Source organism: Sciurus carolinensis, chromosome 4 (assembly GCF_902686445.1).
Source record: "Sciurus carolinensis chromosome 4, mSciCar1.2, whole genome shotgun sequence".
NCBI lineage: Eukaryota > Metazoa > Chordata > Mammalia > Rodentia > Sciuridae > Sciurus > Sciurus carolinensis.
The window spans coordinates 16,910,431-16,982,519 of NC_062216.1; the positions used below are offsets into that span (position 1 = coordinate 16,910,431).

The window sequence follows — 72,089 nt, forward strand, 5'->3', positions numbered from 1 at the left end:
CCACACCACCTATTGTATCCTGACCTGGTCCCAGGAGCCAACACTGGCCTTTGTGAATTAACCAAGGAACAAATCTCATACCCTTGTCTTGAACCAGGATCTCCTTGAGGTCAGGTTCCATGGATTAAGGTCTGTGATGTATCCCAGTATTGCCAAGGTTACCTATGAAAAGCATACTTACAGGCATATTGTTTCCTTTCCTTAGGAATTAGCTAATCCTTGAAAGACAGTCACTTATGGAATCTCTGAGGTCCCAAGATACCAAATTATTATAAATTATAGAAAACAAAAATACGATTAATATAGGTTAAAACTCTGACTCCAAGAGTAGAGCATAAAGCTCAGGCTGAAAGCTGGTCAGCACAGCCCACCTACCTGAGAGTAGTGGCCAGTGATGTTGGGGACCTGGGCCAGTCTGAGGTCCTCTCTTCCCACAGATCTTGAAGTTGTGAAGGTAAGATTGGCCAGTACCCATTTTATACCCAATGTAGGGGTCCTGTCAAAGAGTGGTGTGAACACAGAGTTGGGGAATTGAACAAATAGGAATACCAGCATCAATCCACATGTATCTAAAACTAGGATTTTTCTGCTATAAGAGTCAGTAAATTACTTATTTGATTAAACTACCACTGCTTTCGTTTTATGTATAAATGAAAATTGCTAAATAGCAATATATTCCTAAACTCAGTGATTCAAAACAATCATTTTATCGTACTCCTAAATTCTGTGGTCTAGGAATTTAGGCGGAACTTGAATGGGCCATTCCTCTGTGTATCCCAGAGTCCAAGAGCTTATGGAGGTAGATAGGCTGATTGGGAGGAAAGAGAGGTCTAGTCAATTTAAATGACTGTTCAAGGCTACACAGTTAGTGAAGTAGTTAGGTGGGACCCTAGGCTTCTGAATTTGGTATCTGTGTGCTCCTCCTTATTTCTCCTAAGAAAAGAGGTAGGTCATACATCTACTTATATATGAAAACTGGGTCTCAAAGAAGTGAAATACCTAGCCCAAACTTGGGACTAATAAAGGGTAGAGCTGGTTTTTAGAATACATGTCTCCTTAAAAATTGTCCTGCTAGTCTGGTACTTTATCTTTTACACTCAGTGATTTGTTAAAAAAAAAAAAAATTTTTTTTTGGCTTATATTTTTTGAGAATCTGCTGAATTCCATGACCCATCTCTCAGAAAAGAAAGCTAGCTGCTACGTGTTACATATATTTTAAAATTCTGAAAAGGATTCATGAACAAAGACCTCCTAGGAGGGGGGTGCAGACCCTAGATTAGGACCAACGTTGTGTAGCCAATAATTAACCATTTGCCCTCTGTTTTAGTCAACTTTTTTGATGCTGCAACTAAAAGACTTGATCAGAACAACTGTAGTGGATGAAAAGTTTGTTAGGGGCTCGTGGTTTCAGAGGTCTCAGTTCACAGACAGCAGGCTCCATTCCTCAGGGCCCAAGGTGAGGCAGGACATCATGGTGGAAGAGTGTGGTGGAGCGAAGCAGCTCACATCATCAGAAAGCAGAGAGAGAAACTCCACTTGCCAGATACAAAATATGTACACCAAAGTCAAGCCCCCAGGGACCCACCTCCCCCAGCCACACCCTATCCACCTTCAGTTACCACCGAGTTGCTCCCATCAGGAGATTAATTCACAGATTAGGTTAAGTCTCTCATAACCCAATCATTTCTCCTCTAAATCTCCTTGTATTGTTTCACACATGAGTTTTGGGGGGACACCTCACATCCAAACCATAACACTCTCCTATCAGTTGACTTTTTCACTTACTTTGATAAGTAAAATGAAGTAAGATAATGAAGATTAGGTCAGAGCTTCGCTTGTTTCTCAAGTGACATGAATAACTCTTTGGCCAAATCCGATCACAAGTTTGGAAGGATACGAGTTGATTTTTGTGCTATTTACAATGAAGGCAATTATCACAGCTTACTTTAAGTCTTCATTATTAACATCTCTCCATCACATTCTTAAGTCTAGATAATCCACAAACAGTGGGTCAATATTGAGTAGTAATATACCTGGATCATATGGAGTCTTACTTTTCTCTATATCCTCTCCAGCATTGTTCTTATTCTTGATGTTTGCTATCCTGCTGGAATGAGATAAATTCTCAGTGTAGTTTTGATTTAAATTTCCCTGATTCATAAGATATTGAACATTTTTTTCATTTATTTGTATTTCTTCTTTTGAGAAGTGTCTGTGTTTAGTTCATTTGCTTTTTTTTTTTTTTTTTTTTTGTGGTGCTGGTGACTGAACCCAGGGCCTCATGCTTGCAAGGCAAGCACTCTACCAACTGAGCCGTATCCCCAGCCCCCTCATTTGTCCATTTGTTAATCGGGTTATTTGTTTTGTTCTGGTGTTAAGATTTTTGTTTTCTTTATATATTCTGAATGTTAACACTGTCAGAAGAGTAGTAAATATTTTCTCCCATTCTGTAGGTTTTCTCTTCACATTCTTAATTGTTTCCTTTGCTATGCAGAAGATTTTTAACTTGATACCATTCCATTTATTAACTCTTGGCATTATTTCCCAAGCATTATGGACCCTATTGGGAAAGCATTACCTGCATCTATATGTTGAAGTGTTGATCCTACATTTTCTTCTAGGAGTGCATAGTTTTTGCTCTAATTCATAGATCTTTGATCCATTTTGAGTTGTCTTTTGGGCAGGGTGAAAGATAAAGATTTGGTCTCATTCTTCTATATATGAGTAATGAGTTTTTCCAGCACCACTAGTAAGAAGGCTGTCTTTTCTCCAAGTATGTTTTTGGCACCTTTGTCAAGGAGCAGATGACTATGACTGAGTATCAGGGTATGTTTGTCTCTGTGTCTTTTATTCTGTTTGATTGGTATATGTGCCTGATTTTATACCAATACCATGCAGTTTTTGTTATTATAGCTCTGTGGTATAATTTGAATTCAGGTATTATGATGCCTCCAGCATTGCTTTTTTCACTTAAAATTGCTTTGGTTATTCTGGGTTTTTTTATTCTTCCAAATAAATTTTGGGATGGTTCTAGTTCTGTGAAGAATGTCATTAGTATTTTGATGGTCACTTCATTGAATCCATATGTTACTTTTTTCAATATGTCCATTTTAACAATATTAATTCTACCTATCCATGAGCATGGAAGATCTTTTCATCTTTTTGTGTCTTCTTCAATTTCTTTGTTCACTGTTCTATAGTTTTCATTGTAGAGGTCTTTCACCTCTTTGGTTAAATTTATTCCTTGTTTTATTTATTTTTTTGTTCTGTTTTTGTTTGTTTGTTTGTTTTGGTGAGGCTATAGTGAATGGGATTGTCTTCCTGATTCTTTTCTTAGCAGTTTTATTATTGGTGTATAGGAAAGGAATCAATTTTTAAATGTTGATTTTGTAACCTGATACTTTGCTGAATTTATTAGCTCTAACAGTCTGCAAACAAAGATAATTTGACTTCTTCCTTTGTTTTCTATTTATTTTCTGTTTCCTTTCCTTGCCTAATTATCTGACTAGAAATCCTGGTAGTGTATTTAATAGGAGTGGTGAGAATGGATATTCTTGTCTTGTTACAGATTTTAAAGAAGATTCTTTCAGTTTTTCCCCATTCTCTGTGATGTTGGGTTTTTTGTTATATGTAGCCTGTATGTTGTTGAGGTAAGTTCCTTCTACTCTTAGTTTCTTCAGCATTTTTATCATGAATGGGTGATGAAATTTTGTTGAAAGTGTACTCCGCATCTATTGAGATGGCTATGTGATTTTTGTCCTTATTTCTATTTTTTTTGGTTAATTACATTTATTAATTTGCATATGTTTAACCATCCTTGCAACCCTGAAATAAAATCAACTTGGTCATGATGCATGATCGAGCCTGTTAATATGTTGCTAAATACAGTTTGCTAATATTTATTAAGAATTTTTGCATCTAAGTTCATCAGGATATTGGTCTATAGTTTTCTTTCTTTGATGTGTGATTATCTGGTTTTGTAATTCGAGTGATACAGACTTCATAGAATAAATTTGGAAATGTTTCTCCTCTTTCTCTATTTCATGAAATAATTTGAGGAGCATTGGCATTAGTTCTTCTTTAGAGGTCTGGTAGAATTCATCTAAGAATTCATCTGGTCCTAGGCTTTTCTTTGTGGGAAGGCTTTTTATTACTGTTTCTATATCACTGCTAATTATTGGTTTAGGTTTTCCATGTCCTCTTGATTCAATTTTGGCAAATCATATGTGTCTAGAAATGTGTCTATTTCTTCTATATATTCTAATTTATTAGAGTATAAGTTTTCAAAATTATCTGGATTTCTGAATGCCTATGGTAATTTCTCCTTTTTCATCTCTAAATTTATTAATTTGGATCTTCTTTTTTTATTTTGGTTAGTTTAGCTAAGCAGTTTTCATTCTTGTTTATTTTTTCAAAAAAAAAACACTCTATTTCATTGTTCCTTTGTATTTTTTTATTATTATTCTCTCTTTCATTGATTTTGGTTTTGATCTTATTTCCTTTCTTCTATTGGTTTTTGAAGTGGTTTGTTCTTGTTATTCAAGGGCCTTGAGATTGATCATTAGGTTGTTTATTTGGAATCTTTCTGATTTTGTTATGCAGACATTCATAGATATAAACTTTCTTCTTAGAACAACCTTCATAGTATACCAGAGGTTCTGATATGTTGTATCACTATTCTCATTTGAGTCTAAGAATTATTAAATTTCTACCCTTATTTTTTCTATCATCCAGTCATCCTTCAAAAGTGTATTCTTCAATCTCCATGTGTTTATATAGTTTCTGTAGTATTTTTTTAGTGTTTATTTCTAATTTAATTCCATGATGATCAGATAAGATGCAAGGAATTATACAGGTATTTTTGTATTTGCTTAGAATTGCTTTGTGGCCTAGACTATGGCTTATTTTGGAGAAAGTTCCATAGCAGCTAAGAAGAAAGTGAACTTGGCTGTTATTGGATAAAATATTCTACCAATATCTGTTAAATCCATTTGATTTTTATCTATTTTTTAGGTCTGAAGAGTCTTCAGTGAGTTTATGTCTGGGTGACCTGTTTATTGGTGAGAGACCTATGTTGAAATCACTCAGTATTATTATACGGGGTTCTATATGAGTCTTTAAGTTGAGTAGTGTCTGTTTTACATAATTAGTTACACCAACCATTGAGAAAAGTCTCTCGTTTTCTTTGTTCAGGGAGATAGTGCTTTGGGAATGATCCCTAGTGTTCTCCTTATGTGCTTTAAATAACATACCTTTTTAAAATTCTTTTTCTCTTGGTTGTGTTTTATTAGCTTTGCACTCACCCATTGCAATGGGCTGAACCCATTGCATTCAGTTATGAAAAGATTATTCTTTTCTCCATTGAATGATCTGGAAACTTTGTTAAAATTTATTGATCATGATATAAGTGTTTATCTGTGGATTCTAAACTCTTGCATTGATCTATATTTCTATCCTTGGTGTCAATACCACATTGTCTGGATTATCATTGCCTTGCAATGATTTTTGAAATTAGGGAATACGAGTCCTCCTACTTTTTTTTTCAAGATTATTTACACTATTCTGAGACCCAAGTGATTCCTTATGAATTTTAGAATCAGTTTTTCAATTTCTACAAAGAAGACAGCCGGGATTGATGGTAATTTTATTAAATCTGTATGTCAATTTGAGGAATATTGCCATTTTATACTGTTTAACTTTCTAACTCATAAACATGAGGTGCTTTTTTCATTTATTTAATAATTAGATCTGTTTAACTTATTTCAACAAAATTTTTTAGGTTTCAATGTATAAGCTGGGGGATGCTGTTTGTTTGTACTGGGGATTGGACCCATGGGCATTCTTCTACAGAGTTATATCTCCAGTCCTTTTATTTTATTGTGGCAAGGTCTCACTAAGTTTCCAGGATGGCCTGGCACTTGTGAGCCTCCTGCCTGAGCTTCCTGAATAACTAGGATTATGGGCAAACACCATCATATCCAACCACCTTGCCTTTCCCCCCGTAAATTTATTCCTAAATTTTTTGTTTTGTTTTGTCTACAATTATAAATGGCACTCTCTGTTGTTTCATATTCCTATTGTTTATTACATGTGTAGAGAGATCTGATTTTTGTAAATTGGTCTTCTATCTTGTAATCTTGCTGAACATTAGAAGAATCCTTGGCCAAATCCAAAGTCATGCATACTAATCCACATGTGTCCTGAAAGCTTTATAGTTTCAGTATTTCAAGTTAATTTTTGTATAAAATGTAAGTAAGGTAAAGGCTCAAATTAATTCTTTTGCATGTAGCCCTCTAATTGTTTCAGCTCCATGAATTGAAAAGATCATTATTTTAGATAGTAGCTTTTTAATGGATCCCTTGACATTTTCTATATGTATCATTTAAGAATAGAGATTTGCTTCTTTCTCCATTCTGAGTGGCTTTTATATCTTCTTCCAGTTAAATTGCCTTGGATTAGAACCCCTAATACAGTGTGAATACAAGTGGTAAAAGTGGACATCCTTTTCTTGATCCCAATTTTAAGGGGAAAGCATCCAGTCTTTCACCATTAAGCATCGTGTTAGCTGTGGGGTTTTCATAGGTGCCTTTTATGAGTTTGAGGACACATCCTTCTATTCCTGATTTTTCTGAAAGTTTTCTTTTCTTTTTTTTTTTGAGGGGAATGGAGAGGGTCTTGGTATGTTGTTCAGGCTGGTCCTGACCTCATGGGCTTAAGTTTCCTCCCATTTCAGCTTCCCCAGTAGCATGGGCTACAAACATACTATACCACATTCAACAGGAATTTTATTTTAAAAATCATGAATGGATATGGGATTTTGCTTTTTCATACCCAATTTGTTTATGTTTACAAAGCAATCCTAAATGAAAAACATGGGCTGCTCACAAAGTTGCTATTATCAACAAAATTGTCAAGTGGTAACATACTAATATCCTTTTACAGAGGAGTATCTACAAGTTAAATCCAAGGGGCAAGACTATCAGAAAATGGTATGCATTTATAATTTCGATAGATGTTGCCAATTGTCTTTCCTTGGAGTCATAGCAATGTATATTCCCACCAGCAAAGTAGGACAGTTCTTATTTCTCTTTAGAGAAATAAGCATACTTTTTAAACCTTGAGATTTTCCCAGTCTAAATTGGTAAGAAGTGACATTTCAGTATACTAAATTCTGTCTCTTATTATGAGCGACAGTGATGATCTTCTCATAGACAGAAGGTAGATTTTATATTTGCTTTTCCGTTTCCATCTTTTGCCCTTTTTCCATGTGTGTGATTTTCTTATTGATCTTTAGGAACTTGTTTTTTATGTTATCAATCTTAGGTAGGGGGACATTGTTGCCTTTTAACTTTAGTTTTGGTGTGTGTTTTAAGCCATTTTTCAGCTTATCTTCAATGGTCACATTTTTTTCCCATTTGCATTTCTAATGGGATTTTAGGAATGTGGCTTATGAAAAAAATGTAGGAAACACTGTAGTTTTATCCATTTCTTTGATAAGTTACTTTGTGCAAAGATGTCTACAGGTGGTGAAACTTATAAAAATAGCAAGCTGATTGCTGTTCATTTCTTTTGCTAAAATTATCCCACATAACAGGAACGTTTCTTCTTTCACTGGTGTGGATAAAGGTACCATCCTCACTCCCTCACATTGTACCCTTTGGTGTGAACACAGTGACCAAGGTAGAAGAGCAAGGTGATGCTATTTGTTGTGTCTGGATTAAACTGTGCCTTTGGACACGTGGTCACCTTGAAATAATTAGCAGCTTCATCTCAGACAGAATGCTCCATGCCTTTGAGGAAAACTTCATCACTGACTGACATTTAGCCAAATCACATGTGGTAGCAAAGGAGTCCCAGGCTCACCTCCAACCTGGAGGCATAGAAGAGCTTACTTTCTAATTTTCTGGCCCTTTCTTGAATATCAAAGTGCTGAGCTCACAATATTACCTAAGCACTTCAGCTGGTACTACCATTGTCCTCAAGGAATGACACCATCTCACATGATGTTGGCACATACAGTGGTCAGAGAAAGTTATTCTTTTCTTTTAAAATCAACATTAAGCTATTAAAATGGCATGGCATCGTGCCATGAATATCTTCCTTCCTTCTTTCTAACTTCTGTTTTTTATTCCTTTTTCTTAACTCCAGTTCCACTCACCCACTCTTTCCTAATGAGATTTTTTGGTCACTATCTCAGTTCCCTTTTGTCTTCTTAGGACATACAGGAAAAAACTCTTCCTAGAGCTAAAAATGTTCATGTTTGTTAGATTCTTAAGAAATCCATTTTAATGAATCATAGGATGTATTTTTAGAACATCCTACATGCTCTGTTCCTGGGAAGGAGAATGAGCATACTCATCAAGTTCGATTACACCCACTCCTTGTAGAAACATACAGAAGTAAAGACAGAGAGTGAAGACAAATTTTCATTTTTATGCTCTTGGCCAGAGTTTAAAAGTACTTATTCATTCATGAGAGTCGCCCTCCATTTACTCATGGATTTATTTAAGGTATTGATATTTATTTTTATCCTTATGAAGTCAATTTCAAAGGAAAAGGAAAACCTCTGGAGTAGTGGCCACGTTTCTTATCCTGATTGAATCGGTGGGCCACTAGCACACGACTGACTAAATTCTGCATGTCAGATAGGTAATTGATATTAATAACCAAGCAGACTAAAGGAGAAAAGAGGCCACATCATGTTTACCCATGGATATATTCAAGATCAGCTTCTTTCTTAGAGCGATTCCCCTACTCCTGGGACTGAAAGTGTCCATATTAGAAGAGGGATCTCACCAAGATCCTTGTGCTCTGGGAAGAACACCTTATCCCTCACCCAATACTCACAGCTCCACGGCAGCAGTCTGTCTTAGAGACCACCATGCCTTAACTCCATCACACCCACCGAAGAAGCCTGGGCTTCCCAAGTTGTCTCCTTGGCTTTCACCTCCTTACCAATCTGTGTATTCCTCAATCTGACCCCATCTCTGACCCTTCGTCAACACTCACTTCCTTCCAAAGCACTCCCTGGAGTTTTTAACTCATCACCGGTCAAATCCATCATCTACTCAGTCTCTTGTGAGAACACATCTTCCATCTTCTTGCTCCTAGACCTGGTCCCTGGAGTACCATCTTTCCAGCTTTCCTCTCAACCAGTAGCTCTCGTGTTTCCCTTGTATCTCTTGTCCTGAGAGTGAGATAGAGAACATGTTTGTTTCTCCTTGCCGTTTTTGACCATTGTTGCTTTGTCTTCCTTAAAATCCTTAGCTGATCGACACTTATGTCCATGAACTATTTTCTTCTATTTTCCTCTTTGTAGACATGAGGATAACTTTGAGTTTTCTCCTGATAATTATTTTAACATCTGGACCACTCTCTCTCCCTCCGACTCGAGGTCTCTCATTATCCTTACTGGTTTCAATAACCACACTGTGACAGATTCTATTTTCCAAAGATGGTCACAGCAATACCACTCATTCCACATGCGCTTCTGTAGTGTTCCCTTGCCAACCCCACCAAGAACTGGAATCTAATCTCCCCACTCCTTTGAGTTTGTATGGACCTCAATGTTGGTTCTACAAATAGAACAGGATATAGATGAGACGGTGCCAGCCTGGGGTGCAGCCCTTAGCTGGCTTCATAGGGTCTGCTTTCTGCCTCTTGGGACCCTTCCCTTTGGAACCCAGCACTGGGGAAGGAAGAAGTCTAAACTCCATGGAAAGATCCTGTTTTGGCATTCTTGTCAGAAGCTCAGCTGAGCTCCCAGCCAATAGGCAGCATCAACTGTCAGGTGTGACTGAGCCATTGTGGACCTCCAGCAGGTGAGTGGTTGGAAGACGGCAACTGCTGCTGGCATCTGGACAGCACCCCATGGGAGACCCCAGTGGAGAACTGCACAGCTCAGCCCATTCATCACAAGGATTAAGAGAGATAATAAGTCATTTTAACTAAGTTTTGAGGTGATTTGATGTGTAACAATCGATAGTTGGAACATGTGCTCCTGCGGCATATGGGAGGTCATCAGGTGGCAGGGCAATGGAGGGGAGCATGGAGCAGGCATACTGCTCACATCACAAACCAGGAAGCAAAACGAAAATAATATATATTAAAAAGCTGGGAGCAGAGGCACATGTCTGTGATCACAGCTACTTGGGAGGCTGAGGCAGGAGGATTACAAGTTTGAGGGCAGGCAGAGAAATTTAACAAGACCCTATCTCAAAGTAAAAGAGAAAAAGGACTGGGGATGGAGCTTAGTGGTGGAGAGCTTCTGATTCAATCCTTTATATGACAAAGAGAGGCGGGAGGAAAGAGGCAGCATCTCACAGTATCTTTTGATGACACACTTCTAAGGACCTAAGGGCCTCTCCTGAGGCCCCGCCTCCTAATGCTCCTTAACACCTCCAAATAGCACCACTCTGGGGACCAAGCCTTCAGCACATGGACTTTGGGGAACACTATTCTTATTCAGACCATCACAGTTACCATTTCCCCAGTCTGCATTATGTTGTTAGATTCCTTCTTTTGGCTTTATGAGACATTCAAGATTTCATTAACAACTTTTTCCTTGTGCATCCACCACAGAAAAATTCTTTTGGTTTCTGTATGTCTGAAAAAGTCTTTTATCATCTGTGTTCTTTGAGAGGTAATGACTATGTATAGAATTCCAGGTGGTATCATTTTCTTTGAGCATTTTAAAGACGTTGCTCATGTGAATTCTTTTATATCTTTCTCACTTGTTTTGAGCACCTTGATGATGATGTGATATGGTATTATTTTCTTGTACCTGGATTTTATTGGGTGTCTCAAATCTGTAGTTTTCATCATATTTTAAAATGTCTTTTTTTTTTTTGCTATATATTTTTTTTCTGTTCCTCAAAATTGCCTCCTCTTTTCAATTACACACATAATAGACCACTTCAAATTGTCTCATGATTCACTGGTACTTTGCTTAATTTTTTAGACTTTTATTCTCTCACTTTTTCATTTTGTGTCATGTCTCCCAACCCATTAATCTATTATTTTGCAATGCCTAGATTGCCAATAATTCCATCCACTTTATTTCCTGTCTTAGACATTTTAGCTTTCATCTCTAGAAGTCTGATTTTTTTAAATAAATTCTATGTTTCTATTTAATATGCTTAATTTCATCTCATAAAACAGTCATTAAGATGATTTAAATGTCTATATCATCTGTCTACTCACATCATTTCCTAGTTATGGGTCATATTTTTCTGCTTTTTGCATTCCTTATAATTTATTGGATATATTGTGAACTTTATTTTTGTAGGTGCTTAAAATTCTTATAAATATTCTATAGCCTTTACTTGAGAGATAATATTGCTGGGCTATTGAGGTAAGGCCCTGCTTGCTGAGTATTCTGTCTGGAAATGCATTCATCAAGAGGTTTTCTAGTCAGTGAGAAGACAGACACAATGTTAGGTCTGGGTGGGGCGAAGGTAATAATTCTGCTATTCCTTTTAGGTAACTGGAGCTTCTGTGCCTCCCTGGACACTCAGCTCCTCTTTCCATCTTAGCCTGCTGGATGGCACCAGGGCTTCCTGGCTTGCACTGCAGCTTGGAAACTCCCTAGGTACTAACCTAGGATAATGGCAAGGCTTATATCATGTTTCCTTTCTCTCAAGGATCACAGTCCTTTGTTGGCTAAATTCCCATCTGAAAACCATTGTTTCATATGTTTTTGTCTGTTTCTTCTCATTGTTTCCTTGTTCAATAAGGATTACTCCATCTTGACTAGATAAATAGAGTCTATAAAGTTTTTTTTTTGTTTGTTTTTTAAATTGTGGGAACAAGGTCTGTGGTGTGACATTTGTTAAGAAATCTCTGGAAACAAATTTCAGTCCCCTTGAGTAGGATGTTAGATGTGCTTCAGAATGGTCATCCATTCTTTCTGAACCCTGATTTTATGAATGAGAAGACTGGAAGGGAGATTAAATAAATTGCACAAGTACCAAGTGATGGACACTTAATTTAAACCCAGTTGTGTCTTTGCCAAAGTCCATAGCACATTCTTTTAACCAGCCCTTGATGCTTCAAATGCATGAAAATGAGTTATTTTGGCATACATTTGGAATCTAAAACTAAGTAACCACCATTCTATGAAACCTCTAATATTGTAAATTCCAAAGGACCGAATGCCAAGGAGGTTTTCTCAGTTATGAATAGAATTGACCCATACAACGATGCAACTGACATTATTCCTTCCTTCCCATCTTCGTTTTCCCTTCTTCCCAAGTGTTCTGAGGCTCCCACAAGAAGAAACAACTTTTGGAATTGTTCTCCCAGCCAGTGGAAATTACCACTCCAACCCGACCCAACAAATCAATGTACACTTGCATCTCCCTCTGTTCGGGAGCATCCTGGTCCCCCTTTCCATCACTACTGTCTCCCTTCAGCTGAAGCCCTGATTATAAGCCCTGCCTGGGTATTTGTGCTCACCTGATGTATTTGTGCTCACTGACTCAATTTTGCTTGTTCTGTCATCCACTCAAAAGTTCACATCTCTGATGCCATTTGTTATTTCAAGTTTGGTTTTCCAGATGTTCAATTTATAAAAAAACAATTGAGGAGGTAAAGCAAACCAAGTGTTATAGCTGTGTAACAAGTGGCCCCAAAATTTGGCAGGTGAAAACAATCATCATTTATTATTTCACAGTTTTTTTAAAAATTTTGATTCATTGTACACAAATGGGGTACAACAGTTGTTTCTCTGGTTGTACACAAAGTAGAGTTGTGCCATTTGCGTAATCATACATGTACATAGGGTAATGATGTTTGTCTCATTCTGTTATTTTTCCTTCCCCACCCTCTCCCCACCCCTCTTTTTCCATTATACAGTCCCTTCTTCCTCCATTCTTGCCTTCCTCCTACCCCCTGTTTTGTATCATCATCTGCTTATCAAAGAGATCATTCAGCCTTTGGTTTTTTGGAATTGGCTTATCTCACTTAGCATGATATTCTCCAATTTCATCTATTTGCCTGCAAATGCCATAATTTTATCATTCTTTATGACTGAGTAATATTCCATTGTATATATATACCACAGTTTCTTTATTCATTCATCAATTGAAGTGCATCTATGTTGGTTCCACAGTCTATCTATTGTGAATTGAGCAGTTATGAACATTGATGTGGCTGTATCTCTGTAGTATGCTTATTTTAAGTCCTTTGGGTATAGGCCAAGGAGTGGGATAGCTGGGTCAAATGGTGGTTCCATTCCAAGCTTTCTGAGGAATCTCCACACTGCTTTCCAGAGTGGCTACACTAATTTGCAACTCCACCAGCAATGTATGAGTGTAACTTTTTCCCCCACATCCTCTCCAACACCTATTGTTACTTATATTCTTGATAATCGCCATTCTAATTGAGGTGAGATGGAATCTTAGGGTAGTTTTGATTTGCATTTCTCTTATTACTAGAGATTTTGAACATTTTTTTCATATATCTGTTGATTGCTTGTAGATCTTCCTCTATGAAATGCTCATTTCCTTAGCCCATTTGTTGATTGGACTATTTGTATTCTTGGTGTAAAGTTTTTTGAGTTCTTTATAGATTCTGGAGATTAGTGCTGTATCTGAAGTGTGTGTGGCAAACATTTTCTCCCACTCTGTAAGCTCTCTGCACATTGTTTATTGTATCCTTTGCTGAGAAAAGGCTTTTTAGTTCGAATCTATTCCAATTATTGATTCCTACTTTTATTTCTTGTGCTTTGGGAGTCATGTTAAGAAAGTCTGATCCTAAACCACATGATGAAGATTTGGACCTACTTTTTCTTCTATTAGGTGCAGGGTCTCTGGTCTAATTCCTAGGTCCTTGATCCATTTTGAGTTGAGTTTTGTACAGGGTGAGAGATAGGGGGTTAGTTTCATTTTGCAGCATATGGATTTCCAGTTTTGCCATTACCATTTGTTGAAGAGGCTATCTTTTCTCCATTGTATGTTTTTGGCACCTTTGTCTAGTATGAGAAAACTGTATTTATGTTATTTGTCTCTGTGTCCTCTATTCTGTACCATTGATCTGCCTGTCTATTTTGGTGCCAATTCCATGCTGTTTTTGTTACTATTGCTCTGTAGTATAGTTTAGGGTTATTTCACAGTTTTTGTCATGAATCTTGGTGTTTCCAAGGGGTCAAGGTCTCTCCTGAGGTTGCCCCTGATTCATTGATGAGTTCTTCCCTCTACCTTAAGTTCCCTCATGTGGCTGGAGAGAGTTCAGAGGCTCCAGTTCTGCACCATAGGGCCACTCACTTGGTGACCTCCCCCAAGGGAGTGACCTGAGACAAACACACAGTCTGAGAGAGTAACCACACAGAAAGTCGCAGGCCTTCAGAGCCTAACTTTGGGAATGAAATACCATGGCTTCTGCTGTATACTATTGGCTACATGGATCCACACAGGTGAAGCTCATGGGTGTACACACCTGGAAGCTAGGGAAGTTGAGGCAGTTTGGTAGCTGGTCACTACTCCACCCTGCTTACTCTGCACACATGCGGGGGATGGGGGTCATCTGTCCAGGACACAGAATGAAACAAAGATCTGAGAAGGGATGAGCCATCAGTACCCAGTCAAAGCCTCAGCCCCCCATATACTGGGTCACTAGTCATGGAGGGGGTGAGATGAGATTGATGTAAATTCATTTTATCTCAGTAGAAGACCAAATCACTTCACTTTTAATGGTAAATTTATTCTGTCATTTTTGTATATGAAGCAAACTCATAACTAGGCAAATAGTATGTAATATGTTTGAGAGGCAGGATGATATAAACCAAGTAAGACACACTGAATTATTAATTAGGATCACTGCAGTTTCATGTGTGTTATTAACTAACTGTGCAATAGCAGGTGAGTTAGTTAACTTCTCTGAGCTTAGTAGGTGATTTATACTAATACTGCCACTTCTAAAAATGTTTGATGATATTCTGATGATAGTAGAACATTCCCAGGGAGATTCAGAGGAAAATTATCTGTGTAATTAATTAACTTTCTAAAATAAGAGAAATGCCTCACAAATGGACTTACAGTCTGAGTGACATTTTAAATAGAGTAATAGTATGACAGAATTCACTTACGGTAAACTGTGAAGTGCGATAGGATGATAGGTGATAGGTGAGCCTGGAGTGAGGGGTGGTGGACAATCCCTGCAGAGACCCCGCATCATGGGGAAGAAGGTGCTGTAGCCCTTGGCTGTGTCTGTCCCCACAGGACTCTGTGGTTGTATTGTGTGTCTCTCTGTGTTTGTGTGTGTGTTTTGGTTTGGTTTTTTGGTACCAGGGATTGAACCCAGGGGCACATTGCCACTGAGCTACATTCCCAGCCCTTTTTAATTTTTATTTTGAGACAGAGTCTCACTAAGTTCCTGACACTGAACTTGAACTTGTGATTCCCCTGCCTCGACCTCCCAAGTTGCTGGGCTTACAGGTGTGTGCCACTGTGCCCGGCTGTGTTTGCATTCTGAAGAGCCTTATTGAGATACATTTTACATGCCGTAAAACTCACCTACTGCACATGAAAATGTACAATGGAGTGAGTTTTTCAGTAAATTTAGAGAGTCATGCAAACATCACTGCAACCTAATTTCCATCACTCCCCAAAGACCCCTTGAGTCCATCCATAGTCAGTTGTTCCATCTCCCAGCCTTCGGCAACTACTGGTCTGTTGGTCTCTGCAAGTTTGCTTTATCTGGAAATGTCCTAAAAATGGAGTCTTCAGCATCTGACTCCTCTCCCATAGAGAAATGTTCTGAGGCACATCCATGTCAGGCACATGCAGCAAGCAGGTGGTTCTTCTTATTCCAAACACTATTCCACTGTAGGAATATTTCACATTTTCTCTCTTCACTACTTGATGGGCATTTGGATTCTTCGCTTGGGGCCCCGAGGAATAATACTGCTATGAACATTTGTGTACGGAGCTTTGTGGACCTGTTTTCATTTTTCCTGGATTTACACCTAGCAGCAGGACTGTGGGGTCACAGGGATTAAACACTATGCTTAACTTTTCAAAAAGCTGCCCCACGTGTCCTGAGGGGCCACACACCATTTTACAGTCTGCTCAGCACTGCACCCAGGCTCAACACGCTCAGCAACCTTGAAATTGTTTGTCCTTCCTGATTATATCAACAGACGTGGGTGGACAGTGGCAAAGTGTAAACTGGAGAGTCCCTGCTGTCAGGGAGGACTCCTGGTCCTGAAGACCCTAGCCTGGCTAACAGTAAGAGTTTGGGTCAGTGGCCAAGGAAGCAACTATTTTCTGGGCCAAATTCGTCCACACTTTCCAAAGAAGCAACTCCTGCTTAGTTTCATGGGTGGACTGTATGCTACTTCTTTTTAATGATCAAGGCGACCCAATGTAAAGTCCTAAAAAATGTACCTACCAACTCAAGTAGTCCATCTTATTGCACAAGTACTGCATTGTGGCTAACAGTGAGACCTCAGAAGGAGATACACTGCATCTTAGAAAGTGGTCAAAGGTATTTTATATATTTTGTTGTTGTTGTTGTTTTTGGTGCTGGGGATTGAACCCAGGGCCTTGTGATTGCAAGGGGTATTTTATATTAATCTAACACTTTTCTTGTGATAAAACAGTGCAGGCCAGGAAAGTTTTGGTATTCAGGAAAAAATTCGGCATCCTTTTCCTTTACATTTAGTTTAAAGGATATCTATAGCTTAGGTACTCTATACAAATAGATGTACAAAAAAGTGCACTGTCATTCTTAGAAGCTATATTTCTTACTAAGTATAGTGTTTGCTTAGTTGAGATTTACTGAATGAATCTGCCCTAAGAGTAAATTTCCTTTTATAGAGGGCTAAAATGATACAACATAATGACTTAGTATTGTAATAAAACTTTGTCAATTTTATTAAAAGCAGATTCCATTTCTTCACATAGTTAATTCAGTTTCTTTCCTTTTTTTTTAATTTGAAGCCCATTTCATATTATTTCATAAGAGTGATTTGGGTCAGTGAGACCATCACTGATCAGACACAAACAAAGTCAGCACCACATGTCTATAAATCTATAAATGCAGGCAGCCACAATGAGCTTTCCAATATGTACAAGCTCCTGTACACATCCACACACATATTTACAGCTCATAAATAAAATTTAAAGGCAAAGCATCACTGATATAAATATATATAGCCAAGTCTTTAGAAGCAGAGTTCCCAAGCCATGCACTGATTTGCTGAAATCTTTAAGTTTATGCACCTTTGATCAAAACCCAAATCCAGAAAAATCAATGAATTAGCAATAAAGGGGGATGCCGATGACAAATCATACATCTTTTTATTGTCAGAGAGAATTCATTCCAAGTCTGATGTGGTCAATCACAACATTTGTCCTACATTCTATAGGCACAATATCTTTCTCCAATAAAGGGCTGATACTCTGGCGCATCTGGAACTATTTCTACTCTGACACGTTTCAGTACCTCCCTTGACTGTTGACCTTCCAAATCACACTGCATGACAAACACAGGTGGGGCTTTCTAGGCACATGTTCAGATATCCACACACTTTTTCACAGTTTGGGTTCCCAGCAATAGCCTCCAACATAGCTGACCTCTTAATCATTTTATATTAATATACAGAAAAGCATTCAGAATATAGGAGTTCTAGTTCATAAATAATGGTTCACTCACTCTCGATTAGTTGTTAAAAACAATAACAACCCTCCTGGCACTGCAATAGCAATCAAGGATTCTTTCTTGCACGAAACAGTTTATAAGCACTGCTTATGCATAGAACCCAGCAACTGTTCCAGCTTTTGATACTTAAGAAAAACAATACTTGTTTAAAATTTGCAGTTTGCATGACACGGAATTTGAATTTTAACACATCTGAGCCAGAAATGAAAGTTTTTCACGCTTTAGGTATGACTGAGGCATGACTGAGATGAACCCGAATCTCAATAGCAATCATTGGATAGGAAATTATTTCAAATTGATGAAAATAATCTGAAAACTGTGATAATAAAATCATGGTATCATTTTCTTTCTGCACCCAATTAAATGTCCGCTGAGGATTGTAGGCTTGTTTTTGGAGAACATTGTAAAACTATAATATTAAGACAGAGAAAAAAAGGAAGAGAGATTAAGCAATAAAATGTAAAATCTATTAAGAATGAATGGATCTGAACTTCTTATCTTTTGCTTATAACTCTGCCATGATGCAAACCAACAGTGGGGCCAAGGCTTAGGACTTTATTGGCCCCATTCTCTGTCCCTCTCCAAGTCACATGTCCCTGGTTAACTCCTGGGTCACATCCCAATGACAAGAGAACTATTTCAAAAGACCAGATGTTTTGACTGCTAAACAAACAGATCTGACTCTTGCCACAGGGAACCATTTTCTATATTCAGACTTGGAGAAAACTCTGAGAAGGCCTCCGTCCAAAAAAATCCAGAATATTAGTTAAAATAGGAGGTTCTAACTAATTTTAGGCTATGGCCAACACACTGCATGGAGGAACCTTATCTTATTACACACACAAACGATTGTTCTTTCTCAGAGGACAGAATACAGTGCTTTTCACATGTACTGTGTTTTAATGCTGCGGGGTGTGCAGCTTGGGTCTCAAATTCAATTAGCCGCTTTTTTAGTATTTGGGACTGTTTCCTAATTGAACTAACAAGGATAGAGCTGGGATTAATACTCAGGACAAGCCCACTTTTAAACACCATAAGCACTGGGCATCTTTTGTAAAATTTACTTCGTTCACTTTATTCTTCACAGAATTCATGTGCTCTTCTTTCTGTAGACTTTTCCAGTATCTAAGAAAAACAAAGGAAGAAAGGCAATTTATTATCTGCTTAGTATTTTGCAAACCCTTCTCAACCCCTCTCCACCATTTAAGAGAAAAAAGTATTCAACCGGAAATTCAGAACAAAGGCTGTTGAGGTTAAGCCCCTGGGAGACATAGATAAAGGATCAGAGACAGCGAGGCTCCTGGGACTAACAGACACTCCGACATCTATTTAGCTAAGTCCCAACAAGAAGTGTCATTTTCAGTTGCCTGAGCCAAATGATTTCAAAAGTTAGAAAGTTTTCTTACTTCCAAAATTTATCCAAAGAAAAGCCTAGTTCATTCTTTTCCTGTGATCTGAGCCTTCTGAAGAGTTAACAGAGGATGCTAAAAAGAGCCTTTTGTTCGACTGATTGATTTTGGTCACAGAGGAAAGAAACTGCAGAAGCCATTAGTCTGATTCATAATTACCTCCTAAAGTTAAGATCTACTAAAAGGGAAAAAAATCCTGCCTGAATACTTGTTGTTTCAGTAATCCTATAATCAGACAAAAAAAAAATGTATCCTTGGAGTTTCTCAGGTAAATTCTTGTCACCTGTACATAGCATGGCCAGAAGTACTTTATAAATGGCTGGAGTAATTTCCTGACTGGGGACTTTGTTTTCATATTTCCAGGTAGATTTAAAGTTGAGACAATCTGGGGAGAATGTATCCATGTGTGAGCGTGTGTGTGTGTGTGTGTGTGTGTGTGTGTGTGTGTGAGCGCGTGTGTGTGTGTGTGTGTGTGTGTGTGTGTGTTGTTTGTGGCACAGATGTGCCTATGTGTAAACTTCATGGCAGAGGGCTTTTCTAAGCACAGAAGGAATGGTGGAGTTCCTTCTCAGATGTGTGAGGAATAGAAATGAAGCAATGAGCCAATTACTAGAAAAGCCTCCCCTGGTTAAGAATGGAGCTATTCTGCTGGGCTTGCAGCCAGAATCTCTCCTCTGTTATCTGGAGTGCCCTTCCGTCTGTGTTTTTGATCCACATAGACTCACCTTGTCACTCAAAATGGGAATGCCATAATTCCATTTTCATAAAACATGAAACATATAGGAATAACATAGATCTATAAGTGTGCTAGGAAATAAATCAAAATGTTAACGGGGCTGTCGGTGAGTGATAGGGCCATAGTGATTTTCTTTTTGTCTATTTTTCCTAATGTATTCATAGTGAGCATATATAAATGATAAAGTGGAAGTTGAAAATGATACAGATGTGCCATGCCAGGTCTTCAACAGACTTTTCCTGAAGAAGTCATTCTTATTCTGCACTTTTGTCTATAAGCCTAACTGGGAAAAGAGAATGAACCAAAGCCAGTTGCCTTTTCTCTCTCCCCATGACTCGGTGACCGGCCTTTGCCATTGTTTCTTGTGTCACTGGCTGTGTGACATGATCGAGTATTCCTCCCCTCTGTAAGTGTGAGCCATTAGCACTTGGCATCTGGCAGGGGAGCCAGGGCAGGAATGAAAATGGCAGATCCTGAGAGCTGGAGCGGGGCGAGGGGACGGTCACATGCCTGGTCCCCACTTAGCACTGACGTTCTGGAAAGATTCCGCTGACAGCTGCCGGGCGGATTAGCCTTAAAGGTCAGGAAGGAAAGAGCCAGCAGTTGTTTTGAGATAGAAAAGAGGGGAATCTCCACACTCTCATCCCCTGTCTTTGAGGGTTTTGAGGAAGGTGCTGGACCTTCCCCTTTGGTTCTGTGTCCTGGAGTCTGCTGGCCCTTGGAGAACTGGACCATGTGGCCACCACTGGTGTGATGAGACGTTTTCTTCCCTGGAAACATCCTAGCAAGAACTGCACCCACAGGACACACAGGCAACTACTAAGCCTCTAGTACCTTCTCTGCATACAGCCCCCGTGAGGGCTGCAGAAGAGGAACAGCAGAAAAAGCACTGATCTGGGGGTAGCCTGGCTACCCCCAGTAAAATAAAGCAAAATAAACCCTAAATTCTGCACTTGGGACTAAAGTCAGGACAAGAGGAGGGGGGAGAAAAGAAAAGAAGGAAGGATAAAAAGGGAGTACTGCAAAACACAGAAGGATCCAGGGGATAGGCAAGGAGAAGGGTTGGAGAGAAGGCCTGAGGTTCTGCCCACAGGACAGTGCAGGCCACTAGCTATGGCAGAAGACTGACGCATGCAGCAGAGAGCTTGGTCCAAGATGCTCACCAGCCAGACTTCTTATTGAGAGACTTGTCGTGGCATTTCACAAACACCGCCGATCCCTTCCCCTTCTGCAGATGAGCCACTTTCTCCCTGGAGCAGAAGATCACCCTGTGGAAGAAAATGAATGTGAACCCACCATGTGGAGCAATAAGAACAGCTGTTCAGAACGTGCTGTTCAGGAAGGACTGTTCAGATCCTACATGAGCATGCCCAGCATTGTGTCGATATTGCCCATAATTAATTTTACTCAGGCACATTGGAATCAAGGGTTAGCTGAGGGCCTGACCCAGCATTCAGCAATTGAGCTAGTTTATCAATCTAGACAGGCATATAGCTTGGCGCAGCTTTAAAACCACAAGGCTTTCACTAAGAGATGGCACAGGTCAACTTCCCTGCTTCTTAGCATCTGCGTGAGGAAATTAGGGAACAGGCCCTCAAGTGGCCCTGACAGAGAAATGAAGGTTCTTCACTGCTTTTCCATCCATAGCATCTTTTATGGTCCAAAAACAGATGATGAAAAGTAAATCATTTCTCAATTCTAATTTAAAGAGTTGTTTTTAGTAACACTAGTCATATACTAGAGTTTACAAAACCCCTACATGTGTAGTATAAAATTTTAAATCCCCTGGGGCTCTCTATGTAATCCATTTTGTGGATATCTACCCACATTCATAAATGTGGAATGAGATGCCCTTGAACTTCCAACCTTCTCAAAGAGGCTGGGGTTAGACTTTGAATGTCAAAGGAACATCTCCAGGGTTTGCTCCTTATTTTCTGCTTGCAAGAAATGGTACTCAACCAATGCTGAGATTTCTTGACTTCTGATGCCAGCTGTCGCTCCAAATAACTGTGACCAGGTCAGGGCTTATGTTTTCCTTACTTGAAATGTCAGATACTACAAATTTGAAAACCCCTAACCCCAAAATCTGAAATCCAAAATCCAAAATGATGTCATAGAGGAAAATTCCATAACTAACCTCATGTGATGGGTTGTAGTCAAAATGCAAGAGTAGTAAGAATATAGGACAAAATCACCTTCCGCCTATATGTATAGAAGATGTATATGCGACATAAATGAATTTTGAGTTTAGCCTCAGGTCCCATCCCAAGACATCTTATGATGGATATGCATATATTCCAAAATCAGAAAAAGTCCAAAATCCAAAATACTCAACCTGCAATACTTCCCCACTGCAATAACAAAAAAAAATACTCCAAAAACAGCCTAGATATAGTTATCCAGGCACACAGGACTAAAGATTTGCTTTGCTAACGTTTCTTGTTAGTTAGATCCTGTCACCAGGTGATTACATCAGGGGGAGTCTGAAGTGAATGGGGGAACAATTTAATTACTTTTTTTGAGTCTCTCCTGCTTTCACTCTGATCTTCTCAATAGCAAAGCCGGGGCTGCTCCACCAGTCTGACCAGCTGAAGTAGGAATCGCTCTTCCACTTGAGCTTCATCATTAGCAGTTCTCCAATATCTACCTCCGTGTAAATCAGGAAGGAGTAGGTCTTATTTGTGGAAATTTCAGGCCTGAATAAAAATTCAACAAATTTGGTTAGTTCTGGAAACCAGTTTTCTCTCTCCCCTTTGTTCTCTTCCCAAATGTAAATGGCTTTATTGTTTGGGCAATATTTTAGAAATGCAAAAAATGTCCAATGAAAATTTCATGCTGGATGTCAATGGCATTTAGTGTATTTTTAAAGCTTTCTATACCCCCCAATCTATACCAGCATGCATCCTAATAATATGAACTCTCTACAGTTCTTAAGAGGAAAAAATTCATTAGTTATTGATCGACATTTTCACGTATTCCTTTTCAATTGGTATTGATATGTGAATGTATTTCCACTTAGTTACAATCATAGTACATGTGCAATTCTCTATTTTATTTGCTCTCTTCCTATTATCTTCTGTTTTTTGCCATGTTTTAACTAATTTTCTATAATTACAATTGTTAAAGGCTAGATTGATCTCACTGAATCAATAAACCACAGATACAATGCTGGACATTTAATTTCTAATTTACACTACCACGTGTGCCACTGGAATCAATGTGTTATACTTTTACAAATTTTTGAAGTTTCTGTTTGTTCTTTATTTAGGATAAATAAACTAAAAACCAAAAATATGAAATAGAATAAAAACTAAAAAACAATTACTCGATTACTTGTATTTTACAGATACAGAAAGGTACTCCCTTGCTGTTTTCCTTTCCTAGAAGGTTCTAGCAATGAATGATACACCCAGTGAAGGTTTGTACTCATTCACCAACTCATCAGTACTGGGAACTTCAGAGGATTCGTTCATTTAGGAATTATCAAAGGATATCAAAAAGTTGCCTTTATTTTATATTTCTTTGATTAGTAGTGAGGGGGAACACTTTGTCATGGGCTTCTTACTATTTGTATCTTCTACACCTATTATCTTGGCATCTGTAAAGTGGTTTTCTATTCTAGTGTTCTTTTTTTTTAATGTCAAACCTTTTGAGGGAATTTCATTGCTTTGGTTTCATTTCTTTGTATAAAAGAAGCAAGTAGCTATAAATGATCAAAGAAAAGAAAAATGGATAGCAAATGACTCAAAATGGCTAATTAGAAAAAAAATTTTTTAACATAAAATAGAGCTGAGACCTCAGTTCTGAAGTTCCCATTTCAAGCTAGAGACTTGTTGCAGGTGAGACTCTGCCTCTGTTTCTCAGCTATGGCAAGAAGCCATGCCCTGACCAGCCCATGGGCAGCAGGCTTGTCCCCAGGCTACTCACAGGGTGAAGGGGATGTTCTCGCTCTCAGCCACAGTACCATACAGAGAGATCTCAAAAGCCTGGTTGGTCTGCGTATCACTCTCAGTCCCGGAAAAATGAATCTTTACTTGGTAGTGAAAGACTGTAGGGGAGGAAATGAGAACCAGGGCTGGTCAGGCTTTCTGCAAACACCACCGCTAGAAACAATCAGGCAAAGCAGACACACAGAACATATCTTAGGAGCTCCCAAACAGGAAGTGCACACATGGCACTAACCCCGGCATGGAAAGACTTCTGCCCGTCATACAGTGTCACCCCCCAGAAGTGCAGACCTTGAATGCTACTCCCTTCCAGAAAAGTGTGGTTGCAGTGTATCTGAGTTGTCAAGCAGTCCTAGAAGGCAGCCCTCTGATGGAGCCCTAGGGAGATCACATCGAGTCCAAAGCACCTGTGGTGCTTTCTCTGGGACTTCTGCCTGTCTTGGCCATCTTGCCCCTAAGCATCCGTATGGAGCACATTTGGCATTTGTTATCAAGTCACTGAGAAAGGCTGTGTTTCTTCTCATTTTCAGGGTTATATTTGCGCTCCCTGGCTGATGGCAAGCTCCTTCAGGCTAGAGCATGGTGGCCATCCTCTTTATTTCCCACCCAGCCCAGGGAGGTATGCAGTAGGTTCACAGCAAACCATCAATGAGTCCAGGAGGACTGTTTTGAAAGCCAGTCCCTAACGTGTTCTGACTTAGAGAAGCCTCAGAGCAGGAATTTGAATTATACATCTCCTTTCTGCTCTTCACCAACCTCTACTAAAAATCCCCAGCAAATAGGCCTGGGGCGAGGTGAAGGGGCTCGGGAGGCCGTGGACCTGTGGACCTCAAACGTAGCTAATGTGAGGGAAGGAAAGTTATTGTACTGCTTTTTCTTCTGTATCTCAAGATCCTGGTCAGATTTTTTTCTTAAGTGTGCGACTGTCTTTCTCTTAAGGTGGGACACAGATTTCTTAATACGAACTATTTAAAAAAAAAAAAAAGAGGCAAATGATATTTTAAATGCTACTTTGGACATTTATTCTAATGAAAATGTTTTTCAATACATTTTGTTATTGTGGGCTTCCAATGACGACTGCTATTTTTACTTAACTGTATCTCTTTTTATAATAAAAAAATAACTAACCAGATACCTAAACAAACAGAAAAACAAAACAACAAAACCCTCCAACCAGTAAAAGTTGAAGAGAAATTGAGTTTGGAGTTAAAGGCAGCCCTTGCAGGCAGCATGGAAGACGTAGCAGGAGAGGCTGGAATGCCCAGGTGCTCCCAGAGGAGCCCGGGCAGGCACAGGCAGGATACAGGTTGAGTGAGCCTGTCCGTGTCTTCAGAATCCAGTCTCCTCTGCACCTCACACACTCCCGGGTTCTGAAGAATTGGGGAACCTGAGGGTCCCCTCATTGACTGAAAGGTTTCCTATAATGACAGATGCTCCAGACTCTGTGCCACCAAATGCACCTCTGCAGAGTCTAACAAATCACCTTATAAATGGGCACTGACAGCAGATACCTTTAACCTCTGGGAAACTGTTTTTTAATATCCTGCCTTCCCTCAGGCTTCCACAGGGACGACACAGAAGCCAGCTTTCCCAAAATCATCCCTTCCTGCCATTTATCCGATTACCCCCACCACCATTGCTTTAGGTCTAACTCTAAGGAAGAGACCACTTTTGAAGTTTAGGTGTGAAATGAAAGGATGTATCTTAGCAGGTTTGGTATTTTCTTGCCTTCTAGAGATAGTTGAATTCCAAAATACAGCTGGCTCTTGTCTTCACATAAAGCACATTTTAGAAGCAGTAAACTTCCCATACAGGGTCAGAGAGTCAATATTTTAGAGTCTGTGAGCCATGTGGTCTCTGCCTCAACTATTTAGCTCTGCACTGGTGTCATGAAAGCCAACTTAGACCATAAGGAAATGAATGTGTGTGGTGTGTTCTAATAAAACTTTATTGACAAAAGCAGGTGGTAGACTGGGTTTGGCCCAAGAGTCAAAGTTTGCTGATCCCGGGATGATGGTTTCCAATGATCTCTGAGCCCAGTCCTGAAGATTGAACCATCCTAATAGTCACAGTTACACAGGATGGTGGCGGATGGGGTTGCAAATGCCAAGCCAAGCCCTAGGACCACACTGGCAATGGGAATTAGGAGCATCTATGAAATGGATCAATGCATTTCCCTCTACAGCATCAGAAACCCAAGTGAGGGCTAAGGGCTTAGTAACAGCACCTCATTAACTCTACTCCAGTGGATAGAAGCAGCACATATACTGCAGAAGGCATGATAAAAATAGGACTAATAGATTTCCCTTATTTACATCAGTCCCCAGCTTACCTTTGTAGGGCATCTGAGATCGAGTCTTCATATACATTTTGCTGCTTCTTTTGGCTCTGACCTTATTGATCTCGTAGCCCACGTTGTTGCAACGGTTCTTTCTGCAACTCAGGCAGAGCCCTTTCTCAAAGGCTTCCTTGGAATTGCACCTGTAGGCCTTACTTGGGTTTTCTTCATTCAACAGGGAGTCGATGAAGAGATGAATGGAGCGTTCATGGGAGCACTTCACTAGCTGGTCCACATCTGGGAAAAAGAGACACACAGAAAATTTCAATTCTGCAGAAACCCGCAAAGGGTGTTTCATCCTTGTGTCTAAAATAGGGTAGGTACAGAATTAGAATAAATGACCTAGACTCCGGTTCTATGCATCTGTAGTTGTAGGCTCTATTTTAGGAGGTAGTCTAGGAGAAAGCTGTTCACCCACCTCCAAAATGGTCAGAGTTGCAAGTTCACAGGGAACTTTTAAGTTTTCTGCTATTTTATGAGTATGCTTATCATAATAAGAGACATCCCAGGTAGAAGTTGATTTCCCCCAGTTTATCATATCTTTTTCTTAGGTGAAAATTGTCTCATACTTACAGGAAATGTCTAGATATCTGTAGAAACCTACTTCTAAAACCACATTAAGTGAATAGTATTTTTAATACATATTATGAATATTTGAGGATTGTATCCCTACTGATGCTTTTTATATCAAATGAATTATAGAAGTGATCAACAATTTCCTAAGAATGGACTGATTATCACAAGCTTTTAAAGCAACCGAAAACAGTAACACTATGCCACAAGTTGTACAGTATATGGACCAGCCACAGGTGGGTTCAACGTCCATCATGTATGTAAAGAGCCCTTAAAAATAAATTTACCATGAGCTGACATCATTATTAAAGCAAATATTAAGCTAATATTAAGTTTTTTTTCTTTTTGTGGGACAGTTATTGCAGGGAGTGGCGATTTATTTTTTGATTTGCCTGTTTCTTAAAAAACCAACAAAAGAAATTTGGATGAAGTAGACCTCTTTCACTTTTGATAAAATTAGAGATCAGTTCACTGACTTTTCAACTCCCTTCCAATTATGACAATACATAGCCGATAACATTTTATGGTGCTATTTATGGAGGTCAGCAGAGTTTTCTTCTCTAAACCTCACTTTTACTTTCTCTTTACTAGTGTAAGAGCAGTACTCAATGTAATCTGCAATACCATAAATAAAAAGTAAAATGGCTGGCTGCCTCTAAAGTGATCATGCTGAAAATGGCAGAATTCTTCAGAAACAAATTTTGAACTATTGTATATTTATATTACTTTATTTTTTTCTGGTGCTGAGGTTGCAACTCAGGACCTAGTGTGTTCTAAACAGGGACTCTCTGCCACTGAGCTACCTTCTCAGTCCCTAATATATATATTAAAACCACATTTTGGGGACAATGGGTAAGACACTGGGTCAACAAGGGCTAAGAGAAAAACGCACATTTAACTGGCTTCTAAGTCATATTTACCTCCAAGGCCTCTCTCTGCAATTACACGAATAGCTTCCCCAATGTTGCATCCTGGTTGAAAAGTGCCTCCATTAGGATAAATATCGACATGCCCTACTGGCTTCTGGATTCCAATACTTCGGCCCGGAGACCCTCGGGTGAATGTGTGTAAGACGTCCACAAAATCCGCGTCATCAGGAGAAAGACGACTGGGCGCTTCTGCATACTCAAAGTTAGGTCCAGCTGGGTCCAGGCCTGAAGGGGAAAAATGCCTCAAGGATGTTTAAGTCCACACTAGTTTTAATCCCCATTGGTATACACTGGGCACATGACCAGATGAACACACACATGTATCTTCCAAAGGCTCTCTGACTCTTTCAGAACAGTAGTCACCTCAACTCTCATGACAAAGTGAAGGAAAATGCTTTCTTACCAGTAATTCTGTTGACCTTCTTATTGGTCAGACTTCCAGCAATGCCAGCAGCATGGGCTCCAAGGCTGTATCCCAAGAGATGGACGTTGTCCACAGGGTAGTTAAATTCCTCCTTCAAAAGAAAAAAAGAAAAAATGAAGGACTAGGGGTATAGCTCAGTGGTAGAGCGCTCGCCTAGCATGCACAGAACCCTGGGTTCAATCCCAACACTACAAAAAGAAAGAAAGGAAGGAAGGAAGAAAGAGAGAGAGGGGGGGTGGGGGAGAAAATGAAGGAAGAGAGAGAAGGGAGAGAAGGAAGAAAGAAAGAGAGGGAAAAAAATGAATATTAAAAAAATAAAAATTGAATTTGGAAAAAATATTGTCTTCAAAATATGGACACTACTCTAAATAAATATAGATATACATAAATATGTGTGTTTATGTGTGTATATATATGTTTATGTGTATATATGTGTGTGTGTATATATATATATATATATATATATATATATATATATATAAACTTTAATCCACTATTCCATCATCTAAATATGCTGCCCCACTTTTTTCTTTAAGGTTAGCCAAGCCACAACTTCTATCAGAAACAGCAATAGGGAAGAGATCAAAGACCCACATGGTCCAGCCTACTCATTCAACAGGGCAGAAGCTCGAGGCCAAAACAGGTGATCTGATTTGCCCAAGTTCACTTGCCTGATTAGCAAAAAAATCTAAGAAATTTTGTCTTTTGATGGTCAGTTCAATAAACACAGCTCATTTTTTACTTCCGATTGTTGCATTTAAATAACTTAGCCCTGTTAGAGTATTAGATTCCTTCTAACCCCAAGAAACTTTTCAAAGGTAATTTTCAGAGAATGGCCTGGAAAAGTGAGTTATTCTCTGAAAGTGGGTAAAACCTGCAGCTTAGCTAAAACTCTGGACCCTGAGTCACTTCACATCCTCTACTCCTTTCCAGCCAGTGACCTCCTAGCTCACTCCCATCCCTCCCCAAACCATGAAGCAGGCTCATGTGTCTCGACAAAAATCTGGATTCTGAAATCTCACTAAGACACACATACTGCTAACTGTATTGTCACCGCGATCAGCATTGTCACAGGAAGCAAAGCCAGGACGAAACTGCCCTGTGCCAAGTGGTGGGAAGGATCTGGCAGAACACGCCATCTTCCCTCCCTCCCAAAATAACAAGATTTTGTTATCCCTGCCCACTTAGTTCTTGGTCTCAGCAGATTTATTCCCTGAAAATATCAGAGCAGAGGGCAGAGGGCAGGCAGTGCTATTTTTTGGCTTGATAGTCTATGTTTTTATCATAGTGCTGCCTTGGACTACAAAATGTGCTCATGCTCATTCTGAAGATCTGAAGGGTCCCAGGAAACAGCCATTATCTAAGTGAAAGGGAGAAAGACCATCCCCGGTCCAGCTCTCGCCAAGAGCTCTTTTCTGGACACATAAGGCTCCTCCTCCCGGTCTTACCTCCATCCAGTTGATGAACCTGGCCACGTCCTTTCCCACCAGCTTGGTGTAACCTGCAGACACTGGGTAATGCTGCTGGGCCCGCGACAGCCAGTCCACCACAATGACATTGGAGTCCGGTTCCCTCTTATACAAGGCGGCCACGAGTTTGGGCACCCAACTCTCATACATCCCTGTCACCTGGAGAGGATGACAGGCCCTTTCTTAGAAGACCCACCTACGACTTGTTAGAGCCAACAGTCTGACACACCTGTGAACTCGCCAGGAAGCCCTTGGCTCATGCAGAAAAACGAAACCCCCAGACTGATCAGAAACCTGTGCTGCCCCTTCTGAGGCAAATTCAAGAGTGCAAAGGAAGGGGAGATTGAGGTTTATCACACTTTCAATTTTAAAAGCACGTTTTATAAACTCTGTAAAACTTCAGTAACTTATACTGTGGGAAGATCAGCCTGAGTAAATTAAGATTTCTACAGAATTACAGGCTATTTTTAAAGAAATACAGCTTAATTGCTTGCAGTTTGGCTAGTCAATGTTTTCCAACAAAACTGCTTTAGGGGATATAAATGCTTCCTTTTTCTCTTATAAGAAATCATTTATATGCACCGAAGTGCTAATGACACCAAGAGGGGTCATATCATAGCCAAATAAAAGCTACTCAATTGCATACTGAAAAGACAAAGAAGATTCTGAAATTCAAGTTAAAGGCATCTTTTAATGGGAAACCTGGCAAAACCAGATTATACTTAGTGTAATTCCATTAGAAAAACAGGAGTGTTGGTTTCTCAAACCAAGGGACTTTGATTCTATAGGGCGGGTTCTTTCAGATTTACGCTTCTTTTATTTACTTATTTGCTAGACTAAAATGATCAAAACACAAGTTCCACCTTCCACTTCTGACACTAAATAAATGGCACAATTTTTCACCAAGTTGCTGTGGTCTGTGGTGGAAAAAGCCAATCCAAGACTCAGGAGATATTGATTCAGGTTCCACCTCATCCACTAAACACTCCTGTAAACAACTTCAACCTTCCAGGCCACCAATGCAACAAAGGGGTTGGGCTCATGTGACCTCCACACTCCCCTCCACCCCACACACTTCTACTGTGACGATTCTGGTTCCCAATCTACTTCAGTGATGAAATGCCCGCTCTGCAGGTGTTTTAACATAGAAAACAAAGAAGAAAAGACACAAAGGTTCCATTAGGAGCTTATTTAAAATTCCTCTGGACATGTCCCAGGGGGGCTGCTTCAAGTCCAGGTGCAGAATGGGTCTTTGAAGGAACCAGCTGGACACTGCTGAGCAACTGATCAGTCCAACCCCTTCGCCTCCCTTCCTGGCTGGGGCCCTCTCTGTAGCCACCTCCTAAAATCAGGGGAGGATGATGTCACTTCTTCAGAATGCAGCGTTGATGGTTCCTTATTCCAGCCAGCACTGAGGGCCTCCTGCTTCACAAAGAGAACTCTGTACTTAAAATTAGTAAATCCAAGTGAAGGGCGAGGTTCCCGTCCAGTTGCCTCTAAGCTGCCTCCTGGGACGCGCTATATGTGTGCTTAATGCTCAGCATCTTTGGGGTCTCTCCTGAGAGGTGGGGAGTGTCCTCACTTCTCTTGGTCTGTGGCCTGGCTGCTTATCTCAGATAAGATGAGAAAGTTGTGTTTGCTCCTGGCCTCTATTTTCAGTTTTTCTATACTATCAATGTTTCCAAGTTAGTCAATCTGTAAAAGGGCGGTAATTCAATTAACTCTTATGGAGGCTGATATTTTTATTAATTAGGTAACAACTAATCTAATCCTTTTCTTTCTGGTTCAACATAAAATATAGATAAACGTAACCCTGAACAAAGGGGATGAAAAACCCAGGTAACTGCTTCCCTCAAATCAGTTCTTATTTTCTAGATTTCTCTTTTGAGACTCCTCCAATCAGTACTACTTTTAGAAATCTTTGATAGTTAGACACAAAGCTGAGCTGAGACTGTCTGCCACCTGTACCAGGTGGCTCCACTGAACTCACCAGCGAGTTCATGAGATAAGCCAAGATCAGCGTGTCTGGCCAGCTTATCATTGCAGACCAAACAGCTATGTGCGATAGGAAATTCCGTCCTATGGCTGGTGACCCAGCCTCTCAGGCCATGATCTCAAAATGTCAGGCCACAATGTGAAGAATACCCGTGGGCTCAGGGGGGTGTCCAGTCAATGACATGTATAGTGGGTTAATCATGTCGTCTTAGTAAGAAAAGGAAAACTTTTTTTTTTTTTTTTAAACTTTTAAGCACAAAATTCCTTAGGGATAAGACTGAGTTGCCTGGAATACCCAGTTTATTCCTACTGCAGAAATGTTTTCATTAAGCTTCAACTTTTTTGAAAAGTATTGAAAGCCACATTGCATATCCACCCAAAATGCCTCTAAAAACACCATAAAAGGGCTGGGGAGATAGCTCAGTTGGTAGAGTGCTTGCCTTGTAAGCACAGGGCCCTGGGTTCCATCCCCAGTACAAAAAAAAAAAAAAAAAAAAAAACTATCAAAATAAACATCCACGTAAATTCTTTTAACAGTTTCCTTCTTTTTCATAAAAATTATGGCAACTGTCCTATCATGCCAATAAAAAAGGCACTTAAGTTTTGTAGCAAAAGAAATCAGGATTAGATGTATATCATTTTGTGACTAATCCTTCTCATTAGAATTTCATAACTATTAGAATATTAACAAGACTGGACATAATGGAAAGATAATTTATCTTTGACAATCCATTTCATATAAATTCTTTACCATAACACTATCCGGTCACTAGGGTCTGAAAAATTAAAAAACAAACTTAAGTATGTGGGCAAGAACAACATCAGGTAAAGTGACTTTCTGACGTATTTCGAGAGGACTACTCTGTTCATGCTTTAAATAAATAGATTTAACCACAGGCGCACTTCTCTAACTATCTTGCATGGAAGTCCCCTTTTGTCTCTAGACAAGCTCCCTGAAGTTTACAGGTAAGGGATGATGGAAGTGGAGGGACCTTGAGGAAGAAGTCTAGTCCCACTGCTTCATCTTACAGATCAGCAAACTGAAGCCCAAGGACAACAAGTGACTTGAGTGTGGACTGGCCAAGCCAGCACGGGGAATCACACCTCTCCCTCCACCTCAGCCTCTCCTCGCTCTGACAGGTGTCCTTCTTCAGGGAAGGGCCTTTGGCGCCATCCTGGATGAATAAGGATCATCCAGACCGCCCCCCCCCCCCCAGCTCCCCGCAACAATAACACGCCCTGCCCTGTCTGTGAGCAGAGCCACCTTTTCTCACCTGATAGGAATGGCTGGCTCAAGGTCACCAGCCAGGTACTGTGTTAAAGGGAGGGCTGGCACTGTCCAGAGGAAGCATTCGCCAACCCTTGGCTTTAGATTCCACCCCAAGCCAAAATTGCCTTTCTTCAAGTTTTAAAGGAAAGGCGCTGGAGAGCAGGCAGAAGTGCAGGGTGAGACCCCGAGACCTAGGGCCGGGTCGACCCCAGTCCACCGGCTCCTGAGAGCTACTCTCACCGTCCAGCCGTGGATCACCACGAAGGTCTTGCTGCTGTGGTTGAAGTGGCAGTGGGCCACCGACTCTGACACTCCAGGAACGATGTGGCAAGTGTCCTCGGCTGTGTCTTCAGGAGTCCTTAGGGCAAATTTACTTTCGATGTCCTTAAACTCTCTTCCTACAGGAAGGGGAAAAATCAGACAGGAGGTTACCTGGAGGATTGCTGGCTTTACCTCCTGGAATGGCACAGTGTAGGTGAACTAGCCACCACTGCCAATGCTATTTTTGTTTCTGAAGTGCTTTCTAAAGATCAAATGTGAATTTCAAGAGAATGACAGACGCTCCGACGGTGGCAAGTGGATGGAGATGACCTTAACCATGAGGTAAGCCGTGCTGCTCTCTCCTGGGTCTCTCCACCGCTTGCCCCTCCAGTTCTCCTCATTAGGGTGCGTGTGTATGCACACGCACTTCCACCTAAGTGAACTGCTGTTTGAGGAGTCCTTAGATAACTCAGTCTTTTCTCAAGACCCAAATTTAAGTGGCTCAGTTAAAGTGGGAAAGAGAGTGAAGGCCAGAACCCAGGTCTTTTGGTTCTGGGTCAAAGTTCCTTCTCCTGGAGAACATCAGCTCCTGACTCTTTATTATACATATCACTTCGCCCTCTTTACATGTCTGACTACAGTAAAAAGTTTTCCCACGATATGCAGTTGGGCTTGTTGTAGAGATTATTTTCTTTTCACTTGCATAATTAAAAGAGTATGTTAGCAACAGAAAAGTTTGGATTATGAGGAAGCTTTTGTATGGACTTGCTTGCACTCCCATGGCAAGAGAGATGGGCTCAAATGTTTGGATAAATCATTGGTGGACTGTTCAGAAAGGCTGCCCAGCATCTGAGCCATGGCAAATACTTTCCCCAAATGACTCTTCTTCTGTCATTCTTTTCTCCCACACAAAGTCAAAACTTAAAAATAACAGCAAAGTTAGTTGTACAGAGTCCGCTTGGGTTTTTCATAGTGTATCCCAAACTGGATAAAGACAGAAAGACAACCTAACTTTTCAAAATATGGACAATAAATCTGAGAGTTGCTAAATCTTCCTGGGTATTATAGACAGTACACGTAACATCACAGGGGCACTTGAAGTGACTTATACCACAAAAACAATCAGGCTCTTCACAAAACAAAGCACAAAGGGAAACTGTATTACAGGAAATTATTTAATTCCTTGTAAAGGTTAAAAAAAAACCCTACTTATTTACTATAAGAAGGCAATGATTTGTATATTTTAGACTTCACAATTTAAGACTTTCAGGAGCTACATAAATAAAAGAAGTTACTAGGAATATATCTAATTTCTTAATCTAAGTTTATCCTTTTTCTCACAACTTGAAATCTGAAGTCTCTAATTTCAAAATAACATTGCAAGAGTCAGGGCTAGAGTAAAAATAAGAATGAGACAGTAATAGTGAAAGTACAGACACTGGGATCAGGCTCGTTTTGTAATTATCTGAGGACTGGCAAACATTGTCCTTTTTATTATATTTCAAAATCCCTTGTACTATATTGTGATTACTTGCTAAGTGACTTCTTATATGCAACAAGTTGATCTCTCTCTCACACACACATGCACACACACACACACACACCTATTACTTAAAATGTATGAGACATTTCTTATATTTATTAGAAAGGAGTGAGTTTTGTTACAGTTGCTACTCACTCTAAGATCATTAATTCAAATAAGAGTCTGTACTAAACTACTGATCTTCAATGCTGTTTTCATTTCCACATTGTAAAATTTCACCAGATCTATTCATCCATCAAGAATCTACTGCATCTCTCATCTTATTTGAAGATACAGGTCTCCTTGCTTCTTCCTAATCAGAAAATGCTGCTAGCTTTATTGGTTAAGAGAAGAAGGCATCTTTTTAATATAATTCCATTTTCAGCACCCATGGAGTTCTTTTATTTTTAGAAAGTGTTTTAGAAACTGTAAAACTAATTTCACTTGCTCCCACATCTCTCCACCTCATATAACTCATACCTCCTCTCGAACAATCTTATTTCTTATTTTAACATGCTTCATTATCAGATTTTTTTTTAAGGAGATATGATCTGAATAACCTGGCAGACAGATCTATCTGGCTTACCATCTATTTGTCACATTGCCATTTAAGACTAATGCCTTGAACAACTCCAGAGAGGCCAGTTCCCTAGAATTATGCAACTTGATGGCCCCGGTATTGCTGGTGGTTTTGAAATGGCCAAGAATATTCTCTGAAATTACTAAGACTGGCTTTGTATATTTCCATGAAAATAAAAAAAAGAAGGGTTTATTCAATCCACAGATCCTGCATTAGATTATACATATGGCTCATTGACAGCTTCAATTTCCTACAGCCAATAATGCTATTGGGTCCATTGCTTATAGAGAAAAATGACAGAAAACTCATACATTCTCAAATTTTCATTTTGGAGATTTTCACTCCACTTTTAAAAGATTTTTCATTTCAAGTTTGACAGAAAAACAGCGCCGCGCTGTGCTATGTGATGGTCTCAATACTGTGGAAGATATGAAATCATAAATCTTACCATCACCGAGTCAGGCTATGCTTCTCTTTGGTGTGCTAATGGGAATTTTCACTCTACCTGTGTTTGCAGTCCCTTGAGGACTAGAGGAGAAAAGGAACAAATGAATGAACAAACAAAGGAGCCAAGGGAGTAAGCCTGGGACGGATCCCTCCTGAATTTGACTTAGACTCAGCACCATCCTATTGACCAGGGCCCCCAGATGTGGCCTCATTGAGCACCACGGCGAGATTTTTGGGAACCAAGCATGTTATGACTTAATGCATTTCCTACATAATCTTTATTCCAAAGTTCCAAAATACCCCAAAATCTGAATGTGTAAACAAAAGAGAAGATGTTTATTTTAATGTGGTTAATAACTCACAGAGATAAAATTAGGCAAAGTTGATGCACCAAGAGAAATTTTTTACAGAGGGGATATTAGTGTTGCTAGAAAAGAAGGAGTACAGAACATCCTAGGAATTAACGGGTGACATTGAAGGCAGATCCCAGTCATCAGGTGAGCGGTGGATGGAGACAGGAGATAGAAGAGCCCCATTACTGAGCAATAATCTTTGAAATTCTCTCTCTCACACCACACACACACACACACACACACACACACACACACACACACCCCTATAGGATTTCGTCTGTACAAGGCAGCATCTGAAGGATGCCAAAGAAAACACGTTCAATTACCAAACTGGTCAGTTTGGAGAGAGGAAACATCAATATTGCCATTTGACCAAAGTAAGTAGTATAGTTGAATATTCCAAAGTACACAATGCTCAACTTATCTAACAAACAGAATTACTTTTCCTTGTTATAGAAAAAAAAAAAAAAACTGTTTTATTCATTGGGTAGTAAAAAGAATGCCTGTACCTACTACCTGACTTTTGTGTTGAATTTTCTCCAAAAATAGGTTCAAAAATAAACACTACCCAAAACACTACCAAACACTACTGGAACACTACCTAACACTACTTCAACACTACCAAAAAGCAGATCTACAGAACAGGTTCTGAGATGTGTGTTACAACTGCCCCACTTGAATTAGACCATCAAAGCTGAACAGGTGCAAGCCACCATTACTCTAGGGATCTTGTGGACTGATTAATGAAATATTTTGGTTGAGTGTCATCATGCAGGTATGTTTAAATTAAGATTTTTTTAATTGAAATACAAAATTCTTGTTAATCTTAAGTTGCCTTTTCCTTGTTGATAGAGATAGCAAATGGAACTATCCAAATGCTTCAAACTAACACAATGAAAGTCACAGGTGACTTTGTTAATAATTCTTATATTTGAAGGAAGGTGGGCTAAAGAGAGGAACTCTATTAATTAAAATGCAAGTGTTACGCTGTTTTCCACCATAATTAACTTTGTAACTAATTTTTTTTTTCAAAAGTAAGTTACCAATTTCAAAATAGCGACAGCTTGGATAAAGGGCAACTGAGAAATGCTAGATTCAGAGTCTTTCACCTACACTACTACATCTCCCCAAAGGAATCTGACTTTCCATACTGTTTAAAAGCTTCTGTAAACTTACAGACCAAACTTAAATTAATCTTAGCCACAATGGCTAAGAAAACATAGAAACAGACTTCATCACCCAAGAAAGACACATAGATGAACACGCACAGCAAAGGAGTATGAGCCATGAACATAGCAACTGGATAGACCAAGTGTGGTCATGCCAATCAGGCCATCTTTGTCATATTCTGCTGCTAGTTAGCAGTGGGTACATTTTCTTCTATTCCTTCAAAAGTCAAAAATCACTAAATCACCTAGGTTACAATTTGATCATTCTGAGAGAACAGACTGGGAAGAGAAAAAGAAAGTTGGCACAAGTTTAATAGGCGTGTTTCCATAGAACTTTATGTTTGTACATCTGTGTGTGTGTGTGTGTGTGTGTGTGTGTATCCTAAGATAACCCATGCCTACCTTCCCAGTAGATATCCATTTCCTCCATTAGAATGGACTGACATTTGTTCACATCCAAAAGGTGTCACTCAACAGAAAGAGATATTCTCAAAAGGTACCACAAGAAGCAATGTTACTTCCGTCCATCCAGTGGACAGACTGTACACAATAAATTTCAAAGTCTTAGTCTCTGAGTAAATTAGAACTCTGTTATATAATTCCTTCAGAAATTAGCAAAGCCTTTGACTTGTGCAAAGAGAGAATGTGACAAGAACCACTCCTGACAAAGATTTACTTACAGGTTAAAAAGTCTCTATTACCAAAAAAGTATTTAGCTCACTGTGATGACAAACTATATTTGTGGACAGACCACCGTAATACTTTATGATGGTGATTTTTTTTGTTAGAGATGGAAAGTACATTATATATAAATTCAAATGAGACCTCCATCCAGACCTGGCAAATGATATTCATGTCTTGACTACTTTCCCTCTATGACCCAAAGTCATGGTCATCCATCACTTTGATGGCCAAAACACCTGCACATTTAAGGCAATACAACCTTGGTGGTAACGAAGTGGGACTAGGTGGTGGTAAAAGAAATGAACAGCAAAATGTGGCATGTTTCAAGGCACGTTTTTGAACGATCTGTTCAAAAAAACAGGCAGTACATTGTGCAGAATCTGTACAGTCCAACTTCTTCATAATAAAGCAAGAATGGAGGGCTGAGCTAAAAATATACTGCTTAAAAGAAAGTGAACATTTTCCTCAGCAACTCTTTCCCCCTACCTGACTCCTACCTTTCAATACAGCGATTAATCAATCACTACCTTGCCAGAGCTCTGCTCCCATGACGTTTGCTATTTTGCTCTCATCCCCTATTATATTTAACTCAGTGTTAGCCTGGAAACTCATATAGAGCAGCAGCTACTGAGCAGGACTCCACAGGTTCCCTTCTCTCAGCGGGTCAAGTTTCCTGACTGGGGCCATGGGAAAAGCCCATTGGTTCCAAGAATAAAAGACCTGTGGGCAGTGAGTGCTTCTTGTCCTGGTCTTGTTCTTAGAAACGGAGAATGAATAAGAAAACTCAGAGCCCAGAAGGAGGAGCTGCCAATCACTCCCCAGGCTCCACCTTGCTCTTCCACTCCTGGATGAATTTATCCGGAGGAGAAAGGACTGGAAAGTTGCTGTGATCAGGGACACCTAAAGGATGGGTGGGGTGAAAGTGGAGGATGAGAGGGAATCTTTCAAAGTCTACTTAGAAATTATCTTCCCTAATACGTTTTACATCCAGGATAAGCGCATGTTGGGTAAATCCAATTGAAGTAATCACTAAGTGTCTAATAAAATCAGAGTTAGAATGAGAGGGGCCTGAGAGAACTTTCAGTCTTGTCAACTCCTGATTTTAGAGTTGAAGAATTTAAACCCAGAGAGATGACACTGACTGGCTCAAGAATTTAGGGTCCTGGACCTCTAAGGGGGCCCAGCAAAAAGTTAAAATGTGAATGACACAATTCTGTGCATGTTTTACTGTAAAGGTAGCATTATATGAGGGCTTGGTTTCTGGAATAAGAATTTGGCCTTTGTTCCTACCATCTTCTTGGCCGGTGTCAAACACTATGGAGGGTACATACCACCACTTAAAGTTAAGCCTGAATTCCAGTACCTTCAAACTAATATGATTAAAAAAAAAAAAAAAGTTGTCTTTTTTATCCAATTCTGCTTTGATGGAATCTCCTCCTTTGTAACCCAAGAGAAATATTCTTGCATAACTTAATGCAGACATAAAACAAGCTTCAGCGCTGATCCCCGAAAGCCTGGACTATAACGCGAACTGCTGCGGACAGGCGACCTGAAAGCACATCCTTAGTGGTAACTCCACCACCCGAGAGAAAAGGAAATGTCGCCTCCTTTTATGACTTGCTTCAGTGCTTTTAAAGCTATGCTGTGTGTTAGCTGAACCAAGGTTCAAGTTACAGGGATTCTCAACTGTGGGCGGGTCTCGGGCTGGGCTTTCCTCTTCCCCGCAATAAAGAAATTCGCTTCTGGCCCCAGACGCCTTCACCAAGGCTTGGAGAGCCGGCGGCGCCCGGGCGGTGACCGAGGTTCCGCCCGCGCCCTCCCAGAGGCGTCCTCAACCCCCACGTGCTCCCAGCCACGCGGAGCGGCTGGGCGACCCGAACTGGCTTCAGATCCGAGGACAGGAGGGGTAGCCAAGTATAGACCTGGCAACCCCCTAGTCGGTGGCCACAGATTACTGATCAGTGCGCCACGTTTTCTGGACACTAAGAAAAGCCGAGCGTGCAAGCGAGGAAGCTGGAGCGCTTCCCGTCGCCCCAACGCGTGCAGGACGCTGCGTCCCCAGCACTCCGCGACACGCGTCCGCGCTCCGCGTTCTCCCGCACTGTCACCCAAATAACCCAGCCCGTATTACTCGGAAAGCCAAAGTGCCCTGTGCAGCCAACATTCGGACAATGCGCCCGCCCCTGGCCCGCTCTCCCAGAATGGGTCACTGCCTGCCCGCGCTTTCACAAGCTGGGGCCCAAAGCGTTCCCAGCCAAGCCGGGGTCACCTTGGCCCGCGTGCCTTTCATGCCAATCCCTCCCCTGTCGAGAGGTGATTGCAGGTCACCGCCACAGTGCCCTTTCTCCCCACCTTCTTCGTCCTGCGCGTCACACCCCCGACCTCTCCGGTTTAGTCCCAGTGCCCGGGAACGCGGCTGCAGCCAGAGAGGAAGGGACAGCGCGGGAACCCGAGAGAGAGAGAGAGAGAGAGAGAGAGAAAGCGGGAACTAGGAACCGCTGCAGCGTAATAGGAAGCTAATTCCCTCCCTGCCCCTCCTAGATCCCATTCTGGTGACCCTTCCCAGGTCCCCGGTGCGCATCCGCATCCCTTTTCAACTTTCTCTTTCCCATCCTTAGATCGTGTGGAAGTGGCCACTGGCGGGGTCTGCAGGTGGACAGGCATTTCAGCGCAAAACATACCGGCGGCGGCGGCCACCCCTCCGCGGGAGGCGGTCAGACTCTGGAGCCACAAGCCCAGGACCACCAGGAGCAGTGCTTTGCTCTCCATCTTCGGGCGTCTTTCTGTAGAAGCTGCTCGGCGCGGGCTGGTGCGCCGACCGGCAGATGCACGGGCTGAGCAGCAGGCGGGAGAAGCCTGGGTCCGCGGTGGAGCTCAGAGCAAGTCGCCCTTTAAAGGGGAGGGCAGGGCAGCTAGAAGTGGCAGATTTCCTCTGAGGAGGAGAAAGAGGAGGCGGAATTGAGTCTGACAGTGTTTCCACTCCACGACTGCTTATGTGACTGGAAATATGCAAATAAACCTCACCACCTATTGGCTATAAAATCATAAGTTGGGGGGAGGGCCCTGAATTCACTTCCAAATATTTAAGCAAACTGTAATGAGGATCAACCCTGCCAGCGAGAAAAAGGGGAAAGGGCAGAAGGGAAATTTTGCTTGTTGGGCTCTCCGTTTGCCTACCCCGAGGGGCTTGCTCTCCAGGGCTCCTGTATAGCCACTGAACACGTTAAATATTCAGTGATCCCCAGTTTTCCAAGGAAAGGAAGTTTTGCTTTTAAACTACGTTGGGGCAACAGCTTACTCTTGTGTGTGTGTGTGTGTGTGTGTGTGTGTGTGTGTGTGAATCCTCTGTTTGTTAATGTCCGGTTCTGCCTCCCAAAGAGAGTCAATGGAGGGACCCCGGGGACACACACTGCTCGCCAGCTTGCACTTCTACAATCTGGCATTTTAACTTTGGCAGGACGGATTAGTTTATGTGGTGGAGAAAAAGCCCACTTGCTGTAACTAGTTTCTGATATTTTACCGCATGCAAATTATATTCAATCCTCAAATTCATCAAAGGATGCAAGAATAACATTTACCTTCAGAGGCAGAATCTCATGATCAGATCATCTAAAACTATACTGAGTTACAAGTGAAAGAAGCGAGTTTGTGATTCCAAATCTACAGAGACAGAAAGTAGATTGGTGGTTGCCTGGGGCTAAAGAAAACCTAAGAGTTTTGGGGAGCTTGGCTGGGGGTGATGAAAGTGTTCTAAAATTACATTATGGTGATGGGCACATGACTCTGTGCATGCAGTAGAAACCTCTGAATTGTGCACACTAAATGGGTAAACCATAAGCCATTTTCAAAAACGGATTGAGGCATGTGTGTAAAGCAAGAAAAATAAAATCATATTAGATATTGTTCCTTCTTGCCAAAATGCTCAGGATACCTTCAGATATCTTTTTAAATGAAAAGAATTTACACTAGCTTGGAAGGACAATTAACACTATGCTCCCCACCTTAGGGTTAAGAAACTATCTTGTGAAATCATAGCCTTCAATGAGTTCTTTACTTGTCTGAATATCAATACCTCCTCACATCTCCTCCCACAACATACAATTACATTGTAAAGCAGAAAGATGAAAAGCTATACAATTTAAACTAGACTTAAGTTTTTCTTAAAAATTAAGTAAAAGCTTATAATGCCCCAATAATTCAAAGTTCCCCGTTCTGTGGAATAGTGCTCTCTTTAAGTTGATTTATGCAATGGCATGACACTGTGTGTTGTCTTTTATTGCAGTTAAACAACATATTGTCCACATTCATTTTATTTTATAAATTACATAGAGAATCTTGAAACCTGCCAAGAATTAAACCCTACAGAACAGTGTTTAGAAGTGACAACAGACAACATGAATGGATAATTACGATAATATAGTAAACTATTTTTTTGGGGGGGGTGGTGCCAGGGATTGAACCCAGGACCTTATGCATACCAGGCAAGCACTCTACCAACTGAGCCACATCCCCAACCCAGTAAACTAATTTTTAAAAAGGATGAAGAATGAGTCCAATTGCATTGGATGTACTCAAGATGTAAAAGATCTAAACAGAAGTACAGAAATACCTACGATCCTATATGGAGTGCTCACATAGTCTATTTTTATGCATAAATGTCCTTCCAGAAGTTAACCAAACCAAATTGTGCCTTCAGAGGAGTGCAAGATTTTACATGATTGCTGAAGGGAAGTCTGATGCTTTTATAGCATATTTTAAAAATAACCAGGTTAACAGATTAAAGTCAAAGCACTTAGGAGTTGGAGTACATTTTTTGTCATTAATGTAAGCTTGAGGGCAGGTTGCCAAACAGGAGTTGGACAAAAGTGGCCGAAGAAAGCTTTATTGGATTTTGGCTCTTGGGCAAAATTCCCAGCCCTATGGGGTAAAGGTCAGGATGGAGAACTGGAGAAAATTGCATGTGGCCCTGGCTACTCAGGGTCTTTATAGGCTGGAATAGGCGGGGATCCTGCTGAGTGATAAGTGAACATGAGGGTCAGTGGGTTTATCTGCCAGCATCTGATTGGTTGTTCTTTGGCCTACTCTCCCCGCCTGCAGTGGGTGGCTGGTTGTCCTGCTTCCTCCCAAGCAGCTGCTCAAATCCAACCTAACATCCCGACCTTTTTGGTGATATAAGGTGCTGGAGTCCATCTGGCTACTTCCTGCACATTAGGGGGCGTGTGGGGAAAGAAAGGTTCGGGTTCTAGGTTGGTGGGGAGGTGAGTATGAGGGTGCAGGAGCATTTGGTTGTATGTCACCCTGGCAACCTCACTCATGTGGTTCCAGATGAACCTGAGAAGACAGGGAGCAATCATTAGTAGGAGTCCTATTATTAACATGGGTGGGAGTAAGGATAGGAGTCAGCCAGGTGACAAGAGTGGAATTCAGCCATCCTGGCCAGGGGTCATTTGATTGTTGTTGCTTCAGCCTTTCACTCAGATGTCTGAGAATTTCGACATTTTTTCCATCAGACCAGTTTCATTGATGTAATAACAATATTCTTCTCTTAGCAAGAGGCATGTTCCCCCTTTGTCTGCCATCAGATCTGGTGCTCGATGGTTCTCCAAGGAAACTTGGGCAATAAATGTTACTCATCTTCGTAGGGATGCCAGGGAGGCAGCAGGTGACTCTACTGTCTCCTGGAGTTGCTGTTCTAGCTTTTGGGTGGCAGTGACTACATAACTAAGTCCCCCTGCCCCCAACCCAGAGGTCACAGTGAGGAGGCTAGGGAGAGTCCGACCACCACTGGTAGCAAAATAGGCCCTTGTAAAGTCATCTGGGGTGGGTGCTTCTCTGAGAGAGAAACAAGAAGACATGAGTACTGAAATTAGATTAATAGAGAATAAATGTTGTAGCATCTGGAACATGTCAGTGAATATCATGAAGATGACTGAAGTCAATCTCTCATCAGGAATTGGAAGAACTGAGTTGTTCCCATAACAAGGCCTAACAAAGGTTGGAGAGGACAAGGCCTTTATTTGAGAACTTTAACATTGTCAGAGTTATCAGGAATGTAAACACAGCATTTAATTCTTAATGTCATTGATGTCATCAGAAAATATAGGTAAGTCACTTAATGTCATCTGAGTTCTGTAAAATAGCCTCTTGTTGGTATAACCTGTGTTTAGTAGAGATCTCTATATTTCTGTGATTCAGGGCTAGATAATCATACTAGCAAACATAGATTAAACCTACCTGTGTAGCTTAGGAGGATCTGTAGGCCTTAAACTGGCTAAAAATTTCTGACTCTGTCAGTTTCTATTGATAGTTATCAGGCACATCTGCCTAAGAATCTCTCTTGTAGCTTCCAGTCTACTTATTCTAGGGGGTTAACACAAGTGTACATCTTAAGTTACATTTAACTATTGTTTCTTGTAAATGCCCAAGATGGCTATATTTTGGTTTTAACTATTTTGCTAGGTGTTTAAGACCAAGCTGGTCAAATTGACCTGTTCCTGTCTATTAAGAGTTGGCTGAGTTCCCACAGGGGTCTCTCATGGGGAACTTAAGAGCAGTTTCTTAGCTCCTTTAGTGCCATTCGCTAGGCAGGCACTACCTTGATGAGGTGGCTTCCCTTGGCAGCATCAGGGATGTCTCCCTTTTTCAATGACGCTCCTCTGAAGCAGGTGCACTGATTGGCTTTTCATCCTCCAGTGGTCTCATTAATCTCCTTGATCGAGAGGTCGTGTGGTCCGGAGTTGCAAAGCTCCTTAGAGAAGCTCTCTTATTCCCTGGATTCAGGCTGACTCTGAGGGCAGGAGCCAAATACTGACTTTTCTTGGCTCCCCTTTTTAAATTTCAATTTCTAAGTTTGATCTTAAACATCCAGCAAGCCAGTCTCACCAGTCATAAAATAAGAGTATTAGACTTTAACTTCAATGTCTATAATTTTATAGTTTTTACCCCCCTTTTATCTAATTGGGGTGTATATTATCTGTCTTATAGGTGATGGCTTACTATTTCAAGTTAATTTACATTGTTTGCTTTTGAAGTAGTACTTTTGCAAAACATCAGTCAGGCAACGGTTATAGATTTTACAAGAAATATACAAAATGGAATCAACAACAATAAAACATTTAGTTTGTGTAACAGCTATCTTGAATTTTGTCTGAGCTATGTATTATATCCCCTGTTTGAGATCACAGTAATCTTTACAACAAAAATCAAACTTTTGAACACAACTTTAAATGAGTTAAAGTCTGGCTTATTTTGGAGCCACTCTAACATGCAGCAGGGTGGGAGGCAGAGTCTTATCTCATGTAAGACGGGGCTCTTCACAAATCTTAGGTAAAGTGTTCTAATTCTGAAGCTGATTTTTGCCTCTTTTGCCACGACCAGCACGGTCAAATTCTCATGTCCAGGGAGGGGCAAAGGAGGATTGGAAAGTAAAGATTTATAAACACAGATTTTGAAGATTAAGCTGGGATCAGATGGAGCTCTGTTCTCTGATAGAAATGCAGATCTAAAGAGTTATGTCAGCAATCTTTATTTATATACATCTTATTATCAGGTTAAAGACTATGAAAGCATCATTCTTTATATTCAGGAAAGTTACAGAAACTAGGACATCTATGTAACTTTTCCACAGCTGCAAAGTATAATGTCAGGAGCTCTGTGTAGCTCTCAAGAAAGTCCATAGTCCAAAATTATGGTAAGATGGGCAGGAACCAGAGAAGGGAGCTGATGAAACATTGTGGTTGTCTAGCAAAAGAATTCCTTCCTGCTCAGGAGCCGTGTGCCTCAGATCAATGTCAGAGCTGATAGGACTCGTGCACAGAGCCTCCCCAGGGAGGGTACTGCCACAGCAGCCAGGCATCTTGGGCCCCTGCATAGGAACATTCCCAGGCATCGGGCATGCCACAGCCATGAGGTCATCAGAGACCCCAGTCTCAGTCACTGTTGTCCCATTTTCTGCTATTGCCCTTCACACTCTTTCTTAAATGTCATTTTATGAAGTTTGCATATTTTGCTTTCAGAGTTTATATAAACATTAGTTAACATAATATAACATTATATCTAAAAAATAAATTACCATCACAGGCAAGCTTAGCTTGGAGAATAGCAGCTTGACAAATTTTTTGCTTTAAAGACTTGTGTACCTGGAAGATATAAACATATTTAATATAACTCAGTAAATTAATCAGATGTCTCCAAGAAATACATTTGAGTAATCTCACACATGTTAAATCCAATTTACTTATTTTACTGTAAAAATCAAGATATCAGATAAGTATATTGAACAGTATCTGCCATCTCTTTTCTGTTGAAGAAAAGTCCTAGAAAAAATTGATTAATAGCAATTAACATTTTTTAACTTGACCACCTGGAGACTTGTGAGATAAGTCACAATATCATATACACAATTTTTGGACACACAATAGATAACATATACACACAACACAAAAGCAAAGGCCTTGTAGCTTTTACAGGTGAATCTCCATTGCAATGTAACAGATGCTCAAAAACTTGAGTTGAATAAAAATAGGACTGATCGAAAAACATTAATGTTATGAGCTCAAAAAATATAGAATTTATTTAAGGAAAAATAACCAAGGGTCCTGGAAAAATGATATGGCTGTTAATTATTACTTTGCTGGAATTCAGGTAAAAGGCTCTTCTTGCATGTGTGTGGAGAATTATGTCTGTTAGGCAGACCTGGTGGGCATGATCTTGTGCTGCCCGCATAAATGTTTTGCCAGGTGAGATCATAAGCCTGAGAAAGATATCTAAATTCCCTAATATAAGTAGAGGAGTCAGCAGAGAAAGACCCTAAAATCCTGAAGTGAGAACGGGATGTGGACTCGCACAATGCCCTCTGCACCAGCCACTTCCTGGAGAGGACAAAGGAATTCCGAGTTGAGTAGGGGAGGGGCCCATAAGATCGGTTGTGAGTGCTAACAGGAGGAGAGAGGTGAGGAGAAGGGAGGTGAGGAAGAGGAGGGACCTTCCAGGGAAGGAGAAGGAGGAGAAAGAGGAGGAGGAAGTCTGGCCTGAGTAAGGAGGGGGAGAGGTTTGGGATTGTCCCTGGCGAGGAGAACTTGGGTGGTGCAACAGGTAGAAAAAGGGCGGAGCCAGCATGCAAAAGCCAAAAAGCTTGCAAATAAGGAAGGTCAGGCCACTTTTCTGTCTGGCGGCAATAGTGAGGATTTGAAAGTCGAGAGTGCCCTCTGGTGGCCATTTTGAGCCATTACCTAAAACGTATTGTCGTTTATGGCATAAGTCTTTGGAGAGTCCTAATTTAGTGAAATTACGGTAGAGGTAGCCCAGAGGAGTTTTGGGGTCTCGGGCGGTTCCTACTTTTCCCATTAGCCTTCCAGTTTTACCTGGGGATGAACAGGAGCAGGAAAAGGCATCCCAACTCCTGATCGTGAGCATCCGAAGAATAGCAGATAGACCAAAAGTCAAAACGTCTTTCAACTTTTGGGGGTCCGGAACAGAATAAAGGGGGGCTAGCCAGAGACTGGGATGTCGCCACAGTCTACCAGAGCCCAAACGGAACGGGCGGGGGTCTGTAGCATGCGTGGGACTTATGGACAGACTTCTGTAACGGAAAGTGCCACCAGAAGGCCAAGGGAAACCCAAGGGACTTACCCCACATCTGTCCACCTAGATAAAGAGAATGGGAACAGGGCGGAATGGGGCAGAATGGAGCAGGAATCTACTTTTCCTCTGAGGGAGAGGGTGGACCTCAACCCTGATAGGGGAGACCCGAAAACCCTCCTGGGTTTTGGCACCAAATGTAAGTTTGAGGGCAGGTGGCCAAACAGGAGTTGGACTAAAGTGGCCGAAAAAAGCTTTATTGGATTTTTGGCTCTCGGGGCGAAATTCCCAGCCCTCCGGGGTACAGGTCAGGGTGGAGAGTTGGAGAAAATCTCATGTGGCCCTGGCTGCCCAGGGTCTTTATAGGCTGGCATCGGTGGGGGTCCTGCTGAGTGATAAGTGGACGTGAGGGTCAGTGGGGTTTATCTGCCGGCATCTGATTGGTTGTTCTTTGGCGAGCGCAGGCTGCCTGATGCCCGCTCTCCCCGCCTGCAGTGGGTGCCTAGTTGTCCGGCTTCCTCCCACACAGCTGCTCAAATCCGACCTAACAATCTGAAACCGGCTTTGGAGTGGCTAACTGCACGGTTGTTAGAGTGGCAGAGATTTCCAGGAAGAACTCACTCATGGCAGCTCAGCCTGGTAATGAGCAGGCTGGCTGGCTCCTCTCCCGGGGCAAGCGGTGGGCAGGTGGGTGTGGCAGCGACGCACTCTCCTGATTGGCTGTGCTGGGAGATCAGGTGCCTGAGTTCTCACGCAGAGGCTCACATGAGCTCAAGGTCAGGACTGCTAGTGCGTTAGGGAAGCGCTTCGTGTCCAGATTTCCACAAGGTTATTTGGCCACGGATAGCTTGAGGCTTGGCTGTTTCCAAAATTGATGTTTCCTTTGTAACAGACTCAAAAAGCTTTAGGTCACAAGAAACTAAGCACTTTGTAAACATTTCACACAACAATGCTCTTGAGGCAGGACTCTTGTGCTTGGTAACCATTAAAACCATGTAAGTAAAAAGTTAAATGTTTATAGTTAATGAAATAACTGACATCCCAGATGTAAGTAATCATTATCTACCTACCTACCTACCTACCCACCCGCCATCTATTATTTTGATTGACTACCTGCTATTTGCAACACTGGGTACTTTTTGTTCCTTTCTGCATTTAATCATCACGAAAGTGCCCAGAATTGAATAATATTCCCATTGTACAGATGAGGGTTGATGAAACTCCAAAAAGATTAAATTATGATAACCACAAATCATAAAGTGTTTTTTCTTTGATAATCCCAGGAGAGTAAGAAAATGTATTTGGTATGTTAAATTTTGATGTTGCTATAGTTGCAAACCAAAGAAGGCTGGGAAGCAGATGTTTTTGTATGTGCATATTTTAATGCAGATTTTATTTTGTGGCTTCCTTGCTTAAACTACAATATGATGAAGTGTCTAGATAGGCTCTAGCGAGCATTGGCTTTGAAGTGGATCTGGTTTCTGTTAGGAAAAATTATCTCTTATGTAGGAAAAAAACATGGCTCATACAAATAATAATTATAAGTACAAAAATATTTTGAAGTCCCTTGACTTTTTAAATAAGAAAAAAAGCAAACCAAAATGTTTACTAAAAATAAGGATTTTGTCTAAGGGCTTTTCCTTCACTGCTCACCCACATTACTATAGATGGGAGAGGCCACAAACTGATCAAATGGAAGTAACGACTGGTGAGAGATGAGACAGAGGTGAGCAGCTAAGGATCTGGTATCTGAGACTGGATCTCTCCTACAGGGTCTTGCAGATCCCTTTAATCCATTGCCCAACAAAGCTAGGCTGATGAATCCCAAATAGCTTATTTCTGGAAGGTTAAACTCAGACAGCATTCAGTTCCTTTGGCAAAGTTGGGTATCATGGTCTGAAAAAGTTATTAAGTATAAAAAAATTATATTTAGTCAATTTCCTACTAACCCCTCCCCCCAACAGGATTGAGTGGCTCCTTAAGATAAGGAATCAGGGTAATTTTGTTTTCATGGGGTAAGGGGAGGGTTGTGGGGGGGAATTATTTCAAACATAAAGTCATGGTATAAAATGATCTAGATACATTTTGAGAGTTTTATTTTTCTTGAGTTCTGAATACTCCTACAATTCCCCCTTTTAAAACTAATAAAAAGTCAACAATAGCATACATGTATATGAAACTATATTTAATATCAGCATTAAAATATTCATCTGAATAAAGTTAAGAAGAGAAATAAATATTTTTTTAAAGAGAATTTTTAAAACCCAAAAGCCAACACTTTACAATGGTACATCCAAAACAAGGCTTTGTGGTGAATGGAAAAGGACAGAAGATACCAGAGAGACACTGTCACAGAGGAACCGTGGGGCCAAGGGGAAGGAGGAGGCAGGTCTTTCCCTAAGAGACAGCCCCCCAAATCTGAAAAGAACGTCCCACAAATAACACACAATTTAAAACCCATGTTCATTTATCAGCAAGTTTCTCTTTTTTCCAGAAAATAAAACACAAAACAAAACAACGATTTAAGTCCACGTGGGAGATAGACGGCAGCTCCTGGAGACATGGTAAGGACTTGGCGACAGAGGTCATGAGTGCCCTTTGCTGAGTTTCACCCTTAGCAATACCTTGAGACCCAGCACCAAAGCCCTGGTCTGCAGTCAGGCTCAGCCTCCTGAGCAGAGGATGTGCTGGAGGTGCCCCCTGGTGACTTCCTGGAGCTACTGTCACATCTCATAAAAGTCATTTTAGGAGGCTTGAAAGAGTGGACAGGATTAGTTAGTAAACTCTAGCATTGTTATCTGAGGTTTCTTGATCCTTTTGTGAGATTGTGGGTAACGGGGAGGAAAGCACTACTCTCCCCACCCTGGTCTTCCTCCCAGAGTACCTAATGGTCCTGGGAACTAGGAGGTCCTTCGTCAGTGGGTGGAACATTAACTCTGGGTGGGAGGGGAAACAGGGTTCTTTATTCTAATTTTCCACTAGATTCATTAATTATGAAACTTCAAGTATTCACACACACAGAGACACACACACAAATCTGGGTTAGGGAAGGGAGGCTGACTTCATTTGATTGGACACTTTGCTAGCCTCAACTTTTTCTCCTCTTTGTTCTAATTAACTCTTGAGTTTAAAAAGTAAAATATTATTGATCAAAAATAAAAATAACAAAAGTTCTATCAGTGTAAACGTGACTATAATTGAACAAAAGTCTTTCTCTGACCTCTGACTTCCGATCCCTAATCCCTCCCACCACATAGTCGTTCCCTTGTGTATCCTTCCAGAAAAGTCTCTGCAAATACCAGCATCAGTATGTATGGAAAGGTGTGCCTGCCCATCTCCATTCATCCACACATATATAGCTTTTTTTTTTTTTTTTTTTGGATAGTAATGTTAGCACACAATAAGCCCTGTTCTGCAATTTAATTAAGTCAATAATGTCTCAGAGATAAACTCATTATAGAGGGTCCCTTTTTTTTCTTTCTTTTTACAGTCACATGAGAATGATAGCTTTACCATAATTTAATTAATCAGGTACCTATTCATAGTTTCTTAGGTCATAGTTACTTTGGCAAGATGATTAAATAAAAGAGCTAGGATTGGAGGGGTAGACTGAACTCTTTGTAGCCTTGAAGAAGTTTATTTGTGAACAAATACCCCAGCATGGTCCTATTCATAACTGAAGTAAAGGGAAGCCCTCAGAACCAAGAAAAAAGAGGGCCTGGAGCTGATCCGCTCATGGTTGTAAGCACCTGTCATTATGTGCTAGGGTTTTTTATTTTATGTGACTTGGGTCAGCTACAGCAACTGAGGTAACTTCATAGGTGCCTTTTATCTCCCACTTGAAATGATGCATTAGTGTAAAAGTAACTGCCATTTTTATGAATGTTTATGTCATCACTGGTAGACTACTGTTTTATCAAAAAAAAAAAATCTCTATGTTGTTCAATCTCAATTCCAAAACCTTTCACTGAAGATATTTAAAATGGTCTAGTGATAGAGTTTTCACATATGAACAGGTTTCACAGATGCAAAGGTACAGGCAGTGTTACGGTTTAGATGTGGTGTCCACCAAAAGCTCACGAATAAGACAATGCAAGAAGATTCAGAGGAGAAATGATTGGGTTGTAAGAGTCTTAACCTAATCCGTGAACTAATCTCCTGATAGGGATTAACTGAGTGGTAACTGAAGTGGTGGGCTGTGGCTGGAGGAGGTGGGAATTTGGGTGTGGCTATGGGTATGTATTTTGTATCTGGAGAGTGGAGTCTCTCTCTGCTTCCTGATCATCATGTGAGCTGCTTCCCTCTGCCACACTTTTCCACCACCATGTTCTGCCTCACTTCAAGCCCTGAGGAATGGAGTCAGATGTCTGTGGATTGAGACCTCTGAAACTGTAAGCTCCAAATAAACCTTTTCTCCTCTGGTCAGGTCTTTTAGTCACAGTAACGAAAAAGCTGGCTAAAACAGGCAGCAAGAGCAGAACTATTTGCCTGGGCATGACCTTGACTCTCAACCACCAGGAGACATCAGCCCACACACCCATCTTCAGAGTTACGTCTAAGAGTCCCAATACCCACACCTTGATCCCCACATTTCCTCCGAGGACACAGGGATTGATTGACCCATGCCAATCCACACCTACTGCCCCCTCTCTCCTGGACCTAATCTTTGGACCATTTCATGCTACAGAAGGTCCAGCCAGTGGACTTATTACTTAATAGCAATGTAAGAGACTGGAAATCTGCCAGGACCTGGAGCCTACATTGTTAAGGGCTTCTTTCTCTAGAGGCCTTGAACCTATTTTGTCTGCTTGACTGACCAGGAGAAATGAATCAGTTTCACTAGCTCAGTTCTGCAGAGACGAGGGAGCTTTTTCCACCTCAGACTTCAACTCTGGCAGTTCCAGGGAAGAAAACCTCCAAGAAAGAAAATCTCATTAGAACTCAGTAGAGAGGAAGACTGAGAATAGGTGGCAAGGGGACCACAGATGCTGGAGCTCTGGGCCTATTTCTGGTCACCAGATTCCTGGCTCCAGGGGTCATGTTTATTTATTTATTTATACATATGTACCAGGAATGATTGGGTTGTAAGAGTCTTAACTTAGTGAGGAGCACTCAACCACATCCCCAGCCCTGGTTTGGATTTTATTTAGAGACAGGTTCTCATTGAGTTGCTTAGCACCTCATTTTGCTGAGGCTGGTTTTGAACTCACCATCCTCCTGCCTCAGCCTCCCAAGAGCTGGGATAACAGGCCTGTGCCTCTACACCTGTCCCAGGGATCACTTTGGCCTCCACAGTCTCAGCTATCCTAAAGTGGAATGTCCTTCTCACTCAAGCATTGTAAATCCCTATATGTAATGGACTAGAGCTGGTTGATATCAGCTGGTGAAAGTTGATTACTAAATGTCCAGGAATTTTGCAAGCAGATTAACAGCATTGGTAGCTGGAAATAAACTAGAGTGAGCATTTACCCCACAGAAATCAACAAACAGTACAAGTAAGGGCTTTTGACCCTAAAGAGAACTGGCTATGAAATATTTACGAACAAACCACTGATTCTTATTTACAAAATCTAGATTAAAACCAGTGGTTCTCCACCAGAAGTAATTTTGGCACTCAGGTGACATTAGCAAAGCTCAGAGACATAACTGACTGTCAAAATTGTTGGTGATGGGCAGTGTTGGGGGGGGAAGATGCTGCTGCCATCTAGCGATCTACTGGGTACTGTCAGAGGTGCTGCTAAACATCATAACCCCACACAAAGAATAAGAAGTATCCAGCCCCCGATGTCATTGTGCCAAGGTTGGAAACTCAGGCGTGAATTTGGAGAAAATGGTGGGTCTTACTCTTGAAGACTGAAACAGACCCCCCATGGTGGAACTCACTAGGATGCGCTGCTAATTATTCTCTTCTTCCTGCGCAAAAAGGCTTGCATGACCACTTGACAACTATTGCTCAAGATCATGCCATTAAAAGTGACCTTGGCAAGTGCTTGGCACCTGAACCATTTATTGCTGCTGCTTCTGCTCCCGCCTTATCTCCTCAGATTTGCAGGCATCCCAACTGACTCACAACCTTTTTCTAACTGCCCCTGTGACATTTTTGCTACCTGTAACCAACTCCTGCTCACCTAGCCACTTATCTTTTCTTCGAAGCAGCTGTATGAGATGCATACCATGCGATTCCCCCATGCAAAGCATTTAGTGCTTTTGCTCTATTTACACAACCATGCAAATATGACCACAATCAATTTCACAAACAAATCTCGGACCTCTTACCAGTCCCTATTTTCCCCCACCTTCACTAGACGGAGGCAACACCAATCTGCTTTCTGTCTCTACAGCTGTGCCTATTCTGAACATTTCATACGAATGGAATCATACATATGTGGTTTTTTGTGACTTTTTTTTTAACTTAGGATGTTTTCAAGATTCGTTCTTGTTAGGTGATATGTTGATACTTCATTTGTTTACATTAACAAATAGCATTCTATTGCATGGATATACCACCTTTTATCCATATTTGTTGATAAATGATAAAATAAATTTATCTGTGGATAGACATGTGAATTGTTCCCACTTTGGGGCTATTATGAATGGTATTGCTGTGAATGTTCAGGTATACAAGGTTTTTTCCCCATTTCCTTTTTCCCATATTTTTACTGGTGTATTGTAATTGTATATAATGGTGGAATTTGTTGTTACATATTTGTATATGCTCACAATATAGACAATCTAATTTTTCCAATATGATTTCCTCAGTGTTTCCCCTTTCCCTTCCCTCTGCCCTCCCTCAATCCCTTTCTTCTACCCTACTGATCTTTGATTTTAATGAGTTCCACCCCTACAAACCCTTCTTTTCCTTTTTTCTCTCCAGCTTCCACATGAGAGAAAACTTTAGACCCTTTACTTTCTGAGTTTGGTTTATTTTGCTTAATGATGCTCCTAAGTTCTATCCATTTTCCTGCAAATGATGATTCAATCTTTATGATTGAATAAAGCTTAATTGTACATTTATACCACATTTTCTTTATCCATTCATCCATTGTTGGACACCTAGGCTGGTTCCATAGTTCGCAATCGTGAATCGTGCTGTTATTGTAAACACGGGTAGGCATGCATCACTATGGTGTGCTGACCTTAATTCTTTAGGGTTAATACTGAGGGGTGGTATTAATGGGCCATCTGGTATTTCCAGGCCTGGTCTTTTGAGGACCCTCCACACTGATTTCCACAGTGGTAGTACCCATTTCATGTTCACAGGTTTTCACAGGGACATGAGTTTTTCACCTAGGTATGGAATATGGTACGTGGGGTCCTATGGCAAGCTTATGTCTGATCATTTGAGGAGTATCAGCCTCCAAAAGTGGCTGCACCGTTCTCCATTCTCACCACAACAGCCTCACAAACGCGTACTATCCTGTGTCTTTTGATTTTAGACACCCTGGCCAATCAGGAATGGTATCTCATTAGAGTTCTGATTCACATTCACCTGAAAAATAACATTGCATTGTTTCAACACCATAGGTTAAAAAGACTATGCCTTCCACCCACGGAAATGCTTGATGTTTTTGTTGAAAATCAACTGACCTAATAGACCTGGATTCTCTACACCCTCTCCTCCTTCCTCCTTCTCTTCCTCCTTTCTTTTCTCTCTTCCCCCTTTCCTTCCTTCCTTCCTTAGTATTATGTTCTTTATTTTTGCAATACTTGGACATGCACACACTTTTATTATACATAACTTGAAAAACCCAAACAGTGAAAGGCTAAACACATAATCTTACCACCCAGATATAAATATTGATAAAATCTGGCTATATTTCCTTCCAGTCTTTCTTTCTGAGCAAATACATCTAGATTCATAAAATGGACATCTTGAAATCCATTACCTTTTGATGTAATAGCTATGTGTTAAATTAAGCATAACCAAAGCTATAATCAAGCAGGACATGGTTATATGGCAAGACCATCTTAACACTGCTGCATGGCTTTCTTATTTTTTTTCACTTTTTTAAATTTGTTCTTTTTAGATATACATGATAGTAGTGTATTTTGACATTTTATACACACATAGAGTGTAACTTCCCATTCTTGCTCATCATATGGAGTTACACTGGTAGTGTATTCATATATGAACATAGGAAAGTTCAATATCCAATTCATTCTACTGTCTTTCCCATTCCCATCCCCCTTCCCTTCCCTTCATTCCCCTTTGTCTAAACCTGTGAACTTCTATTCTCCCCAATCCACACTTACATGCATTAGCATCCGCATATAAGAGAGAACACAGGGCCTTTGGTTTTTTGAGATTGGCTTATTTCACTTAGCATAATAATTTCCAGTTCCATTCACTTACAGGCAAATATCATAATTTCATTTTTCTTTGTGACTGAGTAATATCCCATTGTGTATATATACCGCATTTTCTTTATCCATTCATTTCTTGAAGGACATCTAGGTTGGTTCCACAGCTTAGCTATTGTTAATTGAGCAGCTATAAACATTGATGTGGCTGCATCACTGTAGTATGCTGATTTTAAGTCTTTTGGGTATAGGCTAAGGAGTGGGATAACTGGGTCAAATGGTGGTTCCATTCCAAGCTTTCTAAGGAATCTCCATACTGCTTTCCAGAGTAGTTGTACCAATTTGTAGTCCCACCAGCAATGTATGAGTGTACCTTTTTCCCCACCTCCTCACCAATTTTTATTGTTATTTCTATTCTTGATAAATGCCATTCTGACTGAGTGAGATGGAATCTCAGTGTGGTTTTAATTTGCATTTCTCTAATTGCTAGAGATGTTGAACAGTTTTGCATATATTTGTTGACCATTTGTATCTCTTCTTCCATGAAGTGCCTGTTCAGTTCCTCTGCTGCAGTTTTCTACCAAGTCTCCAAAAAAGGTTTTTTTCTCCATCAGTTATAAGGACAACACCAGCTGTCAGTCACATAGTTCAACAAAGCAGCCCCGTGGAGGTTTATCTATGCACCAAGTGTGTAGGACAGCTAGAACTCGAGGCAATCTTGAAAAGCATGTAGCATAATAATCATAATAACGTCATATTATACCTGCAGTAGGAACATGGAAGCAGGGTCTCATGTTCCAAGTATAATTGACAAATAGTAATTAAATATATTCAAGGTGTGCAACTGAATATATCTACACATTGTTAAGTCACCACCATAGTCAAGCTAACTATCTTACCTGGTACCTCAGGAAGTTACCATTTATTTTTCCTTCTTTTTGTTGTGAAAACACATGAGCTAGGTACCAACTTAACAAGTTTCTAGAATACAATGAGCATTGCTAACTGATGTTGCCATGTTCCATGTTTCATCCCCAGGACTCGTTTATCATGTGTAACTGAAGCTCGTGCCCTTTGGTCAACTTCTCCCTCTTTCCTACCCTTCACCCCTGGCAACCAGCACCCTACTCTCTGCTTCTATGATTTGATTATTTTATATCCCACATGTAAGTGAGATCATGCCCGAGGTTTTCTTTCAGTATCTGACTTATTTTACTTAGTGTGATGTTCTCCAAGTGCATCCATATTGTCACAAATGGCATAATTTCCTTTTTTTTTAAAGACTATAGAATATGTGTGTGTGTGTGTGTGTATGCACAAAAATACACTTTTGATCCATATACATTCAAATACTTTTTTTATCCATAAACATAATTTTATGAATGTTTTATCTATTCATTCTTTGATGGACATTTAGGTTGTGTCTAGATCTTTGACATTATGAATAATGCAGCAGTGACTATATCTCTTTAAGATAATGATTTTTATTTCCTTTGGCTGTGTACTCAGAAGTGGTATGGCTGGGGCATATGGTATTTCCATTTTTAATTTTTTTTAAAAGCCTACAGACTGGGGCTAGGGTTGTGGCTCGGGGGTACGGCACTCAGCCAGCATGCATGAGGCCCTGAATTCTGTCCTCAGCACCACATAACTATGAAATAAAGTTATTGTGTCCACCTACGACTGAAAAATTAAAAAATAACAAGGCCTGCAGACTGTCTTCCACAATGGTTACACCAATTTACACTCTCAACCAACATGATACAAAGGCTCCCTTTCCCTTACTCTTTGCTGACATTTTTCATCTTTTTCTCCAGCAGCAGCCATTCTAACAGGAGTGAGGGGTAGCTCATTACAATTTTATTTGCATTTTCCTGATGATACTGATGTTGAGTACCTTGTGATGGCCATTTGTGAGTTTTCTCTTGACCAAATATCTATTCAGGTTCTTTGCCCATTTTAAATAGTGGATTTTGTTTAGTTTTGCTCTTGAGTCATAAAAGCACCTTATTAATTTTGAATATTAATTCTTCATCATATATATGATTTACACATATTCTTTATTTTATTTTTATTTATTTATTTATTTATTTTTTGTGGTGCTGGGGATTGAAACCAGGGCCTTGTGCTTGTGAGGCAAGCACTCTACCAACTGAGCTATCTCCCCAGCCCAACATATGTTCCCTTTTATTCCATGGGTTGTCTTTTCACTCATTTTCTTTGCTGTGCAGACCTTTTTCGTTGGCTGCAAGACCACTTGTGTCTCCTTGTTTCCATTGCTTAGGCTTCATGTGTCACGACCAACAAACCTTTGCCAAGACCAATTTCAATGCATGTTTTCCCTATTTTCTTCAAATACTTTCATAGTTTAGGTCTATGACAAAGTCATTAATCCATTTGGAATTGATGTTTATGTATGGTGTGAGGTTGGGGTCTAATTTTTTTTATTCTACATGTGGATATCTAATTTTTCCAATGCCATTTATTGAAAAGAGTATCTTTCCTTCCTTGTACGTTCTCATTGCTCTGGTTGAAGACAGGTGGACCATAAATGTGTGGATTTGTTTCTACGCTTTCTATTCAGTTGCATTGGTCTAGATATCTGGTTTATGCCAGGATCATACTGCTTTGAGGACTATTGCTAAGTAGTATGTTACAAAGTAAGGAAGTGCATGCTTTCAGCTTTGTTATTTCTCAATATTGCTTTGGTTATTTGGGGTATTTGTGGCTCCCTATGAATTTTAGGATTGGTTCTTCTATCTTGTAGAAGAATGCCATCAAGACTTTGTCAGGCTATTAATTGGATGCATGAATTACTTTATGTAGTGCTATGGTTTGCCTTTGGTTTGAGAGTGTCCCCTGTAGGTAGATTTACATGCTGGAAACTTGCTCCTTCATGTGGCTGTGTTGAGTTGGTGGAAACTTCAAGAAGTAGGTCTCATGGAAGGTGTCTGGGTCCTTAGGGGTGCTACCCTCACAAGGGATTAATGTGGTTCTTACAAGAACCTGTGTTCTCTTCCCCACACTCCATTGTATGATACCATTTGACCACAATACCTTCACTGGAGGCCTTGCAGATGGAACTGCACAATCTTGGACTTACAGTCTCCAAAACTGTGAGCTAAATAAGTCACTTTTCTTTATATGTTACCCGGGCCTCAGTGTTTTTATTATAGCAACAGAAAATTAAGTCATACAGAAAATTTGTATCAAGAATGGGCTTGTCCATATAGTAATATCCAAAAATGTGGAAATAGTTTTGCAACTAGGTAGTGGGCAGAGGTTGGAAGAATTTAGAAAAACTGACTGAAAAAGGCCTGTATTGCTGAAAATGGAGCTTTAGGGATATTCTGGTGAGGGATCAAAGGATGAGACGAGGATTAGATATTGAAGAAAAGACCATTGTTGTTATTAAGGAAGCAGCAAAAGATTTAGCTGAATTTTGTACCTGCCCATTGAAGACCAAATTTAAGAATGATGAAAAACTAGTGGATGAAAGTTCTAAACACCAGAGCATTCAGGCTAATGCTCGGTTACTTTTAACTGCACAAGGCAGGATTTGGGAGCAATGGCATGACCCATAGGTGGAATACACAGTTAAAAGGGAAACAGAACAGAAATATCTGGAGAATTTGCAGCCTATCCAGGGAGGGAGTAAGAAAAGGGTGCAGCCTAGCAATAAAGGAGAAGGACGGAGGAAGGAAGCCAAGTGCTGATCGTGGAATAACAGAGAAGACGCTGGTCTCTCCCTCCAGCACCTGCTGGAGTCAGAAGCTGCTTGGGCCAGGAATCCAAAGAACTAAACTCTAGCCTCCAAAGAAGAACAAGAATCACCTACAGCGTGTAAGGCCAGAGGAGACAGAAATATGCCATAAACTCCATTAAAAACGAAATGGGCAAGTATAATGTGTCAATCAAAACAAATAAAAATGAAATTGGAAGAAATGGAGGAAAGATTCGACATTCCTCCTTGAAAAATACACACACACACACACACACACACCCCACAGCTTTTAAGAACAATGCCTGAAGAACATGCACAAATCAGGGGACACTGGGTTTAACTAAAACTGTACCCTGCCTCAACCTAAAGCAATTTCTGATTAGGACCCATTTAACAGAAGAAAATAAAGCCTGTTAGCGATGCTTGTTATCTTTAGTTTCTATGACTCTTTTATAAAAATGTCCTGTACATAGTTTAAAAATGTGAGACTCCCAAAAAGCAGCAATGTGTGATCAGAATCAAGAGATAAAAAAATACAATAAAAGTATAGATGCACAGATGATTCAGAAGTCATCACTAACAGATGAAGACTTTACCATAGCCAATAGAAATATGTTAAAGAGATTGATCAGAAAAACTGGAGAAAACATGAAAAGGTATATAATTTTACAGAGGATCGTAGACTATAAAAAGAATCAAAGTACACTTTAGAACTTCAAGTAAGATATATAAAATTAATAACCTAGATGCCCTTCAATAGATGAATGGATAAAGAAACTATGGTATATCTACACAATGGAATACTATGCAGTCATAAAGAAGAATAAAATTATGGCATTTGAAGGTAAATGGATGCAGTTGGAGACTATCATGCTATGAGATAAATCAATCCCCAAAATCCAAAGGCTGAATGATTTCTCTGATAAGTGGATGATGATACATAACAGGGAGTGGGAGGGAGGCAAGAATGGAGGAAGAAAGGATTGTATGGAGGAAAAACAGTGGTGGGGAGGGGGTGGAGGAAGGAAAAATAACAATGAGACAAACATCACTGTACTATATACAGGTATAATTATGCAAATGATGTGACTCTACTTCGTGTACAGAGAAACAACAGTTGTACCCCATTTGTGTATAATGAATCAAAATAAAAAGTAAAAAAATTAACCTATTGGATGGATTAAGTAGCAGATCAATACAGCAGGTAACACAATTAGTGAATTTGAATACAAGACAATAGAAAATATCCACACTGAAGCATAGAGAGAAAAATAATAAAAAAAATCAGAACATGCCTGATATGCTTTTGTGCCATTTGGGAGCTAAGGATGGTTTTTATGTTTTTAAGAGGTTGTTTTTAAGGGATTTAAACCAAGGGTTTAAGAGTCAAGCGTGTAATTGAGGTCCCAGAGGAGAAGAGGAAAATATGGACAAAAGCAATATTTACAGAAATAATGGATGTAATTTTCCAAAACCAGTGAAACATATCAACTTGCATGTACAAATCAATCCTTTTTAAATTCTCTGTTTTTCTGTGTTTTGACATCTGGGGCCTGGCTGACCCTGTCGAAGCTGTCCCTCTTGGGTTAGCCAGTTCCTAGAAATAGGAACATTCCAGCAAGTATGCCTTTCACATGCAAACCACCCAACCCAGAGCCCCCACCCCACACCTCCCCAGACTCAGGCTTCAGGTCACAATGCACCTGCCCTAATCAGGTGACCTTCCAGACACCTGGGGACAAGCCCTTTGTCCCAGAGACAGCCTGCTTAAGTTATTCCCTCTAGTCCATCCTAAGCCTGCTTGCATTGGAGGAATAAGTGGTTAAGATTTACCTGATTGGCTAATTTTAGAATTAGGGTGGGCACAAAGGAAGGGCAATGATCGGATCCAATTAAGGCTTACTACTGCATTCTGAAAATGGACCCCCTCACCCATTCCTTTCCTTGAAAGACAAAATAAAAGCCGTTGTCCACATTGTCCTCAGTCCCTCTGCCTCCTGGCTAACTTGGTACCTTCCCACATGGTCTCTGTGTGCCTCTTCCTGTTGGAACCATGACAAACTGTCTTTTCAGCAGCAATTGTCTCCTGATGTTGGTTTCACTGTTATAAAAATAATAATAAAAATAAAACCTACATTTTTATAATACCACAGATTCAACAAGTTCGAGAACTCTACAGCAGTACCATATAAAGAAAAGCATATGAGAGCACATCACATCAAGTTGCTAACTGCTAAAAACAAAGAAGAACTCTTAGATGCAGCCACAGGAAAAAAGGTACTTGAGCACCAAAAGCACGTATAAGACTAAAGGCTGAATTTTCAACAGGAATTACAGAAGTCAGAAAGAAAAAGAAAAAAGACCACTTTAAAAGGGCTGATGAAACAGAAAAGGCAGAGAGAAAAGGGAACCAGACACACAGAGATGAACCTGCAACCTAGAATTCTCTACCCAGTGTTAGAAATAACGAGGGCCCGCAGGAAATCAAACAGGTGCTGGGAAGTGGTTGGGCGAGGCCAAACTTTACTTCTGGCGAATGGGCGTGCTACCAGAACTTGCCTGGGCGGACAGTCCACCTGCTTATCCCTTCACTCTGATTGGAGGAGTAAGTGGTTATGATGCCCGATTGGCTAATTTTAGAATTAGGGTGGGCACAAAGGAAGGGCAACAATCGGATCCGATTAAGGCTTAATACTATATTCTGAAAATGGACAACCTGACTTTCTATTACTCACACTAACAAAAGCTACCTTTATTCAGTTATTTACTTATTTGCTTATTTGCTTATTTATTTTGGTACCAGGGATTGAACTCAGGGGCATTTGATCACTGAGCCACAACCTCAACCCTATATTGTGTTTTAGTTAGAGACAGGGGTTGTAACAGGGTTCATTTGATGCTTTCACTATATCCCTTGTCATTTTGAAACATACCTGTTTTTTTCTTTTCCCGATCGTCTTCTCCCTGACCTTCTCCTCCCTGATCTTTTCCCTGATCTCTTTCCTGATCTCTCCTCCCTAATCTCATTTTCTCTAAATCACCTTTATAAAAGCCCCCTGTTTCTGCTGATGGGCAGAATCACACCTTTGGGACAGGAATCCTCTGTGTTTCTCCTTTGCTAGCAAAGCAATAAACCTTCTTTTTCCTTTTTCTCAAAATCGGATCCTCGTTATTGAATTGGCAGCGGAGACAAGGACCAAGCTTCAGCAACAAGGGTCTCACCGAGTTGCTTCGCAGACTTGCTTTTGCTGACACTGGTCTTGAACTCTCCACCCTCCTGTTTCAGCCTCCCCAGCCACTGGGATTACAGGTGTGCGCCACCACGCCCAGCAAAAGCAGCCTTTTTCAATGAGGAAAAACTAAAGATATTTTAAAGCAAACAAAAGCTGAGGTACTATATATCAGTGGATCCACACTACCAGAAACATGAAGGGAAATTCCACAGGCCTCAAGAAAATGATCTTGGGTGGAATCACGGAACTGCAGGAAGCAATGAAGGGCGCCAGCAGAGGTCAATAGCAAGACTGAGTCAATGGGAAAAGGCTATACAGACGGTTTCTGGAGATGGCATGTGTGTTAACAAGAGTGACCAGAGCAAAACAGCACAGCGCTCAGGCAGGAGCAAAGTGCTCGTGAAAGGAGGTAAAGGGGCAAAGGCGGACACTGCAATTTCTAAGGAAACCATTAAAGAAAACCACAGGTGTGTGAATATAAAACTAAGAGGGAAGATAAAAGAGGAAAAATAAACCCGGAGAAGCCAGGTAAAGAGGAAGAAAGAAAAGATGAGTCAAATAGAAGATAAATATCAAGGTAGTACATTTAAACCTATGTGTATTATATCACATGTTATGGACCAAATTAGAATCGATCAAAATATGACCCGTGACCAAACTGGGCCTGTGACCTCTTTGTATACAGCCCAGTGAGTCAAGGATGGTTTCTTTGTTTTTAAGGGGTCGTAAGAAACAAACAAGGAACATGCAGGAGGCTGCATGCAGCCTGCAGAAGCTGATGTACTCAGTGTCTCGCTGTGGGCTGCTTTGCCGACCTCGGCACTGAACCCTCCCCTGGTGGCACCTGCTGTGGCAGAGGACAGCAGCTGCAGTTAAATCGTAAACGAGGGGCTTCAAACATTGCCCATTTCAGAGAGCACATTAAATTGATGGGTTAAAAGCATATTTTAAAATTTATCTTCCTGTCTTCTAGTTCTTACTATGCATCCATGTGAATAATAGCTTTCTGGGCAATATCCACATTCTTCCTTCCCCCGCCCCCCAGTTAATTTCTTGGAATCCTTTTATTTCTACTACACCACATATATTTTCTCTAAAATTATTTTAACATTTTTTCTCATTTACTTATTTATTTTTAATTGGTGCTTTACAGATGCATGAAGGTGGAACTTACTGTGGTGTAGTTATACGTGCACATAGTGTCTTCTGTCAAATTCATTCCTCATTTCCTCTCCTTCCCCTCCTACCTGCCTAACTTCCTTCTTCTCTATCACTGATCTTCACAATAGCCGACCTCACTGCTTTTTTTTCTCTTACTTTGCTCTAACTTCTGCATATGAGAGAAAACTTTCAAACTTTGTTTTTCTGAGTCTAACTTATTTCACTTAGCATGATGTTCTCCAGTTTTATCCATTTACCAGCAACTGTCATGATTTCACTTTTCTTTATGGCTGAGTAAAACCCCATAGTGTGTATATACCACATTTTCTTAATCCATCTGCTGACAGGCATCTGAACTGGTTCCATATCTTGAGTATTATGAGCTGCACTGCTACAAACATTAAGGTGGCTGTATCAGTAAAATACACTGATTTTAGATTTTTTAGATAAATACCAAGGAGTGGGATAGCTGGATCATATGGGGATTCCATTCCTAGTTTTTGAGGAATCTCCATACTACTCACCGGAGTAGTTGTCCTAATCTGCCATCCTACTGATAATGTATGAGTGGACCTTTTTCCTCACACCCTAACCAGAACTTATTACGTGTGTTCTTGATGATCACCATTCTGACTGGATGGAGTGAGATGAAGTCTATGAAGTTTTGATTTTTTTAATGAATTAATGAACTTGATAGAACTCATTCATTCTAGAAAATAGTTGAAGGATGCCTTAGTTGTCTTCACACAATTAATTTTGTCTTCTATTTCCTTATCTCTCTCACTCTCACTTTTACTCTATTATCCGAAAGCTTAGTCCTTGTCCCCAGTGCCAATCCAATAATGAGGAGATGGCTTTTAGAAAAAGGAAAAAAGTTTTGTTGCTTTTCTAGCAAAGGAGAAACACGGGGACCCTGTCCCAAAGACTGTGATTCAGCCCATCAGGAGGAACAGGGGGCTTTTAAAGAGGTGACTCAAAGGCTATATTCCGGGGCCAAGATGGCGGACTAGAGGGCAGCTGCATTTCACGTTGCTCCAGGACGCAAGATTCAAAAGAGGAGATAGTGAGAGACTTGGGACCAACTCAAAGCTGCTGGGTGAGTCTCTCCTGTTGGGGAGGCGTCCCGGATGGGGCTGTAGCCCCGGAACGCAGGGAATTTGTGAAGTGGAGTTGCTCGGTGAGATGCCCCTCCCCCCGCTGGAGCGGTAAACGCGGACAACTGGGATCATCGTAGAGGAGGTGGCTCAGCACAGCGCTTGGACTCGAGCAGCCGCTGGGGCTCCGGGCGGCTGCCTGGGGAGGAGCTGCGTGGCGAGCTGTTTGGACCCAGAACAACCGCTTCTGAACACCGGGGGGGGGACTGCCCGGAGGAAGAGGAGGAGCGCGGCGGGACGCTTGGTCTGGGAGTGACTGCATCAGAGCCACGGGCGGTTGCCAGAGGAGGAGCTGCGTGGCGAGCTGTTTGAACTCAGAGCGAGTGCTCCTGAGTGCCAGGAGGTTGCCCGGAGGAGGAGGAGGAGCGCGGCGTGTTGTTTGACCTGGGAGTGACTGCATCAGAGCCGCGGGTGGTTGCTGGAGGAGGAGCTGCGTGACGAGCTGTTTGAACTCGGAGCAGCTGCTCCAGAACACTGGTGGCCTGCCTGGAGGAGGAGAGCAGTGGGACGCTTAGCCTGGGAGTGACTGCATCAGAACCACAGGCGGTTGCCAGAGGAGGAGGCGAGTGGTGAGTTGATTGGGCTAAAAGCGACCGCTCCTGAACACCGGTGGCCTGCCTGGAGGAGGAGCATGGTGAGTCACCTGGTCTCGGAGCCACCGCTACTGAACACCCGGGGGGCTACCCCAAGGAGGAGGAGGAGGAACAGGGCGGGTCACTTGGACTTGGAGTGACTGCCTAGGGCTACGGGTGGTTGGCGGGAGGAGGAGACCCGAAGTGAGTTGCTTGAACTCCTAGTGACTGCGTCGGAAACCGGGAGGCTGTCCGGAGGAGGAGGTGTGTGGCGGGTCTCTGGGTCTCGGAGCTATTGTACGGGGCTCCAGGTGGTGGCTCAGGGGAGGGGCTGCATAGCCAGGCGATTGGTGCAGAGCAGGGTCCCAGGAGCTAGGTGGCTTCTTGCTAGAAGAGCCGCACAGAGACACGCCTAGGGGCAGAGCGAAGTTTCCAGGGTGGCAGGCAGATTTTCTGGGAGAGGCAGCCTAAGGAGACTCGCCTGCGAAGGGTGAGGCTCCCAGGCCCAGGACGTAGGTCCGGGCCCCTGGGAACGTTGCAGAGGAAGATAGCCCAGCCCAGGTGGTAGTTGTAGATTGAGGGGAACCTCTAGGAGGGCAACTGACCAGCGAGACGTCCCCACCGAGTGACTCTTCCCGGCCGGGGGAGGTTTTCCCACAGGGACGGTAAAGCCAGAGACATAGGCACAAACAGGCCTTGCCTCAGCCCACAGTCTAGTTCCCCATTGGATGACCATTGGTCAACAAGTGGAGGCACCTCTGCCCACTAGCAGGGAATATACGCCACCTGAGGGTTACCACACCTAGAGAGGCAGCTTCTTCGTGGAGCTCTGCATTATCAACCTCCTCCAAGACTTCAGGATACTGAAGGATAAGAGGGGATATACCAGCAATCTTCAGGGACATTATAAGTTGACAGAGGAAATCTGCAATATCTTAATGACCCACTGATTCCTGAACAATATGAGAAAACAAGGGAAGAAAATGCCCCAAACAAATCTAGATGTTACATCAATAAAATCCAACGACAGCATGGCAGAAGAAATGACAGAAAGGGAGTTCAGAATGTACATAATTAAAATGATTAGGGAAGCAAACGATGAGATGAAAGAGCAAATGCAGGCATTGAATGATCGCACCAATCGACAGTTAACAGAGCAAATTCAGGAAGCAAAAGAGCATTTCAATAAAGAGTTAGAGATATTGAAAAAAAACCAAACAGAAATCCTTGAAATGAAGGAAACAATAAACCAAATTAAGAACTCCATAGAAAGCATAACCAATAGGATAGAACAGCTGGAAGACAGAACTTCAGATATTGAAGACAAAATATTTAACCTCGAAAACAAAGTTGAACAAACAGAGAAGATAGTGAGAAATCATGAACAGAATCTCCAAGAACTATGGGATATCATGAAAAGGCCAAATTTGAGAATTATTGGGATTGAGGAAGGCTTAGAGAAACAAACCAAAGGAATGAACAATCTATTTGAAAAAATAATATCAGAAAATTTCCCAAATCTGAAGAATGAAATGGAAAATCAAGTCCAAGAGGCTTATAGGACTCCAAATACACAAAATTACAACAGACCCACACCAAGGCACATTATAATGAAAATACCAAACATACAAAATAAAGACAGAATTTTAAAGGCTGTGAGAGAAAAGAACCAAATTACATTCAGGGGGAAGCCAATACGGATATCAGCAGATTTTTCAATCCAGACCCTAAAAGCTAGAAGGGCCTGGAACAACATTTTTCAAGCTCTGAAAGAAAATGGATGCCAACCAAGAATCTTATACCCAGCAAAACTTACCTTCAAATTTGATGATGAAATAAGATCATTCCATGATAAACAAAAGCTAAAAGAATTTACAAAAAGAAAGCCAGCATTACAGAACATTCTCAGCAAAATATTTCATGAGGAAGAGATAAAAAACAAAGAAGCAAATCAGCAAAGGGAGGAATTATCCTAAAGGAACTGTCAAATAAAGGAGGAACCAAGATGTGTCAAAAATTTTAAATATGAACCAAATGACTGGGAATACAAATCATATCTCAATAATAACCCTGAATGTTAATGGCCTGAATTCATCAATCAAAAGACATAGACTGGCAGATTGGATTAAAAAGAAAGATCCAACAATATGTTGCCTGCAAGAGACTCACCTCATAGAAAGAGATACCCATAGACTAAAGGTGAAAGGATGGGGAAAAACATACCATGCACATGGGCTCAGCAAAAAAGCTGGAGTATCCATCCTCATTTCAGATAATGTGGACTTCAAGCCAATGTTAGTTAGAAGGGATAAAGAAGGACATTTCATACTGCTTAAGGGAAGCATAAATCAGCAAGATATAACAATAATAAATATCTATGCCCCAAACAGTGGCTCATCCATGTATGTTAAACAAATCCTTCTCAATTTTAGAAACCAAATAGACCATAACACAATAATACTAGGTGATTTTAACACGCCTCTCTCACCACTGGACAGATCTTCCAAACAAAAATTGAACAAAGAAACCATAGATCTCAATAACACAATCAATAATTTAGACTTAACAGACATTTATAGAATATACCATCCAACCAAGAGCGAATACACTTTCTTCTCAGCAGTACATGGATCCTTCTCTAAAATAGACCATATATTATGCCACAAAGCTAATATCAGCAAATACAAGAAGATAGAGACACTACCTTGTATTCTATCAGATCATAATGGATTGAAGTTACAAATTAATGAAAGAGTAAAAAACAGAAACTACTCCAACACCTGGAGATTAAACAATATGCTACTATATGATGAATGGATAACAGAAGATATTAGGAAGGAAATTAAAAAATTCTTAGAGGTAAACGAGAACAAAGAAACATCATATCAAAATCTCTGGGACACTATGAAAGCGGTACTTAGAGGAAGATTTATTTCATGGAGCGCATTTAATAAAAGAAGTAAAACTCAAAAAATAAATGACCTAACACTACAGCTCAAAGCCCTAGAAAAAGAAGAACAGACCAACACCAAAAGTAGTAGAAGACAGGAAATAGTTAAACTGAGAGCTGAAATCAATGAAATTGAAACGAAAGAAACAATACAAAAAATTGACAAAATAAATAGTTGGTTCTTCGAAAAAATAAACAAAATTGATAAACCTTTAGCCACACTAACAAAGAGAAGACGAGAGAAAACCCAAATCACTAAAATTCGGAATGAACAAGGAAATATCACAACAGACACGACTGAAATACAAAACATAATTAGAAGCTATTTTGAAAATCTATACTCCAACAAAATAGAAAATTTTGAAGATATCAACAGGTTTCTAGAGACATATGAATTGCCTAAACTGAATGAGGAGGACATACACAATTTAAATAGACCAATTTCAAGTAATGAAATAGAAGAAGTCATCAAAAGCCTTCCAACAAAGAAAAGTCCAGGACCAGATGGGTTCTCAGCCGAGTTCTACAAAACTTTTAAAGAAGAACTCATTCCAATACTTCTCAAAGTATTCCAGAAAATAGAAGAGGAGGGAACTCTCCCAAACTCATTCTATGAAGCCAATATTACCCTGATTCCTAAACCAGACAGAGACACATCGAGGAAAGAAAATTTCAGACCAATATCCTTAATGAACATCGACGCAAAACTTCTCAACAAAATTTTAGCAAATCGCATACAAAAACATATTAAAAAGATAGTGCACCATGATCAAGTGGGTTTCATCCCAGGGATGCAAGGTTGGTTCAACATCAGGAAATCAATAAATGTCATTCACCATAACAATAGACTTAAAGCCAAGAATCACATGATTATTTCGATAGATGCAGAAAAAGCATTTGATAAAATACAGCACCCCTTCATGCTCAAAACACTAGAAAAAATAGGGATAGTGGGAACATTCCTTAACATTGTAAAGGCCATCTATGCTAAACCCATGGCTAATATCATTCTAAATGGTGAAAAACTGAAAGCATTCCCCCTTAAAACTGGAACAAGGCAGGGATGCCCTCTTTCACCACTTCTATTCAATATCGTCCTTGAAACTCTAGCCAGAGCAATTAGACAGACCAAAGAAATTAAAGGGATACGAATAGGAAAAGAAGAACTCAAACTATCCCTATTTGCTGATGATATGATGGTATACTTAGAGGAACCAGGAAATTTCACCAGAAAACTTTTAGATCTCATAAGTGAATTCAGTAAAGTAGCGGGATATAAGATCAATGCACATAAATCTAAGGCATTTTTATATATAAGCGATGAATCTTCAGAAAGAGAAATTAGGAAAACTACCCCATTCACAATAGCTTCGAAAAAAATAAAGTATTTGGGAATCAATCTCACAAAAGAGGTGAAAGACCTCTACAATGAGAACTACAGAACACTAAAGAAAGAAATTCAAGAAAACCTTAGAAGATGGAAAGATCTCCCATGTTCTTGGATAGGCAGAATTAATATTGTCAAAATGGCCATACTACCAAAAGTGCTATACAGATTCAATGCAATTCCAATTAAAATCCCAATGATGTACCTTACAGAAATAGAGCAAGCAATTATGAAATTCATCTGGAAGAATAAAAAACCCAGAATAGCTAAAGCAATCCTTGGCAGAAAGAGTGAAGCAGGGGGTATTGCAATACCAGATCTTCAACTCTACTACAAAGCAATAGTAACAAAAACGGCATGGTATTGGTACCAAAATAGAAAGGTGGATCAATGGTACAGAATAGAGGACACGGACACAAACCCAAATAAATACAATTTTCTCATACTAGACAAAGGTTCCAAAAATATGCAATGGAGAAAAGATAGCCTCTTCAACAAATGGTGCTGGGAGAATTGGAAATCCATATGCAACAGAATGAAATTAAACCCATATCTCTCAGCATGCACGAAACTAAACTCAAAATGGATTAAGGATCTCGGAATCAGACCAGAGACCTTGCATCTTATAGAAGAAAAAGTAGGTCCAGAGCTTCAACATGTCAGCTTAGGACCAGACTTCCTCAACAGGACTCCCATAGCACAAGAAATAAAAGCAAGAATTAATAACTGGGATAGATTCAAACTAAAAAGCTTTCTCTCAGCAAAGGAAACTATCAGCAATGCAAAGAAAGAGCCTACAGAGTGGGAGAAAATCTTTGCCAATCATACTTCAGATAGAGCGCTAATCTCCAGAATCTATAAAGAACTCAAAAAACTCTACACCAAGAATGTAAATAATCCAACTGACAAATGGGCTAAGGAAATGAATAGACACTCCACAGAAGAAGATCTACAAGCAATCAACAAACATATGGAAAAATGTTCAACATCTCTAGTAATAAGAGAAATGCAAATCAAAACCACCCTAAGATTCCATCTCACCCCAATTAGAATGGCAATTATCAAGAATACAAGCAACAACAGGTGTTGCCGAGGATGTGGGGAGAAAGGTACACTCTTACATTGCTGGTGGGGCTGCAAATTAGTGCAGCCACTCTGGAAAGCAGTGTGGAGATTCCTTAGAAAACTTGGAATGGAAACACCATTTGACCCAGCTATCCCACTCCTTGGCCTATACCCAAAGGACTTAAAATCAGCATATTACAGAGATACAGCCACATCAATGTTCATAGCTGCTCAGTTCACAATAGCCAGATTGTGGAACCAACCTAGATGTCCTTCAATTGATGAATGGATAAAGAAAATGTGGTATATATATACAATGGAATATTACTCAGTCATAAAGAATGATAAAATTATGGCATTTGCAGGCAAATGGATGAAACTGGAGAATATCATGCTAAGTGAGATAAGCCAATCTCAAAAAACCAAAGGAAGAATGATCTCGCTAATAAGTGGATGATGACACATAATGGGGGGTGGGAAGGGTTAGTGTTGGGGTTGGAGTTGGGTTTAGGGAGGGGGGCAGGAATGGAGGAAGGAAGGACTGTATAGATGGAGGGGAAGGGTGGGAGGGGAGGCGGGGAAGGGAAAAAATGGCAGAATGAATCAAACAACATTACCCTATGTAGATTTATGATTACACAAATGGTATGCCTTTACGCCATGTACAGACAGAGAAACAACATGTATCCCATTTGTTTACAATAAAAAATAAATAAAATAAAAAATAAAAAAAATATATAAAAAAAATAAAAAGAGCTGGGGATGTGGCTCAGGGCTTAAGCGCCCCTCGGTTCAATTCCTGGCACCAAAAAAAAAAAAAAAAAAAAAAAAAAAAAAAAGGGTACATTCCATGTGTTCTCTGGAGTTGTGATTCACTTTTTAATTTGGGAGACAGTCATTCCTGAGATCTTCTGGTACCATCCCCAAAGTCTGGACTACTTGGTTCCTGTGGTGGGTGTGTGCTCAAGGACAGATACCTCTGTCTAGGATGTGGAAGAAAGGTAAAGGTGTTTCCCCTGAGATTAGGGAGGGGGAGATTAGGGAGGAGCAGGGAGAGAGGAAGAGAAGGAAACATGTCCATTTAAAAAATCAGTTGCAATGGCGGAGCAGCAAGGGCTACGTTCAACGCATGAAGTGGACACTTTACATCCCCTCTTTTTCCTCCATCAAGTCTGTCCACACAAGGAAGACAAACA

The 72,089-nt window shown here is 40.6% G+C and overlaps 1 protein-coding gene across 1 annotated transcript; it reads right to left on the minus strand.

The window, feature by feature from the left end:
- Window positions 1-16,848: 16,848 nt before the first annotated feature.
- Lpl (lipoprotein lipase) lies at window positions 16,849-40,744 on the minus strand. The gene is made up of 10 exons (XM_047550474.1): window positions 40,449-40,744; window positions 32,992-33,149; window positions 29,466-29,645; window positions 27,997-28,108; window positions 27,585-27,818; window positions 26,086-26,328; window positions 23,734-23,854; window positions 22,320-22,502; window positions 20,970-21,074; window positions 16,849-18,786 (listed from the first exon to the last, which is right to left on the minus strand). Coding segments are annotated over exons 1-10 (1,425 nt in total). The 5' UTR covers window positions 40,537-40,744; the 3' UTR covers window positions 16,849-18,785.
- Between the last annotated feature and the right edge of the window lie 31,345 nt (window positions 40,745-72,089).

Bases quoted from the DNA above. Each gene is read 5' to 3' on its own strand.
- Lpl (XM_047550474.1), bottom strand. From the start codon at position 40,536: ATGGAGAGCAAAGCACTGCTCCTGGTGGTCCTGGGCTTGTGGCTCCAG. The intron at 28,109-29,465 runs GTAAGACCGGGA...TTTCTTTTGAAG, and splicing joins GGTTCATCAACTGGATGGAG to GAGGAATTTAACTACCCTGT. The intron at 22,503-23,733 runs GTGAGTAGCCTG...ATTTTTATTCAG, and splicing joins GAGAACATCCCCTTCACCCT to GCCTGAAATTTCCACAAATA.